This window comes from Lupinus angustifolius, unplaced genomic scaffold (genome assembly GCF_001865875.1).
Source record: "Lupinus angustifolius cultivar Tanjil unplaced genomic scaffold, LupAngTanjil_v1.0 Scaffold_19_69, whole genome shotgun sequence".
Lineage (NCBI taxonomy): Eukaryota > Viridiplantae > Streptophyta > Magnoliopsida > Fabales > Fabaceae > Lupinus > Lupinus angustifolius.
Genome location: NW_017719357.1, coordinates 35,762 through 106,289, shown reverse-complemented (window position 1 = coordinate 106,289; position 70,528 = coordinate 35,762). Strand labels below are relative to the sequence as shown.

Genomic DNA, 70,528 nt, shown 5'->3' with positions numbered 1-70,528 from the left:
AATATAATATTACTCTATAATATTATATGAAGCCGTTAGTCATAGACACATTTGAAGGATTTTAAAGAAAATGTAGTTATTATATATGGAAGAAAACTAAATATATCACCCTTCATTAAATTAAATACATCAGCTCCCTTGAAAAAATACGTCAAGTTCCCATAGTTACGTACTTTAGAATTTCTAATGAGTGACATGGACACACATTAAAGTAATAAAGTACTGTGGTCCAATTTTTGCTATAAAGTACTGTGGTCCAATATAATATCACGTGAAGAAAGATGATATAAAATATAATAACTGAGATATTTTTATATACTATTCATTCAAATAGACTTTCTTACATTTTTTAGTTAAGATTAAGAAAATATGATATCAGAGTTTACATAAGTAATCATTTTAATATTGAATTTTGGTTGGTGGGAATCACTCCATAATTCATATTAATGTTCAATCATCATTTACTCTTAAGAAAAGTAATATGAATAGCAAGTAAATATTACATGAGATATCAAACTAGACTCTTGATGTCATAAATTTTGTTGGTGTTGGCAGGGAAATTGTAACAAAATACTGCAAAGAAGTTAGGGAATTGGGGTTCAGAATACAAGAACACATATCAGAGAGTTTGGGCCTAGAAAAAGATTACATGAAAAATGTTTTAGGAGAACAAGGGCAACACATGGCAGTGAATTACTATCCAGCATGCCCAGAACCAGAACTTACTTATGGATTACCAGGACACACTGACCCAAATGCACTTACAATTCTACTACAAGACCAGAATGTTGCTGGACTTCAAGTCCTCAAAGATGGCAAGTGGCTCGCTGTTAATCCCTACCCTGATGCATTTGTCATTAACATAGGGGATCAATTCCAGGTATCACATATTTATTTTTTATATCTTGTGTTATTTGAGGTCTTAAAGGCTTAGTTTAAGAAACCTAAAGTGGATACATTTAGGAAGAAGCGTGAATTTGAGTTAGGAAAAAAACTTATTTGATTACTTTATCCAATACAATATATCTTATCTTCTTTAGTCTCTTAAATTTGTTCCTTAGGGTTAAGGATAACAAAATTCTTGTTTTTTTTAATATAATACAGGTGTATTTTTATAATAGAAGAATATGCAAGCCAAATTTCAATACCTGGATTTAGCAGCATTGACTAAAAACATGTCTATAGGGCTTTCTGTTGTGTGTTTGTGCACACAAACATATAGGGCACATGATTTTTTTAAAACCTTTATATTACAAGTCATTTTGAAATGTCAAATATACAAAATTTGTAAAATAATGAAGTGTGTTAAGCAATTTTATTTAAGCATGATTTGGCTTTTAAATTTGTGTACACCCAAAAAAATATTCCTTTTAGATCTATTCATAAGATCACATTTGTTATGATATGATTTATATCACTCCATATATCAAAGATTTGTGATTGGTTTTTTTGTATATACAATTTATGGGACAACAAATTTTCTCCCTTCATGAATAGGGCCAACAATTTTAACTAGAGCTATCCATAAAGGGCTATAACCTTCTATAATTGTGACAACCATTTTGATATTGGACTTGAATGATTGCAGGCTTTGAGTAATGGGATTTATAAGAGTGTTTGGCACAGAGCTGTTGTCAATGTTGATAAGCCTAGACTTTCTGTGGCTTCATTTCTTTGTCCATATGATGAAGCATTAATAAGCCCTGCAAAACCACTCACAGAAAATGGAACTGGAGCCATATACAGGGGATATACATATGCAGAATACTATAAGAAGTTTTGGAGTAGGGACCTGGTGGACAAAGAACACTGTTTGGAACTTTTCAAGAATAATTAACCTTTAAGGTGTAATTAGAAAGAGCCAAAAATAAGACTAGTGGAAGGAGAAAACGAATTTTGACATGTATTTGACAAAACCAATGTCTTTATATGTTGTCAAATTTCATTCTCTCTTCATTTCTTCCTATCTTATCCTCATTTCTATGAAGCAAGTATTATACTCAAATCTGTATTTCTTTTTCTGTTTTATTATTGTGCATTTGCTTATTGAAAATTGAAATTGGTCATAGAAGATATAAATTATATGTCAGGTACTCACAATTGTTTAGGAATTGCTATGGTTCCCTTTTGTTACATATGGAGATAGTCACAGATTTCTTCAGAACCAAGCTTGCCCTTGTAGCTTTATGGTAGGAAAAGAAAAATGTGATGTAATATTCATATGTTGAACCTTAAAAGTAAAAAGTTTCTCAGTGCTGCTTATCCATTCTTGTTCAAAGAGAAACATTTAGAAAATGTATCCAAGTATGGAATTGGAACTCTATTGTCATAGTTCTGAGATTGGTGTTCCTCAAGTTGCTATATTATTGGTATACAGGAAACAGTGCATACTATGTTTAATGCATTGAAGGACCACAGTGATTTCTAGTTCTTTATTATATTGCTCTACATTTGCAACCATAGAAAATTATAACAACTTTCGGTGGAATTTTGACATTATACACATTTTCATTGTTAAGTCCTGTTAATTAATGGGGGGGATAGGCATTAAAGTGAAAATATAAAACTATATAGAAATGACTCATGCAAATATTTTCCTTCTGAATACACACAGCAAATGATATTTGGCTGTGGTGTTGTATATTAAAAGTCTTGTGTAACTAACAATATAACACCACTTTACATAGGCAGAAGAATACATTTAACTTCTCATTATTCATTTCCTAGTGTATTAAACTTTCAATGGAAGCTCCTTCCATATGTAGAATTATCACAATCTCAAAATCCAAATGCAAATGATATGAATCCAGGTCAAAGAATTCAAACAGACTTAAGAAATTCCATGATGTAGGTGTTGAAAGCATTGCTGAAAACTCTGAAACCTTTGAATCCAGCACCCTTAGCCAGGGCCTCAAATTCTTTCTCTGTCCTCTCTTTCCCACCAGGGTTATGAGCCAACATGATCACATCAATGTGAACCACACCCTTTGTGGCCAAGCTAGTGTCTGGTGCCACTGGAAGAATGCATTCAGCCACAATCACCTTACCATTCTTTGGAAGTGCCTCATAGCAGTTCTTCAAAAACTTCAAGCAGTGCTCATCACTCCAGTCATGACAAATCCACTGAATGTATAAATGATATAAATGTGATTAGCATAACAGGTGAAACATGAAATATCTAAAAGTAAATGTTAAAAACATTAGTCTAAGTTTAAATCCAAGAGTTCTAATAATAAGCTTAGAGATGTTATGAGCAATGATATGTTGTCCCAAAGTTTGTCCTGCACCAATCACAATTCAAGTTGTTGGACCAGATTGCAAACGGGGAGCTTTCAACTTCAACTACTAGGGAGTTTCATTGTTACAGAGGTATGGAAAGAGTGGAAAGCCATAAGTAAGCTGTTGGACTAGGGAGCCTTCAACCACCAAGAGTTCCACTGTTACCGGTGTATGGAAAGAGTGGAGAGCCACAAGTGAGACACCATGCCTTGAACCAAAACCTTAAAGTATTAGTTTCATGGGTCTTTTCCACTTGTAAATTTTTTCAACTCATCTCCTCATATCCAATGTGGGACTTCATACTTGAATAAACCCAACAGAAACAAAAACATAAAAAATAATAAATGTTTAATTCTTTTAATTCACATCACACGTTTTCATTGATACGTGACAGTCTTTGGGATATACTTTAGGATGGCAAATCATTTTCAAAGATGTTATTACTGAATATGAAATGAGTTTCTAACTTGTAAAATTAACCTTCATAAAAACAGCATCAGCCTTTGGAATACTGACAAACATGTCTCCACCAACATGCTCCACTCCTACAAGAAACATCAATGTTAAATTTTAAACCATATCATGCCTCAAGATAATGTCATATAAGGTCCAAGTTGGGTAACAAATAAAACCAAGCAACATTTTTTTCCTCTAAACTTCACATTATGTGGATTTATAAATACCTGGATAAGATGGAGCATCTTGAATGACATGTGGCAAATCAAAATTAATTCCCTTTAAATGGGGATACTTTGAGACAATCATGTTAATTACAGCACCAGTTCCACCACCAACATCAACAAGAGATTTAAGGCCTTCAAAGCCTGTGTAGGTCTGAAGAATTTTCTTAATTGTGATGGTAGAATGATCAGACATTCCCTTGTTAAAAACCTTGTTGAACCTTGGGTCTGTGCCATGGTATTCAAAGGCTGTCATTCCATAAGCTTTGTTAAATGGAATGCCACCTTCAAGGACTGCATCTTTTAAGTAGTACCTAGAAGAGCACAATCAGAGTAACCCTTGTTAAACTAATCCTCTCAAAGAGGAAATTACATGTAAAACAAGGCAAAAAAACAAGTACTTATATTTATAGTTACATTTTTATCATTCAAATAAACTAAGTATAAAAATAGAATTTTTCTCTTTATTATCCCAACCGGTTAAACTGTTTGTCAAATGATTTAACTCAACATTTAATCACAACTCTTCTTATATAACTATCATTGACCAAGTATATAATCATAACTCTTCCAAGGAATGGTAAGGTGATTGTGGACGAATGCATTCTTCTTGTCATACTAGACTATTTTTAAACCGTACTAGTTATAACTGTCATTTTTATTTAAAATTAATTTTTAATAAAAATAATTTAATTTTTATCAAAATTATTAGTATGGATTATCAGACACAATTACTATATTTGTTTATACTTCTAAAACATAGTGTGTTACAATGATACATTTTGTTTTAAGAAATATTATAAATAAAAGTAGGTATTGTCATCTTTAATGATTTTTCAACATTAATATTAATATAATATATTTGTATACCTAATTTCATCGATATATAATTTAATTAGTGAATCATCAGTTGAACTGTTATATCACCATACTAGTATCCTGAACTGATTTATGACCAAAATCGTATTAATAACGTTCATATCAACAAGTAGTTGGCCTATACTATAAGATATTGCTGGATCTACATGTATAGTATAATATCAAATTGGAAATGAAACTTTGTTGAGAGAACTGTCTAACATCCAAATAAAAATTGGTTTCTTATTCAAAATTGAAAAAAATACATTAGGAAAAGCAATTCTTATTATGTAGACAAACTCACAATCATGTATATAAAATAGAGAATGAGGGATAGAGTATAGTGTTGTTAAAGTAGATGACCCGTTATATGTGAATTGTATAACTATTCATATTGAAAGCCGCAAAAGAAGATTGGTTGACACTTCACACTCTAGGGTGGTGGGAGTAGGTAATGTGGTGAAAGTGTGTAGGGTCACGCACTCACGCTTCTCATTTCTCCACCTTGTTTTAATGAAACTTTGAATTCGAGCACAGTGCTTCTGGTCCCAATCTCTTCCTTAATCGACATCAATACCCCGTTGATTTTTTCATTTATCGTGTTCTCTTTTTTCAAAACATGATTATTGTGTAACTGAGTGATCTAATTAATTTGCAAGGACTGGTAAGTATGGAAATTCTGTTAAATTATAAATTCACTTTCTATATGTTGTTGAATATTATTATTTACTATGTGGATTTTTTTAAAGAATTAATAATAATTAATTAGAATGACAGATAATGTAATAATGCATACTTTGTTTTTAAGAATTATTTTGCAATCTTCCTTCATCCAAATTTTCTTGTTACATATGATATATTATTTTTTTAATAAACTTATATAAGATATAGTCGATCTAGTAGTAATTATAAGATATTTTCAACTGCATATACTAAGATAAGTTTCTTGACTAAAAAACATTATAAAATTACAATTTATCATGTTTAATATTGCTCAAATAGTCTCAGTGACAACAACAAAAAAACAGAGCTCGTCAAAGATTTTAATATAACAAATGGATACAAATTAATAAATATTGTATAAAAAATATAAAATGTCTTATTTTATATGTCATCCAAAACATTTTAAAATGTATCTAATAATAAGGAGAGAAAAATACTATATAAGCTCACATTTCAGTTTGTTTCTTTCTTGAATGCCTGTCTCTCACTAATTCAAAAACAATCAGACCAACCATTTAATGAAGTAGCTACATCAGCATTATTAGAGAGTTAATTTATTTTGTCTCAAGAGTAGGCTTATTGATGAGATGTAAATGTGCAAGATATAAAATGAGTATGTCTAAATTCGAAACATGAAATAGCCTCTTTCCACATTCCCTTCATAATTAAAAAACAAGAGGAAAACTTGCTTATAAAAAATTGCCTATAAAGAATAAGAGTTAATATATTTTAATTCAACAAAGTTTCCCTAACTTCCTTCACATGATTTTCTTCCCTTCCAATCTATTTTCCCCATATAATAAACTTTCAACATTATCCAAATGACAATTTCAAGTTACTAATTAAATTATAACTCATGCTTCTAGGGAGGGATCATGGCAGTGCTAATTTTAGAAGATATAGAATAAAGTATATTTCTTATATCATGAGATAACTTATATTCTTCAACTATTAAAATTAGAATTTAAAATTATACTGTTAGCATATTATTCACCATTGATTTGTATTATTTTTGTTTGAGAGTTAATAATAGTAAACAAATCAATGATAGATGATTTGCTGATAATGTAAAAAACTCTTACACTATATATATATATATATATATATATATATCACATACACAAATGCATATGATGTATATATATATATATATATTAAATCTTTAAAATTATGACATGCACCACTATTTCTTTTAGTTTTTAAAAATATTTTTATAAAAGTAATTAAATAAAAACCTATGTGATAATCTTAGTAGCGGGATCAAATAACTTTATACTATGTTGTATATTAGACATAAAAAGAGCAAGAAATAGTGAAATACCAGCTTTCCATGAGTACTTTATCCTGATTCATAAGATTAAGAGCAGAAAGAGAGACACCATCTTCATTCTTAACCAAGTACTTAGCCACAGGAGCCAAACCATATAACCTCTCAATCTTCCCATCATGAAGGGTACGTAGTGAGTAAGTAAGGATACTATAACTAGCCAAGAGACGCAAGATACGGTCCAACATGACCGGTGCATCAGGGTTTGTTGTTGGAAGCTGAGAAGCAATATCAATTGGTGAAAGATGAACCCCAGGTCCAGCTTTGGCTATAATTTCCAAGAGATCTAACTCAATGGCTGATTTAAGAACCATGGGTAGGATTGAAGCACTGGCTAGTTGCATGGCAAAGAGGTTTGCCTCTTCATCAGATACATGGGTTGGAGTTATTTGTGTCTCACCGGTTGAACCCATGGTTGATTCAATTTGAGTGGGATTAGAATAAGTGTATTTGGTTTGTTGTGAGTTGTGACCATAAGGGTGTGTTATATGTGTGGTTATATACTGCATGGAATTGTGTGAAAGTAGAGAGGGTGTTTATGTCATGGCTCTTAGTTTATTTCTTCAGTTGTGTCCCACTTCAACTACCACATGTGACCCCACAGAAAAGATACGTATCCTATTGAATAACCAAATAATATAATAATTATGTCACGCTTAGAATAAGTTCCTTGTTTAGGTCCTTTAGGACATTGGCCATAGGAGCTTGACTAGTGTTTTTGTATAGTAGTATTTAAATAACAAGAATTTGATGAAAATATAATATATTAGTTAAAAAGTTAATATATTTTGTTTTTATTTCAATATGATTAGTACATGATATAGTTTAGAACAAAAACTTTCTCCAAGTTTAATAAATGCATCGCATGACTTTGTAGAAATGAACATTTTCAGCCATTTTTGACTTTGTGGCCATTTTGAAAGTAGTGTTTTGCAATTTTTTAGAGGTTGGTGTAATATTTTGAAATATTATTGATATGATACAACTTTTGATAGATAGTGGCTCGTATTCGTAAAAAACATTCCACAGAACTCGTCACTTGCACTTGCCCAATTATCTTTTCTGTGGGGGAATCGTTGTCTAGTAGATATTATTTTTGCTTTTCATGTTAATTATGGTATAAAAAACAGAAATGGTGTTTGTAAGTGAGAGTTTCTCTTTTGATTTTTATAGTAAAAAACAAAAATAATGAACTTCATAATAGGTCCCAAATTAAAGGTGATTCAGTAAAACCTCTATGGTTGGAAGATAATGTATTAGATTAATTACCGGTTTCTATTCCTAATTACAGTTGTTTAACTTACTTATTTACATTTTTTAGTTATATAAGATTTGTACATTTGTTTGGTATAGAGTCATGATTCCTTTTCTGGACTCTCCTTAAAATGTAAGGGGGTAAATTTTCTTAAATTTAATTTGAAAATAAATAAAAATATGAATCATTGAAAATTTACTTTTGTTATGTGTTATAATTTTAACTATGTATTGATTTATACAGTAATAGAGAATACAAGTATAGCTTAATTTTAACTATGTATTGACTTATATCTATTATGTATCTATCTTGTTATTAAAAGTTGCATAGAAGGATATAGAAAATTTTCTCTGAATACTTTTCTCTTAATTTTTATTTGTATATAGAAGTATAGCTTAATGTTAACTAAGCCAACATCCAAGTTCTTATGATGTTCTCCACACCAAGCAACATAGCTAGGTTGATCATGCTAAGGATTGCGTGTCAATTGTTCATCTTGACCAAGCCAATGAATGAGTTGTGGCCAAGGCAGTTGGGCATCGTGATCGTGTCAATGCCTTGGGTCATGACTAAGCTTGACTTGTTTGTGGCATGTATAGCTAGCTGGACATCGTGACCGTGTCACTATTTGGGCCATGACCAAGTCTTGTATATGCCTTGGAGTATCAGGCACAATGCATCGGTTTTGGCGCATCAATAATTATTTGGCGCATCAGCTTTGTAACCTTGGCCCAGTCTTGGCAACACTGTCTTGGGGCTTGGCGCATCAGATCAAGTGCTTGGCGCATCATTCCAAGTGATTGGCGCATCAAGTTTATTGACATTGGGTCAATGTTATGATTCACTTTGTTTTATGGTTTTGTAGTAGAGCATCATTTTTCACATGTGTTAAATATGTTTTTTAGTTTTTTTAGTTAGGAAGTTAGGATTAGTTTTATTATTTAAGCATGTTTACTTGTGCTTTAACCAAACTTGTATAAATACCTCAATTGTATAATTTCTCAATGAATCAAGAACACACAAGTTTATTCTTTCTTCCTACCTTCACTATGAGTTTTAATTTCAATATGGTATCAAGAGTTCTCACTTTGAGAGCTTTGCTGCAAAACCATTTCCTCTTCTTGATGTCCTTGATTTTCTAGCTTTTATTTTCCTATATTCATGGAGAACACAGATTCTAACATGATTCAGCAATCACAACAACAAGACAGAACTGGAAGACTCAACCAAGCAAGAACGTCAACAGAAACAATTTTGACAATAAAGAAGAGATGGAAAAGGACAAGGCATCAATCCTATGACAGGTAACTCAAATAAAGGATATGGTTGACAGAACAACAACAAAGTGTGCACTTTTTGTGAAAGAGAGAGGCACACAGTTGACACATGCTACTTCAAGCATGGTTTCCCACCTAACTTCAAATTTAAACCAAGAAGCAATGGAGCAGTGAATAGTATGATGGTGCAAGACCATGATGAAACATCAAATAAGGGCATGCCACCAAACATTGACAAGAGAGAGGAAAAAAAAATGACCTTCAATCCAGAATATAGCATAAACTTTGTTGATAAGGATGATTCACAGAATAATGAACATTATGTATCAGGTATATCTCTTAACACAAATTCATGGTTACTTGACACATGGGCTACTGACCATATCACTAATGACATGACAAATTTCACATACTACAACATTATTAAGCCTATTTCTGTATAATTACTTGATAATTCTAAAATCATCACTCACTTGGCTAGAACTGTCACTATTTCTGATGCACTTGTTTTGCATAATGTTCATTATATGCCCAATTTTAAGTATAACCTAATCTCTATCCATAAACTTGCTTGCTCCTTATAGTGCAAGCTTGTTTTTGATAAGTCTTTTTGCTTTATTCAGGATATGACTTCTTCGAAGATGATTGATCATGTTGAGGCTTATAATCACCTATACATTCTCAAAGGACATGCTTATACTAAGAACTCTTGCTTACATACAATAAGTGTTTTACATGATCAAACTATTCCTTTCTTTGACCTATGACATTTTAGATTAGGACACCCATCCCACTTCATTATGAATCATGTGCATGCATCTTTTCCTTATGTACAGTTTGACTCAAATAAAGTCTGTGATTTTTGTCACTTTGCTAAGCAATCCAAGTTGCATTTTCCTATTAGTGAATCTGCCACAAAAAAGCCTTTGAACATGTCCATATGAATATATGGGGACCAATAGGTGTTCCCTCAATACATGGGCAGAGATATTTCTTAACTATGGTGGATGATCACACAAGGCACACCTGGATATATCTTATGAGATCTAAAGCTAACACTAGAAAACTTGTTCAAGACATTGTTAAACTTGTCCATACTCAATACAATCTTGACATAAAAATGATTAGGAGAGATAATGAGAATGAATTTTCTATGACTAACTTATATGCTCAAGAATGAATAATGCATCATACTTCTTGTGTAGAAACTCCACAACAAAATTATATTGTAGAGAGAAAGCATAGACATATATTGAATGTTGCTAGATCTTTACTTTTCCACTCTTTTCTCCCAAAGGGATTTTGGGGGTATGTTGTTAACCATGCTATCTACCTTATCAACAGATTGCCAAGAAAGTTTGTTGGCATGAAATCCCTTCTTGAACTTTTGAGCCAAAAACAACCTAACCTACACAACCTTAAGGCCTTTGAAAGTCTTTGTTATGCTTCCACTCACAATAGAACCAAACTTGACCCTCGAGCTAGAAAGTCTATCTTTCTAGGATACAAACAAGGGACAAAGGGTTTTATCCTATTAGACTTTAACACTAGAGAAATATACATATCTAGGAATGTTGTGTTATATGAACACATTTTCCTTTATAAACCTACACTAACCAACACTAACTCAAAACCATCCATTCTAGAATACAACTCCTTTTTTCTAATATGATAATCTCTCATCCAGTAAAGGCAACATTGATCACACCTCTTCCATCCAGCCCATTGAACAACATTCTAGTACCCCCTACACAGATGATACATACAACTCTCCACCTCCAATAAACATTGCTCAACCCCTAGAAGGTCTCATAAAATCACCAACCCACCAATTTACCTTAAAGACTTTCACTGCAACCTTCTGCAGTCCTCACCTATTGCTTATGTTGCAAGTTTCAAACACCCTTTCCACCAAGTCTTGTCCTATTCTTCTATAAGTGATGATCATATTCATCATTGTCTTTCTATAACCACTAATGATGAACCTAAAACCTATCAACATGCTATCAAATCTAATCACTGGATCTAGACCATGAAAAACGAGTTCTTTGCTCTCAAACAAAATAACACTTGGACCCTGATGCCTCTTCCACATGATATAAGGGCTATTAGATGCAAATGGGTTTATAAACCTAAATATAATTTTGATGGAAGCATAGAAAGACATAAGGTTAGATTAGTTGCAAAGGGTTTTACACGAACAGGGTGCTTGAATTATATTGATACTTTTGCACTTGTTATTAAACTTACTACTGTCAAGTTGTTACTTGTTATTGCTTCCTGCCAAGGTTGGACATTACAACAATTAAATGTTAATAATGTCTTCCTACATGGTGATCTTGATGAAGATGTGCACATGGCCTTACCCAAAGGGGTTGTATGTTCTTTTCAAACCAGGTTTGTAAACTAAACAAATCATTGTATGGCTTGAAATAAGCAAATAGACAATGGTTTGCCAAACTATCTTTTCTTCTTACATCTTTAGGATACAAACAATCTCAACATGATCATTCCTTTTTTTACCAAAAATTAAAATTATAAATTTATTGCTTTACTTATTTATGATGATGACTTAATTTTGGCTGGTAATGATGATGACGAAATTACAAAGGTTAAACACAGTTTGGACACTTAATTCAAAATCAAGCATTTTGGCTTACTTAGGTATTTTCTCGGACTAGAAGTTAACCATTCTCCAAACCTGTACCCACTCATATGGTTAAGTATCCTCACTTGTCCCAAAATGACAATCCTTATTATCATGATCTTGTCTTCTATAGACAACTAGTTGGCAGATTATTCCATGTAACAAACACTAGACCAGACTTCAGTTTTGCCATCTAATAACTTAGTCAATATATGACTAAACCCACCATCAATCACCATAAAGTTATGACCAGGGTCCTTAGATATATTAAAGGTACCCATGATCAAAGACTATTCTATCCAAACACATATGCCTTATAACTAAAAGGGTATAGTGATTCAGATTGGGCTACATGCCCAGATACTAGAAAATCTATTTCTAGTTTTTATATGTTCCTAGGTGATTCTTCGATTTCCTAGAAATCAAAGATACAAAACACTATTTCAAGGTCCTCTTTTGAGGCTGAATATCGTGTTTTAGCCACTGTCTCTTGTGAGGTTCAGTGGCTTACTTACTTGCTTGGTGAATTCCCTATTTTTTTCAAACAACCTTCTCTTTTGTTTTGTGACAATGATTCTACCAGGTACATAGCTGCAAATGCAATATTCCATGAGAGAACAAAGCACATTGAGATTGATTGTAATATTGTTCGTGAACGTCTATTGCATAAGTTATTTCATCTGCTACCAATCAGAACAAATGATCAAGAAGCTGATATTCTCACCAAGGCTTTGGAACCTTCCATGTTTCGTGCTATGTTACCCAAGTTGAGAATGATTAATCTGTATTCTCCAGCTTGAGGGGGAGGGGGGTATAGAAGTATAGTTTAATGTTAACCAAGTCAACATCCAAGTTCTTATGATGTTCTCCACACCAAGCAACATAGCTAGGCTGATCATGATAAGGATTGTTGCCAATTGTTCATCTTGACCAAGCCAAGGAATGAGTTGTGGCCAAGGCAACTAAGCATCGTGATCCTGCCAATGCATCAGTTTTGGAGCATCAGGCACAATGCATCAATGTTGGCGCATCAAGAATTATTTGGCGCATTAGCTTTGCAACCTTCGCCCAGTCTTGGCAACACTGTCTTGGTGCTTAGCACATGTTTATTAGTTTTGTTAGTTAGGAAGTTAGGATTAGTTTTATTAATTATCTCTGCTGTATAATTTCTTAATAAATCAATAACACACAAGTTTATTCTTTCTTCCTACATTCACTATGAGTTTTAGTTCCAATATGGTAGAACTTGTTCCATTCTTATCAATTCTCTTCCTAACACATTACCCATAATTTATATCCTTTATACCAAAGTCATTACATTGTTGAAGAAAATAGAAACATTATTAGCAAATTGAATTGCAACGATACAAATGTTTGAAAGGTCTTACTTTCAAGCTTGTTAGTTGTTTATTCTGATTCCTTATATATAATAAAAAAATTGCTTTTAATCAATTAAATATCTAATATATATTCATCATTAGTGTAAAGATTTATATACAATAACTATATTATCTATTACTTATTTGTATTAATTTTTAGTATAAAATCTAGGTATTATTAGTGTAAAATTTATATACAGTCATTACATCATTCACCATTCATTTGCCTTACTTTTTTTTAAGAAAAGTCAATGATGATTAAATATGAAAGGTGGATATATAATCACAGTGTATAAAACTCATAAATTGTTAATACATATATTTTATTCTCTTAATTTTTTGAAGAGTCAATAATAATTAAAAATAAATAATGGAAAATGCAATAACAATTAATAAAACTTATATAATGTAAATGCATTAAATAAAGTTTTATCAGTTTTATCAATTAAGTATCCTTATCTAAGCACTCATCAACCATGTAACAACATGTATACTTTTCTGATTACATTTTGTGTTTCATAATTTTCATGCAATTCTTGAAATAAAAAAACTAAAGTGTTGCTTCTAGCTTAGATAAAAAATAAAGGTTTAAATGGGTCAGTCACTTGCTAGTTCGTTTTATTCATACGTTGTTTTTCTTCTCTCTTTTTTCTTCAATGAAGCACATCATTTGTGCGTTAATTCGTGAGGAACATAGGTATATACATAGCATTGTTTTAATATTGGTCTTTCACATAACTTTTTAGCATATATAATTAGAATATTTTATACTGCATTGATACTAAACTTATGAAATCAGTTTAACCAATTTTTATTTCAAGCTGTCTAACCACTCAATCAGTGAATAATTTTCAATCAATATTGGTCTAGTAATATAAGATCTCGCTAAATTCTAATATGACCAAAAAATTAATAATTTAATTATTAGGATGATACTTATTAAGAGGGAGAAACATATATCCCAAAATAAATTAGTTATTTATCCATTAGGTGGTGAGAGATACATGTGATATTACAAAAAAAATTCAATTGTGTTCAAAATTGTCAATAAGGTAATATATCCCTATATATAACCAACGCCATGACAATGAGAATGCTTCGAATTGAAACAATGTTGGCCACTGAGTATGACCTGTTGAATTGAAATAGCAACTTTTGTTGGCAAGACAAGTGATGCATGCGTTTGTTGGTCTTCATCCAAATAAAGCACTTTTAATCTTTCCCCCTCCACCAATCAAAAGAGGCGAAAATAAATATTTCCCCACCAAACTAAATAAGAAAAATATTTTTTTCCATTCCCCTTCTCTTCCTTTCCATTAATTAAATTCTCTTTTCTTCACCCTCCTGATCTTTTGAACCAAAAAATTCGAATACACGCTTAATGGCATAAATTAAAAACCATATTTTTAAAGAAAATGAATCTGTTTTTCTAAAGTGAATAAATCCATTTTTTGGTCTACAAGAAAAAATGTCATTTTTAGCATGCAAATTAATCATGAATCCTAATAAGAGATTGGTCAAATGATATAAAGTCTTATTAAATCTCCATATATCATATTAGGTCAAATATTCGGTTTTTAGAAGTGACACTTATTGTAATATTTAGGTACACATCCTAAAAGCATTAACTCATTACTCATAGAGTGAAGAAATACTAGTGTTATTAATATTGTATTGGTTATCAAAACGGTCAGGATACCAATATGGTATTATAAAGGTTCAACCAGTAATTCACTAATTAAATAGCATATCATCAATGGAGTTAGATATACATACATAATATACTAACATTATTGTTAAAATTTAATAAAGAATATGATAATTATTTTTATTTACGTCACTTGTTGATACAAAATGTGTGATTTTGGTGGTTGAGTGTGTTTTAGAAGTATAAACAAAGGTAATAATTGTTTGTTTGATTATCCATAACAACATTTTATTAAAAATAGGTTAATTTCATAAAAATGTAATTTTAAATGAAAACTAGCTGGTATAGCTGATACTATTTAAATTAAAACCAGTCAGTATGACCGATACAATTTAAACAAAAACTAGTTGGTATGATAGGTTTTGGCTGGTTTTGAGCGATATAATTGCATGACTGTTATAATTGTTGTATCATACTTGTCGCAACCTGATTTTCGATTGGAAGACCAACTCTACAACATAGAAAGATGTGAACTCGATTTTGACCTCTCCCAAAAGATTTGGAGTCGTCGCTACATTTTTGCGGTTAAATCGTAGAAAACTCTTTGGTAAGCCCAATTTGGATGAAATGATCTCTAAACTTGAGTTCTGAGCTCGGGATTCAATTACGGATCAGAGAAGGTATTAGCATCTGTCCACCCATAATAAAATGATAGTCTCGCTAATCACATTTAATTTTATACCCTTAAAATTATTTGTTAAAAATACAATTACTAAAGGAGAATATTTTATTTTTTTGTTTAAGAAGAGCTCATCTTGCTCTTACGTATCCCTGTGTACAATTGAGAAATCAAGACTATATAGTTTTGAGTTTGAAAATGTTGGACTTGATTGGTTTGATTTGATTAAAAGTTTAGAAATTAATTAAATTGATTGAAGAAAGATTAATAATCGACATTGGTTATTTACCTCCTCTTCGCTTCGATAAATAACAGATTTAGACTAATGACCATGATCACAACCACTATTTGGCTCAAAGGGAAAGAAAGATGCGACACTCGTATCCTTGCTATTGAAACCATATTACAATATTTATTTTATCTATTAAGTTAAATATAAAAATTTTAAAAGGGGATTAATGAACGAAGAGTCAATATTGGTCAATTACCATGTTCTCACTTTGATAAATAACATATGAAGTACTAATGACCGAAAATGTTTCTTGGCTCGAAAAGAAATAAATATGCAGCACAAATTGTAACCTCGTTATTGAATCCTCATCAAAATATTTTAGTTATTAAATTAAATATTTGTTTCTAAAAGAGGGGATTAATAGACGAAGAGTCGACATTGGTCATTTACCTTCTTTCTCTCTTCGGAGGATACTACCCTTAAAACTAAACCACTGCCCCTATCTCTTCAAAGGATACTACCTTTAAAACTAAATCTATGCCTATGGGAAGAGGGAGGAAGAATTTAAAGAGGGCGTGAGAGGAAGAGCATGTGACCCTTCAAGATGGCCAAACCATTATGCAGGTTCGGAAAAGGATCATATGTCCCTAATCGTGTCTCATTCCATGTCTCAAGCCTATAACATTTTGCCATATGAAGTAACAAAAGGTCACATTTTAATTGGTTTGACACATGGAATGAGACACTGTTTCGGACATGTGATCCCAAATCCATGTAGGTACTCCCTCTTCGTGGCTCTAATCTCATTGAGGTACTTCACTACTGTAAAGCATTTTCTCATTTTCCCTCTTTTCTCATATTTATGCTCTACACATTTCTCATACTTTATTTATGCTAAGATGTTCCTGACTTGGACATGATTGTCGCGAGGATATCAGTGGGAAACTAAAAAAAATTCTGCAAGATCCATATTATAGATATTCAACTGCCTAACACAACTTTCACATTTTATCCAGACTTGGGACAGACTAATAGACTATGTATAACATCAAACACATATAAACAGGTATATAGTAACAAGTAATATGGAGAAGACAAAATTGTTTCAAGCACAACTAGAAGCGTTCACCCCTTATTTCAAAGAAGAAAGGGCGGGTAGACGTAAATTGAAAGCTAAGCGGTGGTAATTCGACCGAATCCCCCATTTTCTATCATACCGCAAGAAAGAAGAAAAAATGTTTTGAATAGAAAAATTGGAGAAAATAAATAATTCAACTAGAACTTATTATATGTATAAATTTAATGCTTTAATAATAAGTTGACGGCATGAATACCAAGGCAATTTGGCAACTGTGCAATATAGTGATAGTTTGAGAAAAATGAAGGGAAAAGTAGAAATGGGGTAAGTGATACAAGGTGTGTAAATCCTGTAAAAAAAATTACATCAATGTGAAAAATGCATTCTTCTATTGCCAATGGGCTGCATGCATGATTGTGTATAGTTTCTAGGTTTTTATGTCAAAATTATCGTGTTCGTTAGATAAACACCACGTTGTTGTTTTCTTGTTTATAATGCTTATTTTTGTTTCGGTTTAGATTTATCTCAAGGTTATGGATGCACATGGTGAGAAATCACTAGCTCTGTTTCCTGCCAAATTTCAGAAAAGCATGTGGATGAAACGAGGTTTGTCCTATGTAAGGAGCAATTCAATACGTACTATTTAATTTAGAAGTTACTAAACATGTTACTTTCTTTTAAAACCAATGGTTCTGTGTTGTCATTTTGTTTTTCTATAACTCTAGATGTTAGTCCTCATTTACCATATGGTCAATTATGGAAATGGATATTGTCTCTCTTTTCAACTCTACCTAACTAGCTATTTTTAATCAAACTTTTTCCGCTTCAATTGCAGTTACGATCGTGTGGTTATTGCGATTGTGGTCATTGTGACCGTTGCGATGCGGATTGCGGTCGTTGTAGTATGAATTATTTTATGATTAAAAAACTATTTTTGAATTCGGTGCGACCAAATGCGATCTGATGTGGTTGCATTGTGTCCCGATGCGACTCGATGCGGTCGCATTATTGTGATTCGTAATCACACCGTAATTACGGTGTGATGCGGTTACGGCAGTCACCGTAACTACAATATTGCAGCCGCAATTTAAATCACTGGGCTCGAGAACCATATGTTTATCTGCATTTTATGTAATTCCAACCCTCCAGCCAAAGAACTTGATGTTGAAATCAAGAGATTTAAAAGTTGAATTAGGTTTTATAAACTTTCATTTCTTGGTCTGCCTCAAATTTAATTAGCAGCTATCTCGGCTTCTTTCTCAATGTACGGGGAGCTTCATTGTAGTTGATGAAAGTGCAAAAGAAAAGGCTCTTGAATCATGTGGCAAGGTTGCATGTATTATTTCTCCAGTTCTTTTCTACGAACAAGTTCGAGCACTTAAGAAATATCCAGAATGATGTGTTCTTGTTTCCATCTTTGACTTTTATGGTTTTGTTTAATTGGGTTCCCACGTTCAATAATTGTATCATAATAATTTATCTGACCAGAATTTTAGTAGAAACATGGTTGGGGACGTGGGCTTGGAAGTTGGTAATAGTAAGCCCAAGATTTGGAGGGTCTATGAGAGGAGGCGTGGGAAAAGAGTGAAGGAGGCTGAGCTGGCAAAAGACAAAGGGGGAAAAGGGAAATCAGCTAGTATTTAGCATAGGATGAAAGTAGAGATATGTATCTAAGAATTCTGTTATAGAAAGAGAAATAGAGAACCTTCTCTAGGATTGATAGCTGAGGCTATCAATAGTTATTTTCATACTTCATAAGTGTAATCTATTCTTCATCATATCAATACAAAAGTTTACCATTGTTTACCTTTCTTTTCTTCATTGCATCTTCATATTTTCGACTGTCACAACTCTAACAATTGGTCCGACCTGCCGAATAAATAAACAGTGGAGGAGTGAACCATAGTAGATGCCACCAAAGATGTTAGATAGGGTTGAAGCTTTGGAAGAGCAAATGAGAGAGGTCAAAACAACTCTGCAAACCTTAGTTGCTCAGATGCAGACGCATAGTTTGGTGTTGGCAGAATTGAGTCATCAATTCAGTCAAAAAAATCGCGAAGGAGAGACAGAGCATTTTTCCGATGAAATCTGGAGTAGTGAATCACGACTTTCGGGGAAGAAGGTGAAGCTACCTGCGTTTGAAGGAGATGACCCAGTCGCATGGATTACCCGTGCTGAAATTTATTTTGATGTGCAGAACACTCCAGATGACATGCGTTTGAAGTTGGCAATGGTGAGTATAGAGAGAACCACAATTCACTAGTTCAATTTGTTTCTCGAAACAGAAGACGCCTTGTCGTGGGAGAAATTAAAAAAAATCCCTCATTGGACGTTATGGAGGAAGGTGGTTGGAGAACCCGTTTTAAGAACTATCCACTCTACGACAAACGGGGAGTGTGGAGGAATTTGTGGAAGCTTTTGAGTTATTATCTTCCCAAGTAGGGCGTTTACTAGAGGAACAATATTTGGGGTATTTTATGAGTGGGTTGAAACCTCAAATTAGAAGAAGGATACGCATTTTAAATCCTCAAACAAGAATGCAGATGATGAGGATGGCCAAGGATGTGGAGGATGAGTTGCGGGAAGAGGATGATGAAGGGGAGAAGCATTTTGGAAGGAGACACACAGGGGCTCGTAGTGAGTGGAATAGGCCAAGCCTAATTAATAGAAGTGGGGCGGCCCAAAATCAAAGAACTCGATTCTCTCTATCGGGTTGGAGCAACCTGAGTCACTCTTTAATATTGAAAATGGGTTTAGCGAGCCCAAACCAATGCTCATCTTCTTCAATAGGTTCTACAGGACTTAAGGGTGAAACAGAACGACAAAACTGTTCGGTGGAACGGTGGAAGGGCACCAAAAGTTCGTCCTATGAAGAGGTGATGGAGAGAAGGGCAAAGGGACTTTGTCTCAAATGTGGGGGAAAATATCATCCAACACAACACAAATGTCCATAACGCTCTCTTCAATTACTGATTTTTGGTGAAGGTGAAAGAGGAGATGACAACGATGAGATTATTGCAATTGAGGCCAGTGTTACCGAAGAAGACGATGACAGAGAAGCAGAATGCAAATTAATTGGGGTGATGGGGAGCATGGGAGAATATCTCACCATGAAGATAGGAGGAAAATTGGCATGGATTAACGTGATGGTCCTAATTGACAGTGGGGTCAGCCACAATTTCATCTCTCCCACCATTACTACGGCTCTAGGTCTCTCTATTACTCCAATGACAGCAAAGAATATCAAGCTTAGAGATGGTCACACGATACTCTCCAAGGGAATCTGTAAGGGAATATGAATCAACTTAGGGCCACAAACTTTTGAAGTTGATACATCAGTTCTGGAAGTAGGCGGTTTGGATGTGGTGTTGGGAGTGTCCTAGCTAAGCACACTGGGCAAGGTAGTGATGGATTGGAAAAATCTTACTATGCAATTCTGGTATGAAGGAACAATGGTGAAGTTGCTGAGTCAAGGTTGTGACCTAGTGGAACATGGGTTCTTAAACTCTTTTCTGGAAGACACGGGTAGAAGGGCAATCGACGATTGGTGGTGGATACAAAAAGGTGTTAATGACAGTATTGAGGACAAGGGGGGACAACAAGACGTCACTCGGTTGTTGAGCCAATTTCCAACAGTTTTTTGGGAACATATTAGATTACCCCCGAAGAGGAAGTAGGTCCATCATATTCAGTTATTGGTAGAATCTAGTCCAGTTAGTGTCAAGCCGTATAGGTATCCACACCATAAAAAGATGAGACTGAAAAGCAAGTTCAAGAGCTATTAAATGCAGGGGTGATTCGTCCGAGTATGAGTGCTTTCTCTAGCCCCGTGATTCTAGTCAAAAAGAAAGATGGTTCATGGCGTATGTGCATTGATTATCGAGCATTGAACAAAGTGACTATTCCATATAAGTACCCCATTCCCATTGTAGATGAGTTGTTGGATGAATTATTTGGATCGACTATTTCTTCTAAAATTGATCTAAGGTTGGGGTACCATCAAATCCGTGTCCATGAAGCGGATATTCACAAGACCACTTTCCGAACACATAATGGGCACTATGAATACCTTATTATTCCTTTCGAATTGATGAATGCCCCAACAACATTTCAAGCTACTATGAATGAAGTCTTTAGGCCTTTTCTTCGAAGCTTTGTTTTGGTATTCTTTGACAGCGTCTTGGTTTATAGCAAGACTGAGGAAGAACACCTTCATCACTTAAAGCAAGTGTTAGAGACCCTGCAAAATCACTATTTTGTTGAAAATGAAGCAAAGTGTAAGTTTCGTTGTGAATATGTTGATTATTCGGGTCATGTTATATCGGGAACTAGGGTGGTTGTTGATCCGGGGAAGGTGCAGTGTGTTGTGGATTGGCGAGTGCCTAAAAATGTTAAAGGAGTTCGGGGATTCCTATGCCTCACGAGATATTACAGGAAATTCATACGAGGCTATGGGAAAATTGCTAAACCACTAACCGAATTGACTAAGAAGAATAATTTTGTGTGGAGTGGTGCCACTTCGGAAGCCTTCAACACACTTAAGATTCGAATAACTACCTCTCATGTGTTAATGTTGCCGGATTTCACAATGCATTTCGAAGTTGAATGTGATGCAGCTGGGAGGGGTTTCGATGTTGTCTTAATGCAAAATAGAATACCCATTTCTTATTTCAGCAAAGCCTTGTCGGCTGGAAACTTGGCTAAATCGATGTATGAAAAGGAATTAATGGCCTTAGTCCTTGCCATTCAACATTGGAGGCATTATTTATTGGGTAGACCATTTGTGGTCTATACGGATCACAAAGTTTTAAAACATTTTCTACAGCAACGCATTTCCTCTCCAGATCAGCAGTGTTGGTTGGCAAAATTGTTGGGATACCAATTCGAAGTCAAGTACAAACCAGGACCTGAGAACAAGGTCACTGATGCTCTGTCCAAATGTCATGATGAGATAGAATTTACTGCTCTTATCTCTTATCCTACTTAGATTGATGCAGATAAATTGATGGATGAGGTTAGACATGATGCCTCAATGCAAAAAATAATTGAGGACCTACAAGCTGATCCGTCTGCAAGAAGGGGTTTTTCGGTTCAGCAAGGCATTTTGTTCTATCAAGGCCGTTTGGAATTGTCTCCTACCTCTCCTTCCATTCCTCTACTCTTGAATGAATTTCATGCTTCCCCTATGGGAGGTCATTAGGGTTTCCTCAGAACATATAGGAGGTTAGCTTCAAATTTATATTGGCATGGCATGCAAAAGACGATCCGTGATTACGTAAGAGCGTGTGATACTTGTCAACGGCAAAAATATGCAGCTACAACATCGGGGGGCTTACTTCAGCCCCTCCCTATTCCGAATGTAGTGTGGGAGGATATATCTCTTGACTTTGTCACTGGTCTCCCTAAGTCTAAAGGGTTTGAAGCAATTTTGGTTGTGGTGGATAGGCTTTCAAAATACATTCATTTTTTATTGTTAAAACATCCATATACTACAAAATCGGTGGCTGAGCTGTTTGTGAAGGAAGTCGTGAGATTACACGACATTCTGAAATCACTTATCAGCGATAGAGATCCATTGTTTGTCAGCCATTTCTGGATGGAGCTTTTTGAAATGCAAGGTACACATTTACGCATGAGCTCTGCTTATCATCCTGAAATGGATGGCCAAACGAAAGTTATCAACAGGTGCCTTGAAAGTTACCTTCACTGTTTTGCATCGGATCAACCAAAAACTTGGTCCTATTGGATCCTATGGGTAGAATTTTGGTATAACACCACCTTCCATGTCTCCATCGGCACAACACCTTTTGTAGTGGTGTATGGTCGACCCCCACCAAGCATTCTTCATTTCCTCAGTAACGAGACTAAAGTGACAGTCGTGGCATTGGAGTTAGAAGAAAGGGATGAGGCTTTGGGTCAATTAAAGCTTCATCTACTACGAGCTCAACAACAAATGACCAAATATGCAGACAAGAAGCGATGTGATGTGTAGTTTGACATAGATGAATGAGTGTTTCTCAAATTAAGACCCGTCATCAAAAATCATTGGCCAAACGGATTAATCAAAAATTAGCTGCTCGATTATATGGATCATTTCTTTCAACAAGTTCGAGCACTTAAGAAATCTCCAAAATGGTGTGTTCTTGTTTCCATCTTTAACTTTTGTGATTTTGTTTAATTGGGTTCCCATGTCAATAATTGTATCATAATCGTTTGTTTGACTAGGATTTTGATAGAAACATGGTTGGGGATGTGGGCTTGTAAGTTGGTAATAGTAAGCTCAAGATTTGGAGGGTCTATGAGAGGAGACGTGGTGGGAAAAGAGTGAAGGAGGCTGAGCTGGCAAAAGACAAAGGGGAAACAGGGAAATCAGTTGGTATTTAGCACATGATGAAGGTAGAGATAGGTATCTAAGAATTCTGCTATAGAAAGAGAATTAGAGAACTTTCTCTAGGATTGATAGTTGAGGCTATCAATAGTTATTTTCATACTTCATAATTGTAATTTGTTCTTCATCATATCAATACAAAAGTTTACCATTGTTTACCTTTCTTTTCTTCACTGCATCTTTATATTTTCGACTGTCACAACTCTAACAGATTTTACATGGTAGACTCTAATGGTACAAGTATCTAAGGTATCATATATTCACCTTGTCTATCATTACTCCATGCAAGCCTGCAATTTCTAAATCTGGGATAGATGATTCGAACTAAAGAACCACCTTCCAACAAAAGAAGAAGATGGATAAGAGTAATGATAATGATGATGATAGTGATGGACTACCCCCACTAGAAGCCAATACAAACCGGATGAGACCTATTGAGTTGCAACCCGGTGACAATTCAGAATCCAGATCGGATACAGATACTTGAAATCATAGTTTAATTCTCTTAGTTGCAATACAAGATTATATTCAAGTTCAACCAATGATATATGTGAAAGAATGTTCATGTCTCATTCTCTGCATAAATTCTACTGAATATTTACATATTTTGACTTTCAACTCAAAAAAGATTTGAATTTGTACTAACATTTCAAATTGTAAATCACATATAACTGCTTTATAGTCAGTTGTTTGATCAATTGCACTATGTGTTGATCTATATGTTGAAACAAAGGACTTGTATCTTTTTCTTTTTTTTATGAAAGCCAGTCTAACATTTTTTAGTTAATATTAAAAAATTATGATATGAGATAATTACATAAGTAATTATTTTAGTATTTAACTGGTTGGCGGGGAGGATTTAAATTAAACCCTTAACATTAAAACAAACAAAAAGCCCATTAATAACGAATCCTATAAAACAATCCAATAGATTTTGAACAGTCGCAGGAACAAAAGCTACGGATGAGTGAACTGAACGAGAAAAGAGAAATGGAAGAAGACCAGAGTGCTGAAGAAGAACTTCACTCTGATTCACCCAAAGAGAAAAATCATGAAGAAGAATCATTCACACCAGAAAAAGAGGAATGTTATGAATGTAATGAACTAAACATTTATTCACCAAAAGAGGTTACTCCATCTTCCATAAGTTTCATTGCATGTCTGAAAAGAAAAGAGGATATGAAACGATTTGAGGAAACCAATGATTGTTTCATTTTGGATTTCGACCCTTTTGTGTCACTTGAATTATTCAAGCCTTCTTTGAATGACAATGATGATGATGCTGATCTTTCTGTTATTGCTGAAAAGGGTCCAGTAAGTATACTTTCTATTTTTTCTCATTATTATAAAACCCCTTATGTATATAGCTTAAAGGTTTAATTTTGATAATGAAAGTTTGTGTAAAGTTTATATCTTTTTGTATGTTACTCTTAGTTTTTTCAATAAGTTACATAGTAATTTTTTATTGGCCTATCAATGCATAACCTTCACAGTGATTGTATGTTAAAAATTTATTTAAAAAACTAATCTTTTGGCATTGTGATAGAATGTTTGGAGAATTAAGTATTAGATGATTATGATGATGATGATGATCTCAGTTAGGTTTTACTATCACTGAAGATGATAGTCCTTTCAACTTTGAAGTTTTAGTTATGCTGCTATTTCATTTAGAAATGTCATAACATTTATTCCCTTCACAATATTTGGTTTGGACTCAAATGGGCTATTGTTGAACATATTATAAGGTTTGCTTGTGTTGATTAAATTTTTTTGACAAATTTATAGGTACCTTGTAGAGATTATCCTCATTCAAGACATTTTTGTCTTAAATTTCCATTCAGTACAACTCCTCATGAGAGCTGCTGTGAAATGGTAATCATTGGAATTGTTCTCTCTATGATATGTTCATTTGTGTCTCTATCTTCGGTTCTTCGCTCCGGCAAGTAACTGGTTGTGAAATCTTTGGTGAATGCAGTGTTTCTGTTATGTATGTGATTTGGCGGCCCCTTGTAAGTATTGGACCCAACCTTTGGATCCACATTGTAATGCGGATAGCAGCTGTTACTGGATGGAACAGAGAAAAATGCAGAAAATAATTGGAATTGCAGAAGAGGCTCAATGATGGTAGTTTCTCCTCAACTACTGTTTCCACATTATTAGATAGAAAGGCACTTTAGATAGATCATGAGCATTACAATCTTAGAGAATCCTGTAGAACTTTAGTATCCATATCCCTTCACTCAATTATACATTCCCCCAAGAGATGAATGTATAAGCATTGAGTGAGTATATTGTTCTGAAAAAGGGATGCTTATAATAAGCATTGAGATGAATGTATTCTATTTGGTCATGTTCTATTAATTTACCAAACACAATCTTTAAATTTCAATTGAGGACCATAGATAAATTGTCATATAAACATGTGTCTTACATTTATCATATATTCATAAGATTCTGTCTTCCCTCTTCTCTTCACCTTCCATTTTATCAGAAATCTTTCATCTACGAGTTTGCCGAAATCCTCAAAACTCGTAAGTTTGCACTAACTCGTGGAGAGAGGCATTGGTCCATGTTGGAGATATATCAAAAGACACATCCAAAAGTTATTTAAGATCAATATCTTTTACTCTATTTTATGCTATATACATGTAGTTTAATCATTTAATGCATTATAATACTAACCAAAGGTGGATATTTTCAAGGAGTTAAATTACTGAATCAGCAGTTGAATTTTTACTTAGTAATTTTGGACTATAAAATTGGATTTCACCTAGCTATAATTATTTGCTTGTTGAATTGAGGTTTTATGATAGGTAGATACCATATGTTAGAAAATGATAAAGACAAACAAATAGACAGGTGCAGAATCTGTATTGATAATACTAGAAATGCAAGAGTACAAGTAGAAAAACTAGAGAATAGTGCATGATAAAGAAATAAAATGTCAGAGGGGATGATTCCATTTTACCATGGGACAATGGAAAATTTACAGATGTGGTCCACCTTGACCGAAAAATTATGGTTTTGGTGCACCTTTTAGAAAAATTACGAAACTAGTGTAAATTTATAGAAATCGGCAATCCCATTTTCGATTTATGTATTTTTTTTTCTCTCTTCTCCCCCAAAATCGGCACTGAGGAGGGAGTTTTACTAAAATATTTTTTTTTTTTAAACTCCCCCCTAAATCGTCAATGGGGGAGTTTTATACTTTTTTTCTCTCCCCTAAATTGATAACCGGAGAGTTTTTGATTTTTTTTTAACTTGTGAGAGTTATATTATTAGTTTTAGGGTTTAATTTTTCAAACACAAATTCTAACTATACACAACATGATAAATTTTGTCAAGTCTAACCCTAGTAATAGAACACAATAATGAAAAACACACATAATATTTAAAACTAATAATATTTAATATTATGTGTGTTTTTCATTATTGTGTTCTGTTATTAGGGTTAGGGTTGACAAAATTTATCATGTTATGTGTAGTTAGGATTTGCGTTTGAAAAATTAAACCCTAAAACTAATAATATAACTCCCACAAGTTAAAAAAAATCAAAAACTCTCCGGTTGCCGATTTACGGGAGAGAAAAAAAATAAAAAAATATAAAACTCCCCATTGACGATTTAGGGGGAGTTTAAAAAAATATATTTTAGTAAAACTCCCTCCCCAATGCCGATTTTGGGGGAGGAGAGAGAAAAAAATACATAAATCGACAATGGGATTGCCGATTTCTATAAATTTACACTAGTTTTGTAATTTTTCTAAAATGTGTACCAAAACCGTAATTTTTCGATCAAGGTGCACCACATCTGTAAATTTTCCATGCAACAATAGTCACCTCACAAATCCCGAAGAATTGTCTGCCTCTGCCTCTCCCTCCCTCCCGGATTCTAGAACCTTCCTAACCATTCATCTCTTGCCAAGTGTCATCTTGGTTGGACTAAAATTCAACAACTCATTAGTTTTTTCCCAATTTATCCGAAACGCCTTTTTTCCTCTGAAATATCCTCATAATTGGCAGCCCATCAATACCCGGATCGACGAGTAATACCTTATCCTCGAGATGAAAATCGGGGAAGGTTGCCTAGACAAGTGCAAAGTCTTCTTATGTACTCTTTCATTACTATTTGCAATTCCCTATCTTCATATAACACCCTTGGAGATTGTTGATAAACAATAGTAGCAGGACAACATGTTTGAGCTTTGAGATATGAAAAATATAGTCCATCATGTGTAATCCAACACCTATGATTTATAGGTGTAACACCTCAACCTACATGTGATCTCTCTAGGCATATAAAATTTACTAAATATGTCATTCTTAAAACTTAAATATTCCTGCAGTATTTTATTCCTCTTAAATGAAGTCTCTTACAACACCTGTAAAAAGATTTATAGTTATAGAGGCTGTTGAGGTAGAAATTGTTGTATAAACAGTATACATTTTGTTCAAATTAATATATTAATTGATTCTTAGTTTCCACTCACATGGATATGCTACATAATATGTGTTTTTAAAGTATAACACCTAATATGTTTATCTGAATTTTGGAATTATTCATTTAGCAGCCTTGCCCTGAAAGTAACTGAATCATGATTGTTTTGCCTGCATTAATTGTTTCTTGAGTTGAATTATCCCCTTATATTATGTGTCCTGAGTTGAATTAGCCCCTTATATTATGTATCTTGAGTTCTACCCTCCCCCGTGTAAAATTTACTCTATACATTCAGGAAAACTTGTATGGAGATTGTACCTACCAAGTCTTATGTGGATAACAAGTGCATTTATGTTTTTTTTTATGGTTTCATTTATCACTAAATACTAATTAGTTAAATTTTTAATATGTTTTTAAGATTTTATTATTGTCTCCATATAAATACGTCTTTACATAATTTTTCATCATAAACCTTACTTGTTAGAGACTAATTTTTTAATGCTAATATTGGGTGTATCATCTTTAATATTAAACAGATCAATATTAGAATATGAGATCTAAAATGATTTAAAAATAAACTTTAATTAAAAATAATTTAAAATTCACACCATTAATCTATATCATTGAACACTCAGAGGACTTAGATTCCTAAATGTTAGGGAAATTAAAAAAATAACAAATAACGTAGAAATGGAAAATTTAAGATCATATTAAGGAATTAAGTGTGTGCCTGTGCTATCAACTGACATATGACTTTTAAGTCAAATGTTTATTTTATTTTACACATCTTATAAATATAGTATTATATATATATATATATATATATATATTCTCAATATACAAATTTATACACAATTAATAAATCATTCATAACTATTTATATTTAAAAAAATGATTATTAAATTTTAATTGTTGATAATGCAATAACAATATAAAAAATAAGAAAAAATATAGATACATCGATAGTGTATGAAATTCATACATTATTATTGTATTATCTATTATTCATATATAATTATCATCGACTCTTTAAAAAAGTAATACTAATAAATGATGATAGTATAACAACTATGTAAATTTTTACACAGCATGACATATATATTACAATCAGAAAAAAATTTGTTTGACTAACCGTAACTTACAGTCATGATTTAATCAAGTAACTTATAAGGTGCTTAATGAGGTTTGTTGATTAAATAAGTAAAAACTAACGAGAATAAAGTGGAGAGAGTAAAAGATGGTAAAGAAGGCCCAATAATGAGATGGCCCAAGAAATGTGAAAACCCTTAAAAAACACGAGGAAAGTGGAATAAGCGTTATCCCTATCCCTATCCCTATCACTCTCATTCATTCATTCACTGATTACTATCTGTGTAGCTTAGAGCTGAGTATTTGTTGAGTGGATCATGTCTCCAGGTCCAATTGTTGAACCAGCCACCGAGCCCGTAACTGACCAACAAATCCTCTCTTCCGAGGACACTACCCTTAAAACTAAACCTCTTCCACAGGTTTCCCCATTACATTCCATTTCTATTCTTAAATTTTGTCTCTTGATTTCTATGATCTTATTTTACTTTTGTTTCAGGAAAATGATGATGCTCCTCTCGTCGAAGACGTCAAGGACGACGATAAGGATGAAGCTGATGATGATGAGGACGACGATGATGATGATGACGAGGATGGCGCTCAAGGTCCCTCATTTATATTATATGTTTGATATTTATATTATATGTTTGATATATATATATATAGGTAACTGTTTCATTTAAGCAAATTTCACAAACATTTGCTTAGCGTGTGTTTGTTTCTTCGATTTGAAGAGGGAAACTCTTCAGCGGAGAAACAAACATACGCTTAACAATGCAGGAGCAACCATAGTGACCTTTTATTTATGTTGTGGATTTTGAATTTAGTCGTAGAAACCGTGAGCAGCTATGGTTAGGTTTTTTGAGGTCTAAATCGGGGGAGAAGAAATGCAGGTGTAGACTTGATATCTTAATAGTTCAATTTGTATGTGGTAATTAGAAAAAATAGTTAGGACTTAATAACATTACAGAAAATGGGCTACAGGTAAATGGATTGGATCCCCAACACGAAGAGATAAACGATAGCCCAATAGCTAAAGGTAGATGGATTGGAGACCAAGAATATTCTATGTGAAAACACTAGTGAAGACTTTCATCTAAATGACCTTTGGGAAGAGAGCGGGATACTTGTAAAGTTTGAGCTCTGTTGTAGACCACCATTATATAGTGGAAGGGATTCTTCTAATCGGTAATTAACTTGATGTGTTAATTTCGATTCAGCTAATACTTTCTGTGCTCACTACTAAAGACTTGCACAGTTTTGTGTTTTAACTTTGAATAGAAAAGTTGTGTTCTATTTCTATATTGTCAATATTGGGCTTATTAGCAAATCAGTCAGTGACATCAAAGTTATGAATTAGGATTATATTACGGTGCTTTTCCTAGAGGGAATACAAAGTATACATGTTCTTTATAACATGTCTTCATTTGCAACATCTTATTCATTCACGCTCTTATTTTAACCTTCCCCTTGATGTCTGTTGATCTGTTTTATTGTACTTTGAGATGCAGATGGTACTGAGGGTTCAAAACAAAGCAGAAGTGAGAAGAAGAGTCGAAAGGCAATGTTGAAGCTGGGACTAAAACCTGTAACTGGGATTAGTAGGGTCACAATCAAGAGAACAAAAAATGTGAGTCATCTCTCAGTCTTGTCTGCACAAATTCACTCTTTTAAATGTCTCTTTTTAACCATGTAGAGGGAGGTGTTAGCTTTATTTTTTTGGATCTTCATTTTATTGTTTTGTCGGTGGCGAAAGATATGGTAAATATGTAATGTATGATAATTCGTGATTGCTATTAGTATTAACTACTACCTTCCTTCTGAGTTTTTCTTTTTTAAATTTGCAGATTGATATTACCAGCTGTGCTCCTTATCCCCCACACACACACATTTTTTATGAATCAGAACTTTTATATTTACATTTTATTGTTTTGTTTGATAGTTGCAGTGGAAGGCCATCATTTGAAATGCATAGTTCAGATGATTTATCCGTGATTGTTAATTTTTAATAGTCTTTCGCTCCTATCTGGTGACCTCCATATTTTCATACTACACTTTGTGAACTTTTCCATTGTTCTAATTTTTGGTAGTGAAAACAAAAATCTGTGGGTTTCTTTATTTAATTGTTGTGGGCTGCATTTGTGCCATTTGAATGTTTTGGGACTTTATGACTGCCCCTTCAGCAGTCTCTGCGTAATGGATGAACAGGTCACATATATTCAATTTATCCATCTGATCACTTTGCCGGTCATTTTTCAATATACTGCTTATCATTATAGGGTGGAACCTTTAGTTTTCATTTTATATTGTTGTGTGATTTATCTTGAAGATGAGTGACCTCTAATAACAATTTTATGCTTTAGGTTCTCTTTTTCATCTCAAAGCCCGATGTCTTCAAGAGTCCAAATTCTGAGACCTACGTCATATTTGGGGAGGCAAAGATAGAGGACTTGAGCTCTCAGCTGCAGAACCAAGCTGCTCAGCAGTTCAGGATTCCAGATATTCAAGCACCAAAGACAAACCCAGATCATGGTGCTGCAGGAGCACTTCCTGATGAGGAAGAAGAGGAGGTTGATGAAACTGGTGTGGCTCCCCACGACATTGATTTGGTCATGACACAGGCAGGAGTGTCAAGAAGCAAGGCCGTTAAGGCTCTCAAGACTCACGATGGGGACATTGTTGGTGCAATCATGGAGCTCACCACTTAATTAGGCCTCATGTTCTACCTTTATCTTTTTCAGGATGATTTTGGAAGTATTGCTATCCCCAAGTTACTCTAGTCTTTCTACCCTGATGGTCCATATGGTTGGGTTTAATTTTTTCTTTTGTTGCTCTCTTAAAACCTGTGGTACTACATAACATTGATTACATTATTGTTTATTTGTTTTTACTTTTAATCAGCCTTCTGTGAGCTCTGTTTCTTTGCGCCAGATAGATAGTATGGGTTTAGCCTGGATGAGCTTTAATATGTGCCAGATATCTATAATTTTGTTAAATTGGTGTTGAGATTATTTGATTTTATTTTCATGTTTTGGGGTATAAGGTGATATGTTCGTAACTAAAGTGAGAAAAAGTAATTTAATTCTGTTGAAATGTATAGGTTAGTATGAACGTGAACATACGCCATTAGTCTTCAAGGATGTCCAACTTAAGAAAAAATGAATTCTGTTGATAGCAACGCCTTGTGATTTTAATAACATTGCAGTTCTGCAAATAGAAATGACTAGGATAAAATGATCAAATAATTGCTGCATGTGACAAAAGCTTTCAATTTCATTGAAAAACAAAGGACTAATTCACCTACAGATGATACCAAATTACGAATCATACAGTAGAAGAAAAAACAAAAGAAACCAAAGCAAATAAGCCTGCATTGAATGCAAACAAAACCAGATGGAAGCATGACATAGAATTTGGACATCTCTAGTGGTGTACGTACTTTAATCCTTCACTTCATGCTTGTCAAGACACCAATTTGACCCATCTTATCCATTGCATCAGCCAATTTGGTTGCCCATAGGTAAGGATCCTTTCCATTTTGATGCACTAGTTTAGCTGTTTTTTTTTTTTGTTTCCCACAGGTATCTTCGTACTAGTCATTTCAGTGTTAGTTAAGAGAGTTTGGTTAGATATGAACAAGCCACGGTTTGCCAAGATCTAGAGTTCCAGGGCTGGAAGGATCCATTGGAACCATCAGTTTTGGTTTGTGTTCCCTTGTGGACATTGCCTCTTCAACAGTGTCTTTATCTGCTGTGTTCGAGGAGTGGAATCAAGAAGCACATATGCATCACAGCCCTAAAATTAACAAAGTGGTTAACCTTAATGGTATCACATTAAGGTAGCATTTGTTCAGTTCTCTTTGGTTCCACTTCCACCCTTCAAGTGGAATCAAGTTGTTTGATTTTTATCATTCTATCCTTCGAACTCGTGTGTTTTACTCTGTACCGTTTTGTAGGAAACACTAGCTAAACCTATTTGTATTTTCCTATAGTCCTACTATAATTTCCAACAATGAGCTCTATTTGGTAGTGTTACAAATATTGATCAACTACCTAGCATAGTAACTTCTATTTTCAATGCTTGGTGTGGTAACTTTGAGGAAGTTGAGTGGCTAGCTAAAGAAAAAGAACCTAAACTCTACTAGAAATTAAAGGTATAACAACTAAGCCATAATTTCATTCAGCTACATAGATCGAACGACACCACAATGATCTGTCATAAATCATATTCATTGACAAAGCATTGATCTTTCCTAATCGTTTCACCTATGGTTTTCTTGTCTCCCTTCTTCCTCTAAAAATTAAAGGTAAAGCAATCATGAAAATGCATTCTTACAAGCCCTGCAGCAATTCCAGGATTCCTATTATAATCTTTTCTGACCCCATTCTTTACTATGAACTCAACCATGCCACATGAGTAGGTGTAAAACCCAACCTGCATCTCAGAATGAGAATTTTGACTCACAAATATATGAACAAAACAATGATTACACAATTAAGTTTCTTTGAAGTCATTTTCAGCCCTTCTCATTAAGCTTATGACTTATTTATAGCCTGTTTATAAGTAGAAATGCAATGATTGAGGAAATTACTCTTCCCCTTGGTGCATTGTGTTAATGCATTAGGATGGAATGTCATGGCCAAGAATTAGTGATTATGGAGCTATAAGAAAGGACAACCAGAACAAGTTAGATGAGAATATTATTGTAGTGTGATGATAAATTCACTTCCCACGATTTCATGAGTTTATAGGTAAAATCGATTTTAGTTGACTCGAGTGCACAAAATTCAAATTAGTTGGTAAAGTTAATACATTAGTAAATATAATAGACCACAAATTTGTTTTAGGTTATTTGCATACTGAATCTACATATTTTGTTGTTATAGCAACTTCATTAGATTTTTGGAAAGAAGGCATGCATTATGGGAAATGATTTTAAGAATAAGCGTATAATACTGAGACAAGTTGACAATAACACATTTTTTTTGTTCTTAAACCAGTTTCTTAATAAATTGGCGTTTCCTAGTGGGGATTAGGTGTGACATTCATCTTGACAAAGCTATGATTTAAGTGAAAAAGTAAACCGATTTTACGTTGTTTTTTTTTTGTACTAACAGGTATCCTCTCACCCTATGGATAAGGGGCTAATCATTTTTGGAGTATATGATTATCCTCCCAATAATGTCGCTCTTAGGAATAAAATATTTGACTTACATTCATTCTAACAAAGCTATTGTTTAAGTGGAAATGTACTAATTCCTTTCAGTATATGTGACTATCTTTCCCAATAAATGTCGTTCTCAAGAATCAAACTTTTGACATTTTGCCACTTACAAGGATTTTCTATTGTTTGGAATTTCATATGCCATCCTTCAATGATCATTACTCTCTCATCTCTTTTCTAAGATACAAGGCCCACACTTCTCTTACCATAAAACTAATAATATTTTTAAGTAGAAAAATAGTAACTGAGGTTTAATGCTTTGTTAGCATAAAACAACTTGTTTTTGTTAATCATCCCTAAAGATGGAAGCATGAGAATAAAGAATAAAAAGGTCATGATCAAACAAAAGTTTCAACAATGCATTGTTCTAGAGTGATAACTGATAAGACTCTACTAGATTCCTGAGAGTGACACTTGTTAGAAGGAGCAATCACATACCCCGAAAAAGAATATTTCCTTACTGGAAAGGTAAGGAGATACCCTTGGTAGTACCAAAACAGTAATATAAAGTTTCAACAACACATGTAAATTATCAAAGTACGCATAATATAGATGTAAAAAGTAATGGACAGAGTTATAAACAGACGCAGTCACACATAGTAAAGACTTAAATAAGACCAAATTCTAAAATATGCAAGTCTGATAAAAGATAATAAGAGAAGTCTGATCCATAAACACATTCAATTATTTACTGCAACTACCAAGGATTGAAAGCCAAAGCGCCACTACAATCTCCTCTTCTAGACATGTTCCCAGTCTGATGCTATGTCATCGGAGTAATTGGTCAGAAGCTGATTGTCATCCTCACAGGTCACACAAAGCTCAACTTTTTGAGGGCTTCCCATAAGAAACTCCTCATTTGGAATTGACTTGTCCACAGTGGTGTAGGAAATGAGGTCTGCCTCGGAAGGATTTACATGGACATCAAAATTTTGATCCTCGGATGCATCATCGCTGGTGTCATCATCCAACAGTTTCCTTTCTGAAGGAAAAGAACTTGAATATTCAATCCAGGATTTGAGAAATTGAAATCGAGTCATAACAGATGCTTCATAATCAGCAGCCTCGTTTTTGCAAGGAATAGAAGAATCCTGGTAGAAATTGATTTGACTTTGATTATTTTTCTGTCTGGGTGATAACTTCTCTGCAGCTATGCCTGATGGTTCCACCGGATTGGCAGTATTGATGCATGACTTATCAGCCCGAGCTTTGAGAACTCGGAACCTAGCTATAACAGAAGCCTCATCATCTTCAACCTCTTCGTCTGTGCAGGAAACAACAGAATCATGGATGGAACTGTCCAGGTCTTCAGTATCCGTTCCTTCAGGTGTCAATGCATTAGGCTTGTTCATATCAGCAGAAAATTGCAAACCAGTTGTATGATGTTTTTCAAAGGTAGCATCAAAGGCAACCATATCCTGGAGGAAAGAATCAAGGTTTGACTCGATGTGCGATTTGGTTACAGAACTCTGATTTTCACTTAAACTTGGAACAACCTCAGGATTTGACTGCTCCATGTCTACAGCATATTATATAAGATATTAAGGCAGAAAATTAGCTTAAACAAAAACTGAAGAACCTAATTTCAAGGTTAAATATCCAAGATAATTATAAGAAATGGGCATAAATGCCAACCTTTTTGCTTGTGTGAGTGATTCTCCATTTCAATCTTCATTTGATTATAGCGAGCTCTGTCAGAGACAGAACATAGTGCAGCAGCTTTAGCCTCAAGCCATAGACTCTTATATAGTAGAATCTCAGAGTCTGCTTCTTCATCATCACGGAGATTCTCACTGAGAATCTTCTTCATCAGAGCCTATAAATCAAAAGTATCCAACAAAATTATAGTTTTTCCTTCTAATGCAATTTGCAACTTTCTAGTAGAAAAACATCTATTAATGAATAGATAGAAATAACACTGCATGAGATATTAAAGCACCTTCGTCGTCTTATCTTCTTTTGTCATTTCTGCTTTATCCCATGAAGAAAGCGAATCTGAAAGGTTCCATTGTGGTTTCTCATATCTGAAATGGAGGTTCTCCGCCTCTTGGACAGGCAGATTCTCAAACCCAACCTTAGCACTGTCTGGTACTACCTCAGTTAATTGGGGCTTCTCAAAACTTGAATTCTGAGAATGCACTCACAGAACAAAAAGTAATTGTAATGTAGGGTTAAAAATTTAATAGCCCATAAAATTAGAAAACACCATCTTTAAAACCACGGAACCAAAAAAACCAAGAAACCTGTCCTAAAGTAATGGGCAATAATATGATCTAAAGTAAGCATCAAACATCCTATAAACTAGAAGAACTATATTATAAGCAACATCTTTAGCTACACATATCTGTTTTCATCAAAACATTTTATGCAATATACATCAGTTTCTAATATACATCAGTTTTCAAATTTTTCATTTTTTTTCTTCATGTGAGAGCATGAAACTTGATTTCTTTTAGATTCATATCACCACTGTGACAGATAAATTATTTAAATTTGTATCACACCAACTCATAAAATAAGTGTTTCCCATCCAGAAAAGAGCTAAACAATTTCAGTGTTGAATAAAAGAATATATAAAAATACCTGTTGAAGATGGCATGACTCTCCAGCACCCCTAAAATTTTCTGGCTTTAGGGGAAGGTATTCTTGTGCAGAGGTAAATTGTTTAGCATTCTCTAAAGCACAAGTATTAAGATTATTGATCACATTTTTAAGGATATTGCGATCTCGCTCTTTCAATTCACAGGCATCATTCAAACAATGAAAAAGAAGCAACTCTGACAAATTATGCATTGTATCAACTAGCACTGGGAAGCTTAATTTTTTAGTTGATACTTTCCCAGCTGATTCTTCAAGTGTGTTAAGTGCGTCTACTGTCAAAGAACGCTTAAAATGGTCATCTTCTGGTGTATAAAGTGCAGCCATGCATTTATTCACATTGCATTTAGAATCTGCACCACCTGTTTTAGGTGCATCTAAAGCCAGAGAACGGTTAAGCAAAGCATATCCTGCTGGATAAGGTGCACTATGTTCCACAGATTCATTCACATTTGATCCAGCATCTGCACCACCAAAGCATAAATTATGCCGTTTTTGAATCGTCAACTTGTTTTCCTCTAAATATTGATGCAAGGCGTGAGAACAACCAGACTCACCAACATACTTTGGCATGGTTGATGCCACACTATCTTCCTCTGTTTCAGTATCGTCATCCAGATATTGATGCAAGGTGTGAGAAGAACCAGACTCACCAACATACTTTGGCATGGTTGATGCCACACTATCTTCCTCTGTTTCAGTATCGTCATCCAGATATTGAAGCCCACAACCATAGCTTGACTCAGACTGAAAAGAACCAGCACTTACTGTACCATCTGAATTGCTATATTCGGATTCTTCCTTTGTTTCTGAACATTCAATTGGAGAGCCCGCTATACACATTTCCGGATGGTGATAGCGGTTTGAATTTCCACATGAATACTTCATATTATTGTTGTTATCAAGTAAAAAATTCTGAGGCTCATGAATAACAGAGCCAAAGCAATCTGCTTTTTTATGCACATACTCTGGAGGTAGAGCCACAGAAGCTTCATGAGGAGAGAAGTGAGCAGCAGGAGCTCCGTTCCAGCAGGGTGAGTCAACTGCAGGATTATATCGATCACCACCATCATAGAATTTCTCAACAGAATTGACATCCTCAATGGCACTAACTTTCGAGCTTAAATTATCCACACTTGCATGATAATTTTGAAATCCTAGCCCTTCTTTAAATATATCATGCACAATATGCCTTGAAACATGATTCTCTGAAATCATTGCATTGTTTGATGAGGAGTGGTCATCTCTCTCTAAATGCATGCGGAGATAACTTGAATCAAAGCCGCCAGTAGTCCCAGGATTAAACATGTCATAAGCTTGCTTTATATTATAGAATTTATTGTTTCCAAGGTCTCCATCTGCTATAATATTGCCAGTGTTCAAATCCATACCAAATCCTGTTCTAGGTGAAGATACTGTACCAACACCTGAAGGTTTATCATGCTGCCTCAAGTCCTTGTCATATGAACCAGTGTATGGTAAGAGAAGGTTCCCAGACCCAGAGTCAGCAACATATTTATCCGCAAGATACGATTCTAGAGTCACTGGAGGGGATCGCATAAAAGATGCAGTTGAACATTCAAATGGCATAGGTTTTACAGTTTCCCACTGGCAAGGTTTATCCTCTAATTGACCAGCATTTATTGGCACACTGTTTTTTCCCTGACCAACCAATTGGTGTGGAAGCAGCAAAGCCCCGCTATTCAAGTCTCCTGTATTCAATGAAATAGTTTTTTCATAGTTAGTTTCGACATAAAAGATGAGAAGTTGGTTTCCCCTCACAAACATACAGATGCGATTCACTTATTTAGTTTCCCCTTAAGTACATTGTTCAATAATTTTTTTTTAACTATGTGAAGATTAATAGAAACAGAGCTTAATCTTATTGATTTCAATGAAAGCCAAAATTAAAAAGCATTTTTCACATAATATCATTTCAAATTTTCAATTAGAGGCACAAACTTCATTTAAAATGGGGAACATTGATTTTGTAATTACCGTCTTACTGCAAACATGCTTATCCCACAGCCATAGCTTCATTCTTTCCTACTTCAAATGTTTTTTACAGTTTTTTCATCAAAACATCCCAAGTGGGAGAGACACATGCTCATATGCTCACATACACACATATTCCTAAGAGAAATACTCAACACAGACTAGCTTCGGTCTAAGTTTAATTATATGAGATGTTTTCATCGGATTGGTAATTAGTGTATAACTCTTAGATTACCTAAAAATATGTCAATGGGACTGTAAAACTTAATGTAATACTTTTTCCGATAATTATTTCAGTTTTTAGTGTCGCCATCATGTTACTCTTGTTAAAATTTCAAAAGTTTTGCTATTGATTAACTATAATCTCAATAAACAAAAAACAATACAACAAAACTACAATGAGCTAAAGAAATTGAAAAACCCTAACACAAGATAAAGGCATAAATACCTTGCTTCATCCTTTCTTCACCAACCAAGCCAGTAATATCAGCAATCTGTTTTCCTTTACCATTGTTGAACTCGGGAGTCTGATTCCACAAGCCAGCCCTTTGTCCAGAAAATCCTAAATCAGGTGACTTGTTAGCATAATCACCAAGAGAGGACCCTTCCAATGGGGCGAACCCGGGTGCAGAAGAAGAATAATTAGTCGCAGCCGCCGAAGGAATAGGAGTCCCAATTGGAGCTAAAACATGTGAAGGATAGTGAGGTTGAGCTTTAACAAGACCTGGTCTAGTGTCATTAGAACTTTGACCATAAGAGAACCCATCCATAGGATTACGAGACAAACCCATTGAATTAAAATTATGCCATTGAGTCGAACCCAATTCATTGGATGAATCCTTAGGAGGAAGACCCATAGAGTCAACATTAACCAATTGTGCCATAGAAGGTGGCCTTGAAGGTTGAGTTGAATTCAAATCTCTTTTAGGATTTAGAATGAAATCATTGTTATGAGATTTGGGATACTGAGTTTGGGACACAGAACCATAAAGGAATTCTGATGAATCAACAAAAGTTGTTGAAGCATCGTTGGAATTGGGTTGATTAACACCAAAGGATGTCGCAAAAGCTGATAAATTTGGAGGATTTGAAGCATAATACGACCAATCTTTAGAAGACCCAACACCATTCATTGGTTTTGGGAACGATACCTGAGCAGAGCGATTGGGGAATTGGTTAAGACCCACGAAAATTCATATGAAAGTGTGATGAGAAACAAAGCAAAGTTTCAAATTTATAGAAGAAAATTGGGATTGAGATTGGTACCTGAAGACTAGGAGTGAAGATAAGGAACAGAAATTGCAACTGAAAATCCCGCACCCAAAGTTAGTATTGTTCAGCTCTCCCCACTTTTTCTGACGGCAGTTACTATTTGAATTTAGAAATTTAGGACTATTAATTTATTTACGTTTTGTGGGCGTGTGTTTTTTTTTTCAATTTATTGGTTTTTGAATAATAGATATCCGAAATATAGGAAAGGAAATACCTTTTTTTTAGTGAAAAGTCTAACGAGTTGATAAAAAATCTCAAGCATGGTCAAACTACTTGTTGAAGTTTGTTATAAATCTATCTTTAAAAACTAATTCCATCGATTTTTTAGATTCTATAACCAGATTCAGATTTTTATTTTTTTAAGGTATCGGTTTTGTATTTTTTTTCTCGTATATTGTTTCTTGTTTGTTGAATATTTATCCCAATTCTATGATTGGATTTTTTGTGTGATAATTTATTTTTAATTGAGATGTCATAGTAAAAGGAAGTTAAGTTATTTGAATCACTAGTCATTCAATCTCAGTCATTCATTTCCTTGAATCTAATGGATTAAAACTCAAAAATCATCTAAAACTCATCTTTTTTCTCTCTCGTCACATCTTTTACTCACCATTTTGGTCCATTAGATTTAAAAAATAAAAGATTGAGGACTTAAATTTTGTGTAAACGTATATTCATATATATATATATATATATATATATATATATAATATGTGAGAAATTATCTTGTATATTAAAAGTGTAATATTTTTACATTGTGGATGTATTGTTTTTAATGTTTTCTTAAAAAAAAATATAAATGTTATCTATATGTATACTATATATAAAGGAAAAATTTCTTATAATTATCTCTTACCTATTTTGCCCTTTTAATTAACTACAATTATAATATTTTCTCATATAATAAAAAATATTAATGAAAACTAGAGTAAGTTACCAAAAAAAATATCAAATCTTCAATGTAACTTTTCATAATATCATGCACACTCAATACAAAAGTGCAATAAAATTAAACATTTAATACTATAAAATAAGAACGTGGGCAAGTAAACATCAAATATCTCTCAACATGCTAATTTTGATAATGTAAAATCTTTACATTGTTTTTATTAATAAGAAAATAATATATACAAATAGTATAATATAATATAATATAATTTTTACATTGTTACTATAACATTTGATACTCATACTTAATCATCATTAATTTATATATTACCTAATCTATCTATCTATTTTATTAACAATATAATAAAAAAAACTCTTTCATGCCCACATGTTACTTTCTCTTTCCCTCATATCACATGTCACTTTCTCCTTTCCTCATGTCACATGTCACTTTCTCTTTCCATCATGCCACATGTCACTTTCTCCTTACATTTTTTCACACATGTCACCTCCTCCTCACATATTTTTCTTCCTACTTTTTATATATTATATATTTTATATGCTAATAATAATTTAATATTAATTAGTGATTGGTTCATGTCACTACCCCACTAGAATTGAGTGTTTACAACATCTATGTTTTGTTATGTTAAAAAGTAATAGTCATTGAACATTAGATGAAATTTAAATCATTTTTTACATTCAAATTATTTCTTTACATTAATCTATCTATACAGTTTAATGTTTACCATTAATCTAAGAATAATTGTATTTTTTCACCTCATCAAAGTTTTTTGACATTTTTCGCACTGAATTTTAATATTACAGTTCAGATTCTTTGAATTTTAATTGCCACATGTCAATTTCTCCTTACATTTTTTCCTTCATGTCACATGTCACCTTCTGCTCACATTTTTTCTTTCCTACTTTTTATATATTTTATATGTTAATAATAATTTAATACTAATTGTAGAAAATTCAAATTAAAAATTATCAATTTATTTTTCTTATGTGCTTAAACATGCAAATACACAAGTAAGATGTATATTCTTAATAATATGAATGTATGAGTAATATGTGTGTTTTAACTATGCGAATACATGAGTAACATGTGTTTTCTTAGAAATGCGAATGTACGGGTAACATGTATTTAATTACTATCATTATATTATTTAATTAAAAGATAACAATGGTATATATTCATGAAAAATATATGTATTTTAATTAGTAATAAGCAAATCAATTATTATATTATTTTGATTAAATTTATCAGAAAAATATCTGTCATATCCTAACTTAGTGTGTTTTTAATTTATGAGTTATTTTCATACAATGATTATTAGCTAAAACATAATCAAATAAATAACATTTAATTATACAATATTTGAATGCTAAAAATATATTCAAATATTTATACACAATGAACATTAATCTAAAATAAAACATAAGCATTTAAGATATATGCTAAGAAAATCCTTATGACTTTATATGATACTTATATACGCATTCACAAAAAATATGATGCAAAAATAACTCCTTATATTTTATAATTTTATATAGAGAATATAGAGGTGAGATATTATCCAACACAATTTGAATTTTATTTATTGATTTATTTAAGAATCAAATATTTTCTATAATCACACTTTCAACAAATAAATGTTTATACAAACACATTTATAATCGTTAATATTCTACATATACACTCAAAAATCAATGTTAATATTGCACCTATATGAATGAGAAATATAATATTGCAACACATGATTTATTGGTATTATAAAGTATATGTATATTATATTTACATTATGCATAAATAAAGAAGCGACCCGTGCAAATACACGGGTACACAACTAGTATAGATGAATAAAAATGATATCTTAATCACATGAATATTGCATTAATCCCTTTCAAACCATATTCTCTAAAAAGCAACCATAATGAATGCACATCACTCCAAACCATATTCTCTAATAATGTTTTTCCTTTGTAATTAGTTGACATACTTTTATTCCTCGATGACAAATTAGTTTATCTTCGGTTACATATTTTGGATGTTAGTGGATTCTTTAAGGTTCAGTGATGAGGTTATTTCTTTGCATGGTAGAGTATCAATAAGGGTGATATCATGACTTAGTACAAGCTAGTTTATATTTTGAGCTTAATGTTAAATTTCTAAACTTATTTATAATTCAAGTACATTACGTACAAAGATGCTGCATTGTATACTTTTGAAAACAAATATTTCAATTACTATTTTGATATTCTAACAGTTGAAGCTTTTAATATAATATACTACATGTTACACAACAATACTTAATTCAACTAGATCCAAAACAATATTACACACAAATTTACAGTTTGTTAAAACATATAAACACACATATATTTATAATAAGTAAAAATTATACACTAGATACTAAAAAGACATGAATAAATCAGCACCACCACACTAGTATATATAAAGATTAATAAAATAAAATAATGTATACTAAAATAAACGGGATTGAAATTAAACTGAAAATATGGTTATGTTGAAAAGAAATAAAAAAAATTGATGAGTTATTTTGTTTTTAGGATTTTGAAATCATCTACATTTTTCACCCATTGGAATAATCTATGCAAATCCAAGGCTGGTGTTGAGTGTTGACCCAGGCCTTAGAGACAATCGGGTTGTTCTACTGTAGTGAAAGGGATTGTAGTTGTCAATGGCACAACTTGTAGGAGAGTAGATAGGTACCTGGTTGAATTCACAGTCGAAAAGTAGAGAGAGAATTAATTATCGTTTTTTCATGGGTGGCTTCACCTACTTATACTAACATAGGGCGACTTGCACTCCAAGGGAATGTGTCATCATTGCGGACGACATGGCCTTGCCATTTCAGCATACTCATGCTAACACTGCTATTAATTTGGAGTACCTTTGCCATGTGGGAAATGTGAATACTCAGGTGGTGTGTCCTTATCTTTAGCATGAAGGAAGGTTTTTAGGCATAGCATGTGTTGACGACCTGTCATGTCGTTGTCATCCTTTCACTTAGCTAGGCTGGTCATCCGAGCATAATTGACATTCGTAAAGGTCAAATCTTATCTACTCATACATGATTGAAAGCAGTATCGATCGAATCTTGTATGCTAGGTCGTTGGCCTCTAATCACAATCCTAACACTAAGATGCAAAAGTTGCCTCGTCTGGTGGCATGGTCATTGTCAGGCATGTCAACTGACTTTAAACTATCAGATCGAACATGATCGGTAACTGTATAGATTAGATCTTATATGTCCGATAGTTAGCCTCTGACCAATCTTGACACTGGAATGAGAGAGACACTTTCAACCTATGGTGGGATGTTAGTTCAGCATCCCGACACAATGTTTGCTAAGGTGCTGAAATCAAAATACTTCCCCTGGTTTTTTACATTCTTTTTTTTTGCTAAGCAAAGAATATATTAAGAAGCACAAGGGGTGCTAACCCAATACAAACCAGCGAGAAAACTAAGAAGAAAGAAGGATACAAGACCTCGGATCCATACACCAACTAGAAAAGGAAACATCGTTGGACTTACTATTGGCCAACAACCAAGTCCAAGATCTAATCTGAATTAAATCCAAAATATGAACCACACTTACATTCTAAGTTGGCCTTTCCTCAAGTTATTCTTAGAGAAGTATTTGGCAATCGAAATGGGTTCTTCAGAAACGTTGTAGATGGATGATTGATGATTGCAATAAGGCTAAGATTCAGCAAGATGGTTGGCTACTTAATCAACCTGGGTTTAAAGTTTGGTCCCCTATTCCATCCTACCACATAATGCCAAGGTGGCAGTTAATTGATAATGATAACCACTGTTGGCTTTTATTGACTCTATCTTCTTTTGAAGCTAATCAAGTGAAGAATATGCCCTTATGTTGGAGTGCAAGAGAAAACAAGTTTGTGTGGGATGGACATAGTGATGGTCTCTTTACTGTGAAGTGACCACTGTTTTCTAATGCAATTCCGGTGAGTTTTAGCCAAAAGAGGTATACCTGTTGAAACTGTGTGTCTGTTATTTGCCATCCAAAGATGACCCCACCAGCTTGACTAAGATTGTCTCATGAAAAATATTTGTGATCCCCGACCAAAAATATCAGTTCTTACTCCTTTTCCTTTCTTAGCTGCCACTTTATACCAAATTTGGTCAAGTGAATATGGTATAGAACATTAGAACAAAACTTCACATGCCTTATTTATCAAGGCACAACAAACCTCCACATCCCTCAGAGGCAGACACATTACTTCTAAAACCACTTCTATGCTGGTATTGCAGAACAATCTAAGAAATCTAGCAATTTTATGAGGATATATGTAAAGGGGCACATATGATGAGAGAAACATATTTTAAAATTATGATAGAAGTAAATCTTAATTATACATGAATCGTCAATATTAGAAGTTGCTTAGTAGTCACATAACCACTAGCAAAAATCACATGCAACTATATTCTAATCTCTATACATTCAAATAAGATTCAACGATCAAGATTCACTCCCCTCACCTCTTAAAATAACAAGTTGGTATTGTACATATGATAAATGCATGCAGCAGCAATAATAAGACTAATCTTACTAAACAGTGTGTTCATTTAAATACACCTCTGCAACTGCAGTGTGCATCGCTGCCCCTATTGGAAGAACATCCTCATCTAAAAAGAAGAAAGGGGAATGTGGGGAGTGAACTGATCCCACTTTCTCATTTCTGATTCCAATGCTATAATATGCTCCCGGAATTATTTCTTGATAAAATGCAAAGTCTTCGCCCGCCATCACCTTCTCAGCTGCGTGGACATTGTCTGGACCAAGCAGAAGTTGGCCAACTCTTTCCACATGCAGATGTAAGTCTTTGTCATTTACAACAGCAGGATATGGGGTGTAATACTTTTCTTTGAAATCAACATATGCATTACATCTGTGCACAGATACCTGTCCTTCAATAACCTGCATGGTATGGTTTTTTCCTAACAACATAAGCTAAACAAAATTTATAGAACAAAACGATTAAGTTTAATATTCCTCCTTATATTACCACATACAAAAAAAGTACAGCAACCCAAATGAACCAATGAAATCTTGGCAGTATAACAAAATCAGTGCAGTGAAATGAGCATTGCAAAGATAAAGGAGGTATGTAATGTGTGAATTACAACTCAAATGCAGTTACACATGCATTCTACTAGACCAAATCTTCACAGCTGAAAAGAGAGTAGCAAACAGAAAACATTGGACATGCAATCTTCAGTACAAAAGCTAATTGTTTCACCTTAATGCTAAATTAAGGATGGAAAAGAAAACATTTAATTTTATTGAAAAAATGTAAAATATGTAGAATGCCAAAGATGAGCATTGCAACAGGCAGCAAGTATATATCACTTGACAACAAAAAAATACATTCTTGCTATGCATAAATGGAAAAGGATGCATCTCAAAGCCATCCACATCCCAACTCTCAAGACTGCCATATTATCATTTATCATCTTATGACTCAAAGTTCAGACTGGACACTTCAAAACACTTCATTGCTAAGACTCTTCATACTCTGCCACATGGTGCAAAGTGAGTGAACATGGGACCCACTAGCACATGGTAGAGTCTGAACATAAAATTCCCAAGAATCAGCTCAGTAGGTATAGCTACAAGACATAAAATGTGAGCACTTGGGTTCAAACTCCGTTAACTACACAATTTCCCCTCCCCCTCCTTGTGAAAATTTTTGCCTACATAAAAAAATAAATTTAAGACTATGCAAGAAGAAGATTTTTTTTACGACTCGATTCTTAATATAAGACTCCCTACAACACTCCCATTGTAGATATACTAAGGCAAAATGATTTGATGACCAAACCAAAATTGATTTTTACTAAATCATGGAGATGATGCAAACTACAAATGAACCAGAACTGCCCAGAAACTTGTTGAAGTTTCTCATTAATATTAGCGATGTCTAAAGTCCAAATTGGTTATCATGCATACCTCCTTTAGTCGCTTTCTCAAATGGTACAGGCCATCAGTTGTCAGGCTCCTCAGAGTGCCACCAAATTCAACATAAGCTGGGATCACATTTAGTGCAGTCCCACCTTTGACAAAGGTAATTGATACAACCTGTCGCCAATATATGATAGTCAATGGACATTTTTACATCAAAATGGAAGTTTCACAAGTTTTAGTTCTAATCATCTTATACACATCCCTTTCGAATAGTAAACAGAAGAGTTGAAATATTTCAGAAATGAAAATCATAAGCCAAGACCTGAATGAGTGAACATTTTTTTCTTTACCAACAAAGACAGAATTCACTTATACTTCTAGACATATCAATGAAGACGGTTGGAAACAATGGACTTAAAACAGAGTTTGGAAAGTTCGCCAATCAGATTTGATGCATATAAATTCTAAGGAAAATTTTGCTAGTGAAAGTCAAGATTGAAAGTAATGCATACTTGACTATGAAGAGGATCAACTTCCCTTGAGACAAGCTGTTGCACTGCCAGTATTGCAAATGATGTAGCCAGCATTGGATCCACACTTTTGTGGGGTAATGCTGCATGACCACCTACTCCAACAATTTTTACTTCAAAGACACATCCGGCAGCTAATATAGGCCCTGGACTGGATGCTATGGCTCCAGTAAGTGTTGTATGATCAATGTGAAAACCAAAAATCGCTTCAGCATCTTCTAGAGCTCCGTCTTTTATCACTTCAGAGGCACCTCTAGCTCCCTCCTCAGCGGGTTGGAAAATAAGTCTCACGGTTCCCTTTAATACCAAAAGAGTAAGGAGAAGGTCTTAAAACAACAGATTTTGAGTAGTTGTGCATGTTTCAGAACCTCAAAGTATAGGAGGAAAAACAAATGGTGGAAAATGCTCTGAAAGAAAGTTGGGGCAGTTTGTACTTGATAGAATATAATCAATTACTTAGCACTCAAACTGAGCCTAATATCAGGATAGAATATACTGGATATGCAAAACAAAGCAAGGGTTCAATATGATATTATTGTATCATAATCACCCTATACAAACAAGCCAGATGTTCTTAGCAATGTTTAAACCTAAGAAAATGAATTAGCAACACATATTGCTTATATGATTTCATAAATTCTCCTTATTTTTCCAAAATTGATGGATCATTAATGATACTACAAATGATGCAGCTGAAAGAATAATATTATTAAACACACACAATTTAAGGATTATAAGCAAAATACCTATACCTACTAATATACAAGTAATTGGATGCAAGACGTAGATACAAAAATGTGAATATTACAGCAACACAGTCTAAAATTTATGCTCTCTTACAGCAAGATCTTGTCATTTGAAATTTTCCATGAGAGAGCTCATTCTTCCTGTAACTCCAATTCTTACATAACTATAATTGAATCAATAAATAGCAATGGTGGTTCAACTTCGAAGCCACTTTCTAAATTTACTGATGAACTGACAATACTTTATTTGGATCTACAAATATCTTCAACATGGCAGATTTCACTTCAATACTACCTCCATGTATATCACTAACCATAGTTGATTTTTTTAATCTTTCAAGTAACTGAACTTCATATTGAAATCAAGGGCAACTACCTAAGAGTGCTAGATGATGCTAACTTTAAGGTTTTTCCTAACACATAGGCAACATGCGAAAAATCAATTTTTTGTGTGATTGTACTATCAAATTTTGACGGATGGGTGTTAAGCATTACCTTAAAGATTCAAAAATCATAGAGTTAAAAGATCCACTGAAATTAGAAAACTGAGAATTTGAGAAGAACCTTCAGTTTATCTTTCCGTTGGTTCAGTAACTTTGCAGCGCCAAGTAGCATTGTCGTGTGAGCATCATGTCCACATCCATGCATTCTGCCATCAATTTTGCTCTTGTGTTCCCACTCAACAAGCTCCTATAAGCATCACCAACATCACATATACAATGTATATATTTTAAAACAAGATTCTGAAGGGAACACATAAAGTTTGTCCGAGATATAATAAGTCAATCGTGTACCTGATTTGGAGGGTAACTAGAAATTTTTCATTGAGATGACTAAAAATGAAGATCAATTTGTCAAGCTTAAGAATTTAGATTTAAACCTACAAGGATATCTATGATGAGTCGAGATCAGTGTGATAAAATAAGATAAAGTCTAAGAAGAATTCACTATTAGTATAGGGCAATAGTAAGGGTCAACATCAAGCCCTTAGTTGTTTACATGACTTTTGGATGTGCTTAGTGAACATACTCAAAACAGTTGTCACAGTGTATGTTTTTGAATTATTATCCTACTTGGAGACTTGAGACTAAAATTAAATGGGAAGCTAAAACTGGAAAGACAAGTTTCATAAGGATATGGCTTTCGTATTATCAACAATTCAAACTCACATGGCTTGTATGCTTGGAATGGAAACATGTTAAGTTATAATAAAACTTATAATTTATAATTAATGTTAGTATTACATATTTAATACAATTATATTACTCTATTTATTTAAGGGTTATAAAATGAGTGGTGTAACATTGACAACTCATATGAACTCTTCTAAACTTGACATGGGTTTAAGGAGTAGATACTCGAGTTGGCCCAATAAGAAATAATTTAAAGCATGAGGAATAAGTATGATCTCTAACACACCAAATCACAAAACAACAGTTTTTCCATCTCCCAATCATAGAGAAAACAAAAGGTTTCTTGAAGAATTTAGGATTAGGTTGAGAAATACGAATTTGTATGGAAACTCTAATAGGCATACCAAAACTCTTCAAGCATTTCAAAAGAAAGGAGTTGAGAACATGGATGGGAGTATGTCTCTATATTCTTGTTTTACTATATGTGGGAATCATGATATTTAAAATCCTAAAAGTATTGGTAAATCATCGATCATAAGGAAGTCTAACAGATTCATGAGCAATTTTATGCTATCAAAACACCGTTTTCAAGACTAGAACATCACAGCAATCTTCTGTCCCACAAATTATATTATATCACTGTATGTTACTTATTGCAATTGGTCAGAAAAATGTTTAATTATTAAGCTTCAAACTTACATTTTTTTTAAATCAGTCATAACACATGACACATGCTCTTACTTATGGCGAGTTTATATGGCACACATTAAACACTAGTCAAGATCCATTTTCTAAGGAAAGAAAAACACTGAATTCGTGTGATTTCCTAAGTCAACATACCTGCAAAGGAAGAGCATCCATATCAGCACGAAGAACAACGATGGGACGAGAACCAGAGCCAATTTGAGCAACTATACCGGTTTTGGCAACTGGGTATGTATAAGGTATGCCAAGGTTATCAAGCTCCATGCGAAGAAGAGCACTAGTGTTGTGTTCTTCGAAGGCCAATTCAGGGTGTTCATGAATTTCCCTTCTCACTGATACCAACCAATCTTTCTCCTTTTGGGCTGCACTTAGAATCTCTTTTGCATAGATATTATCAAATTTATGATGATGATGATGATCCTCTGAGCTGAACACAGAGGATGAGAAAAACAGAAGGAAGAGATTAATAGTTGCTATCAAATTTGATGCACCCATTTCTGAGTGCCAATAATTCAAAGACTTTGATGTTTATTAGTGTGAGTATTGCTAGAAGGTTGTGATGATTTCATAAGAAATTTCATTATTAGAAAATGAGTGCAATATTAGTACATTCTTTCGGTTAAAGATTTACACACATTGATTGTATTATTCAGACTTTATTTGAATTTATTTTTTAGAGAGTTAATAATAAAATATAAATAATAAATAATATAATAAAAATGTATTAAACTCAAATGCATTTTGTTCTCCCTAACATTATCAATTAAGAAGTCCCTTGATTAACATTATCAATTATTGTTGTATTTTACATTAGTGATATCTGTTAGTTTTAGGATGACCAAAATGTCAATAATTTATTATTATGAATGATAATGGTTGGGAGAGATAATCACAAACACAAAAGATATTAGTCCTTGCACAAAAGGATGAGTAAATACCTTTTCGTAATGCCAAATCAATTAAAAAGTATTATAATACTAAATAATGATAAAATTATAATGTTGTAATATATTGGAAAAAGAGTATTTATCTATTAATCGTGCAAAAAATTATATATAGTGATGTATCATCCATTTTTTATTTAGATTACTTTTGTTTTAAAAGTAAATAAATATGAAGATTACTTTTATTACACTATCAAATATCAATGTATACATTTGTAATTTATTGATGTTTGTAATTTAGTTAAAAATATATTATCATAAAGAATATATTAGTGCATTTGTGAATAGTAATAAGATTTATTGAACACCAACAAATGGTGTGAGAAAAAGAAAAGTGTTAAGGATAGAGCACAATGCGGAAGCACAGGATTGAATCAATTGAGAACAAAAGAGAAGCAAGTAAAGGATAAAGAAAATAACACACAAGATTTAACGTGGAAAAACCCCTCAGTGTGAGAGAAAAAAAAACCACGGGCGATCAAGAGCAAAATTCCACTATGTAAAAAAGAAGAGTACAAGAAATCCTCTTATAATGATGAGGACAAATGACAATATTTTTTCTCACAAATACTCTCTCAAATGGAACAAGAATTCTCACCAAGAATGCACTCACAATATATGTGTAAATGAAAGAGATGTTGTGTGTTGTGAAGATGATTTTGAAGCTCTCTATATGTGTCCTTTTATAGGCAAGCAAAGTCTTGGTATCTTGGATATGAAGCATTGGATGCTTGGAAACAAAGCCATAAAAGTGACATAAAATGCCCTTAAAGAGAGCCATAAAATTGTCATAAAATTCTTTTAAGGCATAGCAATGAGAGGCATCTAACAATCTCCACCTTGGCTCGAATTTGATAAGTTGCTCATCGCCAAATAATGCCCCGAAGGGCACTCAAGTGCTGTAGAGACCAACCAAGTCCAAGCAAAGTTGGAACTTGGTATTCGGAAGTGGCTTGGTAAGTATATCTGCTGGATTCTCTGATGTGTGAATCTTTTCCACCATAATTTCACCAATAGCAACAATATCTCGGATAAAGTGACGTTTTATATCAATGTGTTTGGTCTTGTCATGATAACGATTATTCCTGGTCAAATGAATAGCACTTTGACTATCACAAAACACTGTAAGAACACCCTGTATTAGACCAAGTTCATTTACCAAACCTCGGAGCCAAATAGCCTCCTTCACACCCTCCGTTGCTGAAATATATTCTGCTTCAGTCGTAGACAATGCAGCAATGGACTGAAGAGTAGCTTTCCAGCTAATAGCACTATTACAGAGAGTAAAGATGTAACCAGAAAGAGACCTCCTTCTGTCAATATCACCACCATAATCCGAATCAACATAACCTACAACGTCATCAGTTGTAGCCTTGTTTCTGTCAAATACCAAGCCAATACCAGAAGTACCTTTTAGATACCGAAAAATCCATTTTACAGCACTCCAATGATCCTTTCCAGGATTATGCATATATCGACTTACCATGCTAACAGCATATGCTAAATCAGGTCTAGTGCACACCATAGCATACATAAGACTACCAACTGCACTAGCATAAGGAATATGTGACATACGCTCCATCTCTTCCTCTGTATGTGGGCAAAGATCTAAAGATAACTTGAAATGTGCAGCAAGTGGAGTAGAAACAGGTTTACAATTATTCATATTAAACCTTTCAAGCACTCTTTCAATATATTTCTCTTGGGATAAAAACAATTTACCAGCTTGACGATCCCTGTGAATCTCCATACCAAGAATTTTCTTGGCTGCACCTAATTCTTTCATCTCAAACTCATTATTGAGTTGAATTTTCAATTTCCGGATCAAAGACTTGTCACGTGAAGCAATTAGCATATCATCAACATACAGTAACAAGTATATGAATGATTCATTTGGAAATTTCTGGAAATAAATACAGTCATCAAATTGACTCCTGCAATAACCTTGCCCAATCATAAAAGAATCAAACCTCATGTACCATTGTCTGGGAGCTTGCTTAAGGCCATATAATGATTTCTTCAATCGACAGACAAGATGCTCCTTATCAGGAACAATAAATCCTTCAGGTTGTTCCATGTAAATTTCTTCTTCCAGCTCTCCATGTAGAAAAGCTGTCTTTACATCAAGTTGCTCCAACTCCAAATCAAATAAAGCAACAAAAGCAAGCAAAACACGAATAGAAGTATGACGAACAACAGGTGAGAATATCTCATTAAAGTCAATACCTTCCTTTTGATTAAAACCTTTAACAACTAGTCGTGCTTTGCATCTTGGATCTTCAACCCCGGGAATACCGTCTTTCTTCTTATAGATCCATTTACATCGTAATGGTCGTTTGCCTTCGGGAAGCTCTGTCAAAGCCCAAGTACCATTCTTATGAAGACTTTCAATCTCTTCATTCATAGCCACTAGCCACTGTGACGAATCAACACAAGAAACAGCTTCTGTATAGCTGGCAGGTTCAACATCATCATTTACCTCTTGTGCAACTGACATTGCATAAGCAATTAAATTATCACCATCAGTGTATCTAGCTGGCCTTTTAATTAGTCTTCTGGTTCTGTCTCGAGCAATACAATAATCATCTTCTTGCTGATGAATAGGAGAAGTTGTACTGTCATCACAATCAACATAATGATCATCAATGCTAGATTGATTTGTAGAGGAAGATGGAACATCAACATTAGGAACTGTAGGTTTCACTATCAACTCCACCTTCTCGCTAGTACCCTGCAGATTACCTGTACTAGTAGAAGAAGACACAATAGATTGTTTTCCAGAAGATAAAAATGCATCCTCATTAAAAGTCACATCTCTGCTAAGAATTAATTTCCGTGACTTTGCATCAGAATACCATAAGCGATATCCTTTAGACTCAGATGCATAACCAAGAAATATGCACTCAACAGCTCTTGGAGCTAATTTACCATCATTAACATGTGCATAAGCAGGACATCCAAAGATTCTTAAGTTAGAATAATCAACAGGATTACCTGACCAAATTTCTTCTGGGATTTTGAAATCAAGTGCTGAATGTGGAGAACGATTAACCAGGTAACAAGCAGTAGATGCTGCTTCAGCCCAAAATTCACGCCGATGCCATAACCCAGCATTTGAGAGCATACAACGAACTCTCTCAAGTAGAGTCCTGTTCATCCGTTCTGCAACACCATTTTGTTGAGGATTTCTTGGAATAGTTTTGTGTCTAGCAATACCATTTTTTGTGCAGAACTCATTAAAATCACCATTGCAGAACTCTAATCCATTGTCTGTTCTAAGCTTCTTCACTTTCTTCCCTGTCTGGGTTTCAACAAGAGTTTTCCACTTCTTGAAAGTGGAGAAAGTCTCATTTTTATGCTGCAGAAAATAAACCCAAACTTTGCGAGAAAAATCATCAATGATGGTCATCATATAGCGACATCCTCCATGAGAAGGAAATTTAGAAGGCCCCCAAAGGTCAGAATGAATATAATCAAGAATACCTTTGGTACGGTGAGTTGCAGTGGAGAAACTAACCTTTTTCTGTTTCCCAAAAACACAATGTTTACAAAAATCCAATTTACCAATGCCATGTTTACCAAGATGACCTTGTTTGCTTAGAAGGTGCATACCTTTTTCACTCATATGGCCCAGGCGCATGTGCCATAATTTGGTAATGTCATTATCATGCATTGAAGAAGATACAGCTGTTGAACCTGTCACAACAGAACCTTGCAAGACATATAAACTACCAATCCGGTTAGCTTTCAATAATACCATAGCACCTTTCAATACCTTTAGAACTCCACCTTCAGCTGAATACCTACACCCGAGAGACTCTAGGGTGCCAAGAGAAATTAAGTTCCGCTTCAAATCTGAAATATAGCGGACATTAGCCAAGGTTCTGACAACACTGTCATGAGCCTTTATCTGAATAGTACTTATTCCTGCAACTTTGCATTGTGTATCATTGCCCATCAAAACAACACCACTGTCAACATGTTCAAAAGTGGTGAATAAGTCCTTATAAGGACACATATGAAAAGTACATCCAGAATCAAGAATCCATTCTGTTTTACTCCTATTATTATAAGAGACAACAGATAAAAGAATATCACCGTCAGAATTGGCTTCAATATTAGCAGCTTCAGAGGATTGTTGAAATTTTCCCTTATCTTGTTTTTCTTGTTTTTTCTTTAAGATAAAACAATCAGGAATGTCATGCCCCGGTTTCTTGCAATAGCGACAAGTTTTGTTGGATTTGCGACCTCTGGATTTGGATCTGAACTTTTTATAATTGGTACTCCCTTTCTCTTGAGTTCTACCTCGAACACTTAAGCCCTCACCCTTGTCCACAGAATTAACTTCAAGATCAAATTTTTCTTTGGACAATAAATTAGATTTAACATCTTCAAAGGATAAGGTATCATTATTTCCATACAACATGATTTCTTTGAAGTGCTTATAGGTAGAAGGTAAAGAGACAACCAACAAAACAGCTTTGTCTTCATCTTCAATATTAATATCAATATTTTGCATATCCATAATAATAGAATTAAACTCATCAAGATGAGTTTGAATAGGAGTACCTTCAACCATACGAATGGTGTATAACCGTTCTTTGAGACGAAGCTTGTTTGCGAGGCTCTTGGTCATGTATAAAGTTTCTAACTTCAGCCACAAAGCCGCAGCGGTGTTTTATGTTTAACTACATATCTCTACCTACTTTTGACCTGGGTTATCTTTTTGATAATGTCAAAAGGGGGAGAAAGGTTGTTTTGTTGTTGTTTGATTGTGCAGGTTGATCGTAATAACTGCTTCCGAAATATTAGCGCATCATATCAATCATTGTTGTTAAGGATAGAGCACAATGCGGAAGCATAGGATTGAATCAATTGAGAACAAAAGAGAAGCAAGTAAAGGATAAAGAAAATAACACACAAGATTTAATGTGGAAAAAATCCTCAGTGTGAGAGGAAAAAAACCACGGGCGATCAAGAGCAAAATTCCACTATGTAAAAAAGAAGAGTACAAGAAATCCTCTTATAATGATGAGGACAAATGACAATATTTTTTCTCACAAATACTCTCTCAAATGGAACAAGAATTCTCACCAAGAATGCACTCACAATATATGTGTAAATGAAAGAGATGTTGTGTGTTGTGAAGATGATTTGAAGCTCTCTATATGTGTCCTTTTATAGGCAAGCAAAGTCTTGGTATCTTGGATATGAAGCATTGGATGCTTGGAAACAAAGCCATAAAAGTGACATAAAATTTCATTAAAGAGAGCCATAAAATAGTCATAAAATTCTTTTAAGGCATAGAAATGAGAGGCATCTAACAAAAAGTGGTTAGAAAAAGGTTTTCTCCAAAAATGTTTTATATACATACTTTCCCATCAAAGAAATACATTTATTTTATTTGTGAAACCTTTTTTTCTTTTTCCCCAAAAAGGTTACGTGTCATACACATAACATTACTACTATTTGATATAACAACTTCCTCTTTTAATTTAGGATGAAGTGGTGAATAAAGTTACTTTTGAAGTGGCTACTCATTTGGTACTTGGTACTTGCTAGGGCCTACGAGCATGTGAAGTTACCATTTAGGAATCACTACAATTTTAACTTCAACTCCAGGTTTATTATTATAGGACATATTTCAGACTTCCATCTTATCTTTTAATTTTTAAAAACTCAACATACATTTGTACTTTAACTTTTATTTATATTCTAATTTATTGTTCTTCTTTTTCAACTCTTATTTCTTCATTTATTTTTAGTTGGGATTCAATAATATTAACTTTTTACAACAAAGTTAATGATTTCTTAAATTATATGCATAATCCTAAATATCATAAACAATGAAAATTGCATAAAACTCCCTTAATTTTATGTATTTTGTAAGTATGCATTATGAATTATTTTTTCTTTATAATTATCCTTTAAACTTTATCAGTTAGTGAAATTGATTATTGTATAAATATATTGTTAAATTATTAATAAATAACAAAGAAATTATTGTAATCAGGCCCACAACAGTTGCAATTCAACAACATAGGTTAGTTAGCATTGATACGAAGAGGAAATCGCCACTAAAATACAAAATTGGTTGAGAATAAAAAATAAGTAAATGATAGAATTAAAAGTGATTAATAAAGTATGTAAATAGTGATTAAATGTTTCCCAAAAAAATATGGAATGGGTGGAGTAAATACTTTTAAACACTTATGAAGAAATAGATATTTAATAAATACATACTTCATAATTCAGTTCATTTGATATAAGTTACCATCAGATACCATCAATTCTAACTTTTGAGGGACATGATTTGTAACTTAGACAACACCATGATATATGCTGGGTGACAAATCCTGAATTGAAGAGAAAGGTGTGAATGGAGTTATGCTAGTTTCCCATATACTACATTACCATGGTCAAGTATAATGTTATGATGGTTTCTTTTAATACCACCTCATTATTCATCCGTATCAAAAAGTGAACCAGAAAAGTTTATCAAAAAAATTGGAACACATCTTCTGTCCCAAAATATATATTACATCATGTACTCTTTTATTACTATTGACTAGAAAATATAAAGTTAATATATATTTAATTTTTGTTTTACTTTTCTAACTAATAATAAAAAATGTATATATTCAGTAGTACAAACTTTGGTGGCTGCTGAATAAACAGGTGGTGCCAAGAGAGTTCACCTAATGTTATTTGGATATTATTTTAAGTACAAAATGCACTTGATTCTTGCACCATTGGATTTACCATTGAATGTGTTTACATAACTCACAAGACACTAAGGCAATCCTTATATCTGAAATGGGGAAATGAAGAATTTAAAATGTGGGGCTGAATAAAATATGAAAATGGGGAAGTTCTACTTTAATATACAGCAACAGAGTCCACAAACTAGCCAACTAGGAGATCGCATAAACATATATATTAAGCTATCAACAAATATACCAAATGTCAACCCCTACATGTCTCCTCGACTCAAAAAGGGGTGACCCAGTGCCTAAGGTTCCCACCTAGTGAGATTTGAGGAGAGTAAATATATGCAACCTTATCCTCACGAACGAATAGGTTGTTTCCAATATTTGAAATTGTGACCTCCAAGTCACATGCCTCCTCAACTGGCCCCAAAACAAAAGAAGAAATGAAGGCAAATTACAAACTAATGATCTCCTAGCAGTTCAGAATTAAACATATCCCCATATATTAGCAAAGAGCACTAATGAGACCACTGCAAAGGAAGAAACTACAATAACAGAAGACAGCGTGGTAAATCTGGAGGAAGCCTTTGATATGAAAGGGACACTTCTCAGGAGTAAAAGATCTTTTAACCCCGAGACTGTACCGGCATTTGAAACTTGTAGAGAAATCTTTCTACTGTCAATTGACTCAGGTATCTTCCTGGATTCTTTCACACCACCAGTAGCAGTAGAACTCTCGTCAGCAGCATGATTTTCTGAAGCTGTCTTCTCCTTCAAAAGAAAAACAAAACTCTCAACACATGCAGAAGGCGATCTCTTAAAAATTTGCAAGCTAATTAAACAAACATCTTACCCCTTCAGTGTCTGGTTTGAAATTATGCCATTCTTGTGCACAACTCGAGCTAATTGCAGGCTTCATCAACAAACGAATTCTCCTTTGTGCAGTACCTTGCACTGCAGAGTTCCCATTTGGCTGCTCATTTTGTACCTGTCGAGTCCTTATCTTGATTCCAGTATCAGCACTAGCAACTGTATTATTATAGTTTATTGGTTGCTCATAATCATTGGGTACATTGTAAACTTGGCCCATATGCCCGTTTGGCTGTTCATTTTTCACCTGTCGAGTCCTTATCTTGATTCCAGTATCACCACTAGCAGCCATATTATTATGGTTTATTTGTTGCTCATAATCATTGGATGCATTGTAAACTTGACTTATATACTCGTTTGGCTGTTCATTTTGTACCTGTGGAGTCGCAATCCTGATTCCAGTATCACCACTACCAACCGTATTATTATAGCTTATTGGTTGCTCATAATCATTGGCTTCGTTGAAAACTTGGCCCATACTAACATCAGGTGGCGAAGCCATCTGCCAATCATTTTGAAATAACTCAGCATTGCTCTTCTGCTTATCACGGCCAGAGTTCTCATAGGACACTTCATCCCAATTAACAACTGATTCAAAGAAGTCGGAAACATTTGTCTCATTTGTACCATATTGAAGTTCATAAAGACCATCTGATTCACTGTTTGCTTGATAACCAAAATATGGTGGAATATGTTCATCTATCGGAGGGAATATTCCATCAAACTCATTTTTGGGGTTGAAGAATACATCGAGGTCCAATGGTTGTTCCTCCTACAGAAAGCATCAAGTATAAGACTAAATCGATAACTCCAATGTGCATAAAATCAAATCGCAGGGAATGAAAACAATATAAGTCTATATAGTAAAATTGACTTGAGTTTAATAAATGCTATTCATAATCTTTAAAGTAGTTCAGGCTCTGTGCATGGCACAGACATGCCAACTAGAAATAGATTAAAACCCAGTCGGTCCATCTAACCTTTGCAGCTAGTTCCAGAGTTTGATTTTTTCCATCACAAGTATTATATCTGTCGCTGTAGTTTATAACATTGGATATTGTTCCCTCAGAGCTCTCAGGGACTGCTTGATACTTATCATCTGTAACCTGCAATGCGGATCCTGAAACCACATCTAGAGACGATTGTATTTCTTCTGGAGAGGAATTGGCCACCAAGGGAATTGAAGTAGTCTGCTCCACTTCATTAGAGTTTGAATTTTCAAGACTCTCATCTTGTTTCTTAAATAACCGACAGAGGACATATGCATTCTGGTAAAGCCAAATAAACCAGATTGAAAATATAGCAATAAGATCATCTTCATGTAATTTCTTAGCTAGCTGTATAATGCAGTGGTGCTGTGGAATCAATTAATAAATACAAAACTTCGGGAAATGAGACGTACAAGGCTGCAGTATGAGAAATTAAACAAGAAAAAAAATCACCAAGAACTTTCAAAATCCAAATAACTGTATAAGGAATTATTTCAAAGAGATATTATAAACTCAGCAAATAGAAGTTTTCAGATAAAACATAAGACCTCGAAGGAGTATAAATTTTAAAACAAATAGTTTTCAGGTCATCAAGTAATAAATGTAGGTAAAGGGCAACCTTTAAGTCAAAAAAAGAAAATGAGCATTGCATAGATATTCAATTCACAAAGATCCAATGTCAACTCAGAACCCAGTAATAACAAACATACATAAAAATTAAAAGGATAATACATTAGAAAGGGCAGCCCAATGCATAAAGCTCTCACCTAGTTGGTCCGGGGAGGGTAGTTGTGCAGCCTTACCCAACAAGCTGTGAGGTTGTTTCCGGGATTTAAACCCCTGACCTCTTGCTCAATAAGCAGCAATCTTACGTTGCGCTGAGGTTCACCCTCATAAAAAGATAATCCATTACATAACGAAAATAGGAGATGAAAGTATACCTGTCCAGGATTGGTACCATCAAGCTCCTGGAGGGTAGGGCGGTACTCATGCATAACCCAATTGGTCCTCTTCCCCTTAGGTGCACGCCCAGTGTAGAAGACTAAAGTCTTCTTCATTCCAATCAAGGTAGAGCTAGACTTGATTTTCCGATCCTTGCCCGTTGCCTTCCAGTACCCATGATTGGTTGCTCGATTCAACCGATGCCCATTTGGGTACTTTCGGTCCTGTGGACAGAAGAAGAACCACTCTGGATCCTTGTTCCTTATCACTGACAAATCTAAAACACACCACAACACAAATCAGCAATTTATAAACATACCGACCAAAAAAATCCTTACACCATTCAACACACATTATTATTACCCCACACTCATGTTACCCCCCATTGCTTCAGCATCAACAACAATCAAAACCTTTTCCTACTAGGTCTAGCCAAGTCAGAATGTATATAATAAATGATGTTATAAACAAACCCACTAAAGGTAAATCATTTTTTACTGATTACATCTACAATTTTTCCTAGTCACTAACTACAATCAACAAAAGGAAAAAATGATGATCCCAACATATAAAAATTTAAACTTTATGAATTCAAACAAAAATTAGTAAAGCAAAAAACCGAACTTTACAGATAAAAAATACGAACCAGGCAAATCCCAAGGCTCCCATTTGCAGACATCAATTTCTCCAATAACCCAAACCTCTTCACCATTACCGTTGACTTTCTGTCTTAGATAGTAATCAATAAGTTCCTCATCAGTGGGTCGAAATCGAAACCCTAAAGGCAACGAATTGAGAGACATAACAGCCATCTCTTCTTCACGCCGTGGTTGACCATAGTCAACAGAACCCATAGAGGAAAAAAGAGAGAGAGAAAGTTTGAAAAAGCTGAGATTAAATTATAAGGAAATAAATGGAAGCAGAATAATAGAATCAGAGATTATGGGGTATAGTTTTTTTTTATTAATTGTATTTTTTTTGTGTGATGAGATAAAGGAAAAGGAAGATGAGATGAAAAAGGAATATAGAGAGAGAAAGAAAAGTTGTAGTAGTGAGTGTGTAGTGAAAGTTGACGGTTTAACTACAATTTTATTTGATGTGGAAGAAAAGCGCGTGTACATTCGTATATACCGCGTACCATGTTTAACCCTTGTGTTTCGGTGAAACTACCAGCGTGCCCCACCCTATCTCATTATTGGTGGGATATGCGAGAACGTAAAATCAGAATATGATTATTTTTCAGTTGCTATTATATAGCTTATATTATTATATAAGGAAATAGGGGTTACTGTCATAGACTCATAGTATAGAATAATTATATAATCAAAATGAATTAGTTACTATCCAAATATAAAATAATAATATTAGTAATACAAAAAAAGCTTGTTAAAGAGAAATAAAAATGATGATCATCTCTATTAAGGATTGTTTATAATTTAAGTTTTGGTGTGGAACAAAAAGAATTGAGAACTTGAAATCCATGAAAAACATTTGCAATATAATTTTAAAATTTTTATTTTATTTTAATAGCAATATATATATATATGATAATAAATAATAAAATATAATATTTATGTATTAACAGTGTAACAACTTATACACAATCGCTATATCGCTCACCTTTTATTTAGATTACGTTTTAATAAAATTTAATTATAATTGAAAATGAATAATATATAATATAGTTATAATATAAAAAACTCTTAATTTGTACATCTTTTCTAATAGCATTTCGTACTTCTTAATAAATACAATCCAGAAAACAATATATCCAACAAAATAAAACTATTTTAAATAACATTCAATACCTAATAATAAATAGTATTTAAGAAATAACCTCCACTAATACTAAAATTCAAATCTTAAAAAAAATACCAAAAGGCAACATATCAAAAAAAATAATGTAAGTTTAGGGCTAGAAACGAGCTCAACCAATTTAAATTATAGTTCAATTCAGTTTAGCTCAAAACTCAACTCGAATTTGATACAAGTTATTTTTTTAGCTTGAGTTCGGCTCAATTAAAGTTCATGAACTATTCGAATTGGTTTATTTAGACAACTCAAATGATTAATTCATTTTTAAAAATACAAGAAAAGTTATATATAATAACAATAAACATAAAAATAATGGATAAGTCATAATATGATAACAATAAACATAAAAAATTAGTTTATATATATACCGAGTCAGCTCATAAACTTAACGAATCGAACTGAATTCAACTCAAGTTCGACTCATTTATTTAATAAATTCAATTTCCAACTCAATTTCAGCTAATTTGGTTCATTAACTAAATTTATTGAGCTACAGTTTCAATAAGTTGAGTTTCAATAGTTTGGTTTCATATTCAGCCCTGACCATAACCCAAAATATTATATAATGAAACTCTAGTAGATGTAAACCATTAATAAAAGTGTTTGATTGATTTAATAATTCCTGTCAATCTTTGCATCTTTGGTTTTCTTGCTTGAGATAAAAGTGAATCTTGATTATACATTTCATGTTCATTTTTCAATAAAATTAATTCTTTGGATTCTTATGTACAATTTGAATGTCACAACACTAATCCAGGGGCCAAAAATATGATACAATGCATCTGAACTCTTCTCTATTTTAAGAAGGTTGCATCTAACCAAGCTACAAAAAGGTTAATGCCTAAGACCTATACAAAAACTATACACAGATAATTCTTCTTTGGTTTCAACAATGCAAGCAATATATGAATGAGAACTTTCCTTTTACCCTTTCAAAACTCTTCACCCATTACTGACTATGTTAGCTGTATGTACAAATGTCTTAATTCAAAAACCTAAGCTAGAGCGCCCCAAAGCGATGTCAGCAAATCATTTGGGAGCATGGCATCCTTATCGGCGAGAACACAACGGTGAGTCTTGCATGATCAGAAAGGGAGTAGTCTTCAGGCCATCTACCTTTCTCAACCTCAGGAGGAAACAGAACTGCATTTTTTACACTAAAACCGATTGTGTGCTCCCGAGCATCGTTTGAACCATTATCGTGCTCCTCATTCTTGTTGTCATCTCTTTGATCTAAACTTGTTGAATTCCAGATTTGCTGCTGCAAATTCATACAATCAAGACAACAAAGCGAACAGACAAGGGACGAAGTACAACACACACACCAACTAGGTTGGGTTAGCTAAATGGATCGAGCAAAAAATTGTACTCTAAACAAACCCATAAAAACAAAGAAAACATCAACATCCTCTCTATACAGAAAATCTTGTCTTCACTATGAGATTTTCTTTATGATGCCTATACAGGTTAAATTGTTCATGTTGGAACTAACATTCCTGATCAAATGACAAATAGAATTTATTCCTATGAATGCCACATGATAGAACAACTTTATTCATAATCTCTTTATTTGAGAGCTAAATTGAACTACTTTACCTGAAATTCTTTATAATCGAGAACACCATTTCCATCTATATCTGCTTGGACCCACAAATCCTTTGTCTCTTCAACACTTAGCCCATAGCAATGACCAAATAAATTAAGCTGCACAGAATGAAAAACCTTCATAAACCCTCTTACTTCTCAGACAAGTGCATGCATTAAATGAAATTTTAGATCGCTCATCCTATAGTTAATTCTGCAGCATACCTGTCGAAGTGCTTCACAGAAACCAGAATAGGTAATACAATCTTCATTATCAGCCTTTAGAAAAGCAAATGCATCACTCTCTGTAAGTGAAGCTCTCCGGAGCAGAGACTGAAAATGGAAAATTTTATTGTTAATGAAAGTTTTGATCCACAACAAAAGAGGAACAGTGCTAGCTTTGACTTGATAAAATAATATCAGAGAAAACATTATATTTCGACAACATTCAAAACAACAACCAAGCCTTAATCCCACTAGGTGACATCGACTTACGGATCGAACGATATCATAATGCTCTACCATAAATCATATTCATTGATAGAGTACGATAATATTGTCATGTAGAATACCAAAAAAAATGTGAAAATAAAAAGAGATAGCAATTAAGAAATCACATTGAAATTTAATAAGTAAATGAAGTAATCCATAGCAAGCATTGAAGTTAAACAATACTTGTCCTTCACAAGCAATCCCTATCATATAGCCATCTCCTCAAAGTTATGTACTTGACGCTATCCTTTAATAAGATTTTCGAAAATAGCAATCAGATGTATTGATGTATTTGAAGAATGATAATGTTAAAATCAGGATCCTTGTGCAAAACTCAAAACATGGTCTGATTCTCCTTTTGTTTAAAGGCAAAGTGTTAAATCTATACTAGAGTCCTTAGTCCAAATGTTTTGTGATTACCTTGAACATGCTAAATACTGCCTCGGTCCAACTAGCTTTTAGTAATTTTCGATATTTATCCGGATTTAGAAGCCAGATAAAATCAACCGCACAAATATTTCCCCGATGATTGCGATGGCTAACCCACTGCATGTACAGTTAATAAACATAAGTGATTGGCATATTGTCCAGAAGAAAAATTCTGAAGGCAATGCTAAATGTCACCTTATCAGCATCTGCATCAGTGTAGTGATGTGCGGTATCATAAGATGATTCAAACCCTTGAGACCTCAAGAACTTGTAAACATGTCCTCGTTTGCTTCCATTCCAGTCTCTGAGAAATAAAACGTGGTAAATAAACAAGATTCAAGTGCTTCAAAAAAACTTAAAAGAAGTAAAAGTGAAAGTCCATTTGGAGTTTACCCGCATAGCATGATTGGCATGGGCTTAAGATGGAAATCTTTTTGATAAGATTCTACATATTGAAGTATCTTGTAGACCTGCAGAACAGAAAATTTCTAGATATGTTAGTCTCAATGAGACACCAAGCCTAATAAAAAGTGACTGTTTAGATAGCACTAGATGCTTAGATAACCTGATGCAGTCGAACAAGGCTTAGAGTTGAATCATGCGGAAATAGTAGGTGAGTGTTAACAATCAGAATTTCCTGCCTGACATCAATGTTTCGCCACTGGGAACAAGGAAAAGCTAGTTCAACATGTAACAACTGAGCTACACGATCACCACAATCATTGAAGTGCAACTCCTTGTAATTAAGAATATTAAAGTATTCCTTTTGCACTGCTATCAGAAGACCTATAGACCAAAGAAGAAACACCATATCAAATTTGTTCTATTGTGTATAAAATCTTCAATAAGCACAGTTCTGAAACAAAACTATGCATGTGAGAAATAACAGTATGAGAGCCCGGGTGTGCTAACTGGAGCTGATTCACAAAAAAACACTTAAACAGGACATGTTTTTCCTCATAAAAATCATTTTAAATGTATGTTCCCTCGCACGATAAATTATTTTCCAAACTGCCATGTAATGTTTACATTTACCATACCAAATTGGATAAATCAGTCCATCGGATTGTGGATTGGAAATGAAGAAAATATAATCTTAATGCCAAGTTTCAAGATCAATGCTATTGGTACTTCAAAGTCCCATGGAAAAGGCGTAACCCACTTATTACTTATTAGAGTTGATTTGGATGGAAGAGATTGAAGGAAGGGGAAATTTCATCTAACTAAGATTCACCTTATTTGTGAAACACTTTAAATAAGAGCAACTATAAAATGAAAGGTCATGCTTCCAATTATCCCTTATTCATTGTTGTAAACATTTAATAACACACTCTTTTATAAATGAAAAATCAACCCTCCAAACCCATCCACAATCCAAAAGTTTCTAAAGAAGATAGTTTGAGATTCTGACAATTGATAATCCAAAGGGGTTTTGGGTTTTGTCCAATGTATTGAATGTGCATACCGTCGCCACGGTTGTTAGTCCTTTCAAGCTTGAAACTAGCATAACCAGCATCTCCAAATCTCTTCTCATACAAATTAACAAGCTCTTCATTTCCAACCCAAAACTCCTGTACAAACCCAATATACATATTAGTCTCTATCCCATTCTAGAATCAATTTCATTCAACAGAATCAAAAGGGACATGAGTATAAACCTGAAGACAGATAATAGAAGATCTCTCATGCAAAAGCCAATCCAATATCCTATGATTCCTTGCCAACCAATACGCTCTATAATCACTTTCACGGCAAGTAGGGTCCTGAAAAAGCATCAAATTTTAGAAAAACCCATTCCAGGAATTCAAAATGCAAATTGAGAAAGTGGATGAGAAGAGAAAAAGAAGAACCTCATCGTCGATGCGTTTGTAAATAGGAGCAAGAATGTTAAAAGTAGTGCATGTAATGCAAGGTTGTTGCTGATTCTCCTTAATGGATGAAGAAATTGCAAAACTCCCAATCCTTGAAATTCTTCCCATACTCTTAACCCACCTGTCCGTTCTCATTCTACGTTTAAACCCACCAATGTTTCTTCTTCTTCACTACCCTTTATATAACAATAACAGCAATAGTAATAATATTTCCACAGATTCTTCAAAAACAATAGATACCCAGATATAAAAATCGACACTTTTTTCTGTCTACTTATTAAATTCAATCACATTATAGGAAAGTGACCACGGTTCATGTTGTGGGTGCTGATGATATTGATTGTAGAAGTTAAGAGGTGGGGCCAAAAGGACAAGAAAAACTAGAAGAATGAAATAAATGTTACTGTTATGAATGGAACAAAACAATGAAATGTGAAAGAAGAAAGAAAAAAACAGAGGGAGAGGAAAAGAACAAAGGATTATTATGATTTGATTTTGGTAATAATAGGAAAACGTTGTTGGTGTGAAGAGACGTCGTTTTGTGTGTTATAAATAGAGTAGCGTTGTGTTTTGGTATCGATAATTCAATGTCATGTCTTTTCCTGCGGTAACTGCATGAAAGAACACGTCAGATTTATCATGCTAATGCCGCGAATTATTCGCGCTAACTTATTTGACCCTATAGTACTCTCCTTCTTAATGATTAAACAACATAAATTTCCGTGATTAAAGAAACAAAATCATTAATTTCGCATTTTATTTGTGCTTGAATTATTATTAATTTATTACTAAAATTTTGGACTCAACCCAATTATTATTTTTTGAGTAAGGTAAAGATTTATATATATTAATTATATTTTATAATTATTTAGATTTTTTTTGGAAGTTAATGAATATTATATATATATATATATATAATTTAAATATTGTAAGTGCTTATATTTTTCCTCTTATTTTATTTGTTTAATTTTGGTATTTTTATGGTAATTGTATATTTTTGGTATTTTTATGGTAATTGTATATTTTTGGTATCATTAAGAGTTTTCTCTCACTTTTGAGTAAAGAATATAAATTTCCACTTTTTAGATAGTCTAACTGCTTCTTCCAACAAGTATCGCTATCAGAAATCAATAATGGATCGTGTTCAGTTTGAGCTCCCTTCCTATGTGGAGAAAAACTCAGTTGGTCAAAGCCCACTTGTTCCACTTAATCTAATAGATAGGGGTTAGATGTGGCAAGGGAGTCAACACAATTTATGCAAAAAGAGACAATTGATAAGTGTGAGAGAAGATAAGAAAACTCAACCTATAGAAACTCCGAGTAGTCGTGGGAAACTCGCGATTGTGTCTTCGCTCACTGTTGGATCGGGCTGAAATTTGAATAGCATGTTCACAACTTATAGTACTTCATTCTGAATGGTTAGATCAGTGAGACGACATCTGAGGTGGTAGAAATTGAGTTCTTACAGCAGTTGTGTTTCTAGTTTTTCTTGTTCTCATTTTCAAGCTCGTTGCTCTGTTGTATGTCGTATTGTTGAAAACGTTTTGTGATGTATTTTGGAGACACTCTTGTATTCCTATTTTGATTATAGTGGAGCTTGATTGAGTGGTTTGGGCCCGTGGTTTTTACTTCTCACTTTGGAAAGGTTTTCCACGTTAAAATTTTGGTGTCCCTTGTGTGTTACTGCATTATTTGATATTGTTCTTCGTAGATTCTAGCAAGTTGGGGAAATTATTATCCGCTGCATATACTCTGTTAGAGTTTACATTGTTATTGTGTTGAATTTCCCATCAAAGTAGTATCAGAGCTCTTTGGGGTTTGAGGTTATTTAACTTGCTTGGATGATGGAGGCAAATATACATAGAATGATATGTTTGAATGACACTAATTATCACTTGTGGAAAGGAAAGATGAAATATTTATTATTTGTGAAGAATTTGCATATTCATGTGTTTGCTACTGAGAAGCCAGAGTCCAAGTCTCATGAAGCTTGGAGTTTACAATATCAACAAGTTTGTGGTTTCATTCGCCAATATGTAGAAGACAATGTCTACAATCACATTGCTAATGAGGAAAATGCAAAAAATTTATGGAAGAAAATTGAATCCTTGTATGCTTCTAAATCAGAGAATAATAAATTATACTTGTTGAATTCCTTGATGAATTTGAGGTACAAGGAATGAGCTTCTATTTCAGATCACTTGAATGATTTTCAAGGGGTCCTTGATCAGTTATCAATAATGGGTATCAAGTTTGATGATGAAGTGTTAGGATTATGACTACTTAATACTCTACCAGATTCTTGGGAAACATTTCAAATGTCTCAATTACAAATTCAGCCTCTGATGATATTATCTCTTTGGAGAGTATAAAAGGAAGTATTCTTAATGAGGAGATGAGAAGGAAGACACATGGTAGTTCATCTCATTCTAAGGTGTTTGTCATTGAAAACAGGGGGAGAAGTCATAGAAAGGAACCGAAATGTGATAGAGAAAATGGTAGAAGTAAGTCCAAGTCCAAATGCAAGAATGTGGAATGTCACTATTGTCACAAAGCATGTCACATACATAAGAATTATTTTCAATGGAAAATGGAGAACAAAGATAAGAAGGACAAACAGAACGAGAAGAATCATGGTGATGATGATCGTGTTACTACTGCTACTTGTGATGATCTTATTATTCTTCGTGACCGTGATTTGGTTAATCTTGTGTCAGATGAGAGTATGTGGATAATTGATAGTGGTGCTACACTGCATGTTACACCAAGGAAGGAGTTCTTCACATCTTACACTTCTGGTGATTTTGGAGTGTTGAAGATGGGTAATGATGGTGTGTCAAAGGTAGTTGGTATTGGTGATATTTGTTTGCATACCAACATGAGAGTGCAGTTGTTGCTGAGAGGAGTTAAACATGATCAAGATGTTCGTTTCAATTTGATCTATGTGCATATGTTTGATGGTGGTGGTTATGATAATCACTTTGGTTCTGGAAAATGGAAACTCACTATAGGTAACTTGGTTGTGGCCAGAGGGGAGAAAATTTCTAAATTGTATTGGACAAAAGCTTTGGTTGTTAAAGAAAGTGTGAATGTTATGGATATGGAGGCTTCTTTGTGGCACCACAGACTTAGTCATATTAGTGAAAAAGGGTTGAATTGTTTAGCAAAAAAGGATGTACTTTCAGGATTGAAGAGTGCAGAGTTGGAGAAATGTTCTCATTGCATGGCTGGTAAGCATACCAAACTATCCTTTAAGAAGCATCCCCCTTCAAGGAAGTCAGAGTTGCTTGAATTGGTGCAATCTAGTGTTTGTGGTCCATTGAAGGTAAAGTCATTTGGTAGTGCACTTTACTTTGTTACTTTTATTGATGATTGTTCAAGGAAGCTTTGGGTCTATGCTTTGAAGACAAATGACCAGGTGCTTGAAAATTCAAACAATTCCATGTTTTGGTTTATAGACATTCTAGCAAGAAGCTGAAATGCATTTGTATTGACAATGGTGGTGAGTATTATGGACCGTTTGATATTTACTGCAAGCAGCAAGGTATTAGACATGAAAAGACTCTTTCTAAGACTTCTCAACTTAATGGCTTAGCGGATAGGATGAACAGAAGTTTGGTTGAAAGAGTTAGGTGCATGCTTTCTGAAGCAAAATTATCTAACCATTTATGGGGTGAGGCTTTCTACACGGCAGTGCATGTTATTAATCTTAGTCCTGCAGTTGCTCTGAATGCTGAGGTGCTAGACAAGATTTGGTTTGGCAAGAATATTAGGTAGGATCATTTGTGAATCTTTGGTGGCAAGACATTTGTGCATGTTCCAAAGGATGAAAGGTCCAAGTTGGATGTGAAGACAAGGC

At 33.8% G+C, this 70,528-nt stretch overlaps 8 protein-coding genes and 1 pseudogene across 13 annotated transcripts in view; 4 read left to right on the top strand and 5 right to left on the bottom strand.

Moving 5' to 3' along the window:
* LOC109338234 (protein DOWNY MILDEW RESISTANCE 6-like) overlaps positions 1 to 2,338 on the top strand; it is a 4,731-nt gene extending 2,393 nt beyond the window's left edge. Inside the window, exons 3-4 of the mRNA XM_019575427.1 lie at positions 556 to 880; positions 1,589 to 2,338. Of these exons, the coding sequence (XP_019430972.1) occupies positions 556 to 880; positions 1,589 to 1,837 (574 nt within the window). The 3' untranslated portion in view covers positions 1,838 to 2,338. The remainder of the gene's footprint in view (positions 1 to 555; positions 881 to 1,588) is intronic.
* A 346-nt stretch (positions 2,339 to 2,684) lies between these two features.
* Positions 2,685 to 7,343, bottom strand: LOC109338233 (caffeic acid 3-O-methyltransferase). The gene is made up of 4 exons (XM_019575426.1): positions 6,862 to 7,343; positions 3,963 to 4,273; positions 3,760 to 3,824; positions 2,685 to 3,123 (listed from the first exon to the last, which is right to left on the bottom strand). The coding sequence occupies exons 1-4, from the start codon at positions 7,278 to 7,280 to the stop codon at positions 2,821 to 2,823; spliced, it is 1,098 nt and encodes a 365-aa protein (XP_019430971.1). The 5' UTR covers positions 7,281 to 7,343; the 3' UTR covers positions 2,685 to 2,820.
* Positions 7,344 to 16,527: 9,184 nt separating this feature from the next.
* LOC109338240 lies at positions 16,528 to 18,549 on the top strand (annotated as a pseudogene).
* A 5,877-nt stretch (positions 18,550 to 24,426) lies between these two features.
* Positions 24,427 to 25,626, top strand: LOC109338239. Its single transcript, XM_019575432.1, has 3 exons — positions 24,427 to 24,764; positions 25,236 to 25,322; positions 25,426 to 25,626. Exons 1-3 carry the CDS (start codon positions 24,441 to 24,443, stop codon positions 25,570 to 25,572), a joined length of 558 nt encoding a protein of 185 aa, XP_019430977.1. The 5' UTR covers positions 24,427 to 24,440; the 3' UTR covers positions 25,573 to 25,626.
* Positions 25,627 to 29,221: 3,595 nt separating this feature from the next.
* LOC109338238 (nascent polypeptide-associated complex subunit alpha-like protein 2) lies at positions 29,222 to 31,999 on the top strand. Its single transcript, XM_019575430.1, has 4 exons — positions 29,222 to 29,394; positions 29,472 to 29,577; positions 30,484 to 30,602; positions 31,336 to 31,999. Exons 1-4 carry the CDS (start codon positions 29,293 to 29,295, stop codon positions 31,678 to 31,680), a joined length of 672 nt encoding a protein of 223 aa, XP_019430975.1. The 5' UTR covers positions 29,222 to 29,292; the 3' UTR covers positions 31,681 to 31,999.
* Positions 32,000 to 34,727: 2,728 nt separating this feature from the next.
* On the bottom strand, positions 34,728 to 40,188 carry LOC109338232. Of its 3 annotated transcripts, XM_019575424.1 has the most exons (7): positions 40,056 to 40,188; positions 39,238 to 39,940; positions 37,426 to 38,506; positions 36,780 to 37,272; positions 36,136 to 36,324; positions 35,832 to 36,012; positions 34,728 to 35,715 (listed from the first exon to the last, which is right to left on the bottom strand). In XM_019575424.1, the coding sequence occupies exons 2-7, from the start codon at positions 39,920 to 39,922 to the stop codon at positions 34,937 to 34,939; spliced, it is 3,408 nt and encodes a 1,135-aa protein (XP_019430969.1). In that variant the 5' UTR covers positions 39,923 to 39,940; positions 40,056 to 40,188; the 3' UTR covers positions 34,728 to 34,936. The 3 variants fall into 3 exon arrangements, with proteins under 3 accessions (XP_019430969.1, XP_019430968.1, XP_019430970.1); XM_019575423.1 differs by having other exon boundaries at positions 39,238 to 40,173; XM_019575425.1 differs by having other exon boundaries at positions 36,780 to 37,351; positions 37,523 to 38,506; positions 39,238 to 40,173.
* A 5,216-nt stretch (positions 40,189 to 45,404) lies between these two features.
* LOC109338237 (IAA-amino acid hydrolase ILR1-like 5) lies at positions 45,405 to 50,577 on the bottom strand. The gene is made up of 5 exons (XM_019575429.1): positions 50,159 to 50,577; positions 48,750 to 48,875; positions 47,422 to 47,736; positions 46,955 to 47,083; positions 45,405 to 45,922 (listed from the first exon to the last, which is right to left on the bottom strand). Exons 1-5 carry the CDS (start codon positions 50,516 to 50,518, stop codon positions 45,554 to 45,556), a joined length of 1,299 nt encoding a protein of 432 aa, XP_019430974.1. The 5' UTR covers positions 50,519 to 50,577; the 3' UTR covers positions 45,405 to 45,553.
* Positions 50,578 to 57,796: 7,219 nt separating this feature from the next.
* Positions 57,797 to 61,526, bottom strand: LOC109338230 (protein NTM1-like 9). 2 transcript variants are annotated; one of them, XM_019575419.1, is made up of 6 exons: positions 61,125 to 61,526; positions 60,478 to 60,755; positions 59,528 to 59,815; positions 59,239 to 59,319; positions 58,531 to 59,169; positions 57,797 to 58,448 (listed from the first exon to the last, which is right to left on the bottom strand). In XM_019575419.1, the coding sequence occupies exons 1-6, from the start codon at positions 61,330 to 61,332 to the stop codon at positions 58,164 to 58,166; spliced, it is 1,779 nt and encodes a 592-aa protein (XP_019430964.1). In that variant the 5' UTR covers positions 61,333 to 61,526; the 3' UTR covers positions 57,797 to 58,163. The 2 variants fall into 2 exon arrangements, with proteins under 2 accessions (XP_019430964.1, XP_019430962.1); XM_019575417.1 differs by having other exon boundaries at positions 58,531 to 59,319.
* Positions 61,527 to 62,994: 1,468 nt separating this feature from the next.
* Positions 62,995 to 67,242, bottom strand: LOC109338231 (uncharacterized calcium-binding protein At1g02270-like). Of its 3 annotated transcripts, none has more exons than XM_019575420.1 (10): positions 66,649 to 67,235; positions 66,457 to 66,561; positions 66,264 to 66,369; positions 65,364 to 65,584; positions 65,192 to 65,268; positions 64,994 to 65,102; positions 64,790 to 64,915; positions 64,103 to 64,210; positions 63,890 to 63,997; positions 62,995 to 63,554 (listed from the first exon to the last, which is right to left on the bottom strand). In XM_019575420.1, the coding sequence occupies exons 1-10, from the start codon at positions 66,802 to 66,804 to the stop codon at positions 63,315 to 63,317; spliced, it is 1,356 nt and encodes a 451-aa protein (XP_019430965.1). In that variant the 5' UTR covers positions 66,805 to 67,235; the 3' UTR covers positions 62,995 to 63,314. The 3 variants fall into 3 exon arrangements, with proteins under 3 accessions (XP_019430965.1, XP_019430966.1, XP_019430967.1); XM_019575421.1 differs by having other exon boundaries at positions 62,995 to 63,551; positions 66,649 to 67,231; XM_019575422.1 differs by lacking the exon at positions 62,995 to 63,554 and adding an exon at positions 63,561 to 63,789 and having other exon boundaries at positions 66,649 to 67,242.
* Between the last annotated feature and the right edge of the window lie 3,286 nt (positions 67,243 to 70,528).

Excerpts from the sequence above, each read along its gene's own strand:
- LOC109338237 (XM_019575429.1), bottom strand. The coding sequence starts at position 50,518 with ATGGGTGCATCAAATTTGATAGCAACTATTAATCTCTTCCTTCTGTTT. Across the intron at positions 47,737-48,749 it reads AACGGAAAGATAAACTGAAG|GGAACCGTGAGACTTATTTT; the intron begins GTTCTTCTCAAA and ends TTGGTATTAAAG. Across the intron at positions 45,923-46,954 it reads TGAGAAAGCGACTAAAGGAG|GTTATTGAAGGACAGGTATC; the intron begins GTATGCATGATA and ends CATACCATGCAG.
- LOC109338231 (XM_019575420.1), bottom strand. The coding sequence starts at position 66,804 with ATGAGAACGGACAGGTGGGTTAAGAGTATGGGAAGAATTTCAAGGATT. Across the intron at positions 66,370-66,456 it reads CTTCTATTATCTGTCTTCAG|GAGTTTTGGGTTGGAAATGA; the intron begins GTTTATACTCAT and ends GGGTTTGTACAG. Across the intron at positions 64,916-64,993 it reads CTGATGCAGATGCTGATAAG|TGGGTTAGCCATCGCAATCA; the intron begins GTGACATTTAGC and ends CTGTACATGCAG.
- LOC109338238 (XM_019575430.1), top strand. The coding sequence starts at position 29,293 with ATGTCTCCAGGTCCAATTGTTGAACCAGCCACCGAGCCCGTAACTGAC. Across the intron at positions 29,395-29,471 it reads AAACTAAACCTCTTCCACAG|GAAAATGATGATGCTCCTCT; the intron begins GTTTCCCCATTA and ends CTTTTGTTTCAG. Across the intron at positions 29,578-30,483 it reads TGACGAGGATGGCGCTCAAG|ATGGTACTGAGGGTTCAAAA; the intron begins GTCCCTCATTTA and ends TTTGAGATGCAG.
- LOC109338239 (XM_019575432.1), top strand. The coding sequence starts at position 24,441 with ATGGAAGAAGACCAGAGTGCTGAAGAAGAACTTCACTCTGATTCACCC. Across the intron at positions 24,765-25,235 it reads TTATTGCTGAAAAGGGTCCA|GTACCTTGTAGAGATTATCC; the intron begins GTAAGTATACTT and ends ACAAATTTATAG. Across the intron at positions 25,323-25,425 it reads ATGAGAGCTGCTGTGAAATG|TGTTTCTGTTATGTATGTGA; the intron begins GTAATCATTGGA and ends TGGTGAATGCAG.
- LOC109338232 (XM_019575424.1), bottom strand. The coding sequence starts at position 39,922 with ATGAATGGTGTTGGGTCTTCTAAAGATTGGTCGTATTATGCTTCAAAT. Across the intron at positions 37,273-37,425 it reads GAGTCTGGTTCTTCTCACAC|CTTTGGTGGTGCAGATGCTG; the intron begins CTTGCATCAATA and ends GCATAATTTATG. Across the intron at positions 36,325-36,779 it reads AGTCATGCCATCTTCAACAG|AATTCAAGTTTTGAGAAGCC; the intron begins GTATTTTTATAT and ends GTGCATTCTCAG.
- LOC109338233 (XM_019575426.1), bottom strand. The coding sequence starts at position 7,280 with ATGGGTTCAACCGGTGAGACACAAATAACTCCAACCCATGTATCTGAT. Across the intron at positions 4,274-6,861 it reads AAAGTACTCATGGAAAGCTG|GTACTACTTAAAAGATGCAG; the intron begins GTATTTCACTAT and ends GTGCTCTTCTAG. Across the intron at positions 3,825-3,962 it reads AGATGCTCCATCTTATCCAG|GAGTGGAGCATGTTGGTGGA; the intron begins GTATTTATAAAT and ends TGTTTCTTGTAG.
- LOC109338230 (XM_019575417.1), bottom strand. The coding sequence starts at position 61,332 with ATGGGTTCTGTTGACTATGGTCAACCACGGCGTGAAGAAGAGATGGCT. Across the intron at positions 60,756-61,124 it reads GGAGCCTTGGGATTTGCCTG|ATTTGTCAGTGATAAGGAAC; the intron begins GTTCGTATTTTT and ends GGTGTGTTTTAG. Across the intron at positions 59,320-59,527 it reads CTCTGGAACTAGCTGCAAAG|GAGGAACAACCATTGGACCT; the intron begins GTTAGATGGACC and ends TGCTTTCTGTAG.